The following is a 72,089-nucleotide window of genomic DNA, read 5'->3' on the forward strand; positions in this document are numbered from 1 at the left end:
CAGCTTGGACAGTTGGCTCTCCCCTCCACCTCACCCTCTTGTGTCAATACTTTATTTGTGGTGGGCTGGAGTGCTCCCACTTTACACCGTTGTTTTTTGCACATCCACCTGCCGGAGCCGTCAGTAAACCAAGCTTTTTCCTGCTGTCCAGCATTGAGGATGTTGAACAGTTTGCCCCAGGCCATGGTGCCAAGCTCTTCTCGGGGTCATTCAAGTGGGAGGCTGTCACTTTCGGACAGGACATGATCTGTTCTTGCAAGTGGCTCAGCCCTTCGGGCCCGGCCTCTGTGCGGTCTGCCATGTACCACTTCTTCGGACCGCTGTGAGTGGCATCCGCAGATTTAACCCATCACATGTTGGGGAGGTGTGGCTGGAGTGTGACTGTCTCTGCTGCCATCTGGTTCTCTGTGGTGAGCAGGCAAGCATCTGACACTCAGATGGGGAGTCGCGGGAGGTAGCTTCCAGGAGGGAATTGAACCAGAAGCTGTGTGGGACTCGGCGACCTTGCCTCTTTTGCTTGACGCTCCACTTGGCCATTGTCTTCATTGCAGAGACAAGTCATTCAAAGGGTCTTGCAGTTTTGAGGGGTTGGGGGGTGCTTGTGGTCAGTGGCAGTGGTGTTCAACAGCGTGTTTTACCATTTAAGAAGCCATTTGTTGTTCAGGTCATCAATGAAGCAGAGAGTTTTTTTTTTCTGGGCAACATTGTACAGTAGATGGAGGGACAGGGTGAGATGGGGAATATGTTGGCACCAGGAACCCAAAAGACCCACAAGACTTTGTGCCTCAACTTGTTGGTGGGCACCGCAATGAGGATTTTGCTTTGAGCAACCATTGATATTTCTCTGCTGCCTGGATGCTCAGGAAAAAGACTGTTGGACTAGGACCCTGGACGTTTTCCAGGTGGTGCCTCCCTGGTGCCAGTGTCTGGGGTGTTGCTGCTGGTGTCCAAGACATCCTAAAGTGGGCCAGAGGTTGTGGTACATGGAGATACCAATGACATACGGAGGAAGAGGGAAGAGTTCCTGAAAAGTGGGTCCAGGGCGTTTGGTGAGAGCTGAAAAGAAATAGCATGAGGGGAGTTATGTTGGGATGACTGTCTGGGCCATGCGACAGTGAGAGCAGGAACAGAATGAGGTGGAGGATGAAGGCATGGCCTGAAGGTGCGGGTGAAGAGCTCCATGAGGGCATCCTATTTGCCTTGCTCGGGAGGCTGATGTCAGAAGTCGATGAGCCTTGCTGCCATGTCCTGATGAGCAAGAACATCATGGAGGAGTAATGGATGTCATCAGTGGTGATCTCTTGGAGGTGGAACTGGTCCTTGGCCTGTTTGAACCCCACGTGGGGCTGCGACATCCAGAACATTGACAGCTTCAACCAAACCATCTGAAGAGCCGCCTGGACCGTGATCTTCACGTCCAACTGAAGGGCTGGGTCCTGCTGAGGTCACCACTGTAGCAGACACTTCTGTTGAAGAGAGAAGTGGGAGTGGGTAGGATATTGGGGATGGGGGTGGAGGGTGGTTTCTTTATTCTTTCTTTTATAGATGCCACACATTAGATGAGCATTATTATTAATTGTGTGAATTTGTTGTGGTTTTAAGTTTATAAATATTTTTTTAAAATGATCGGCAGGACCACGAGTGGCAGATAGGATCATGGGGACTCTCTCCCCCCAACCCACCCACCCCAAATATCAATGGGATAAACCGGGTTCATTGTCAACGTCGTCGAGGATCCCTTCCACCTGCCCACAGCATTTGGCAGCTCTTCTCATCAGGAAAGAGGTCGAGGAATATCGGAGCCAGTAGCACCAGGCCCAGAAACAGATTCTTCCTGCGAGCAGGGAGAATGGAGAATGATGGATGACCAGCTCAGACAAAGACTCCATGACTCTGCTATTGATTCAACAGAATTTATTTCTTTTTTGGGAGGGACTGCACGTGTATCATTTGTCTCTCTGTGCGTAGGTCCCGTTGTGTGTTTGGAGAGGTTTCCACCATGAATACAGTTTCCTCGGGTTAAATTTGAACGGGTACAGAGGAGCTTTCCTGGATTGGAGAATGTATCTCATGAAACAAAGGTGACTGAGTTCGGCCTTTTCTCTTTTTCACCCCAAAATTAACTTTATTCTAAAATTATTGACCAAGAGGACAACTGTTCCATGTCTTTTCTCATCCTCGTGTTGCATGCCTATATTCCCTTCACTGCTCATGTTCTCTGTTTACATCATTCCACCACTTTGACACCTTGTGGTTACTCCCTGCACTCTGTGGTTGAAGGGGTTCCCCTTAGTCTCCGCCCCTCAAGACCCGGAGGATTAGAGTCCTTCCCCACAGCGCCCTCGTGTTGGCTGCGCCAAGCCTCAGTGCATCTCTCAGCAACCTGGAATAGACCGGTGGGCAGCGTTCCCTCACCCACATCTCCATGTGCTAAAAGACCAGCAGGTTAACGTCGAACAGTTATGCCCTTCGGACCTCGATGTTGCGCTGACCTATCAATTCCAAGCAAAATAAAAACTAGACTCTTCCTCCTTCATAACCCTCCATTCTTGCAATGGAGGGAGTGCAGAGGCGATTCACCAGGCTGATACCAGGAATGGCAGGAATGACTTATCAGGAAAGATTACACAAATTGGGATTGTACTCGCTGGAGTTTAGAAGATTGAGAGGGGATCTCATAGAGACATATAAAATTCTGGCAGGACTGGACAGAATGGATGCAGATGGGATGTTTCCAAGGTTGGGAAAATCCAGAACCCGGGGCCATGGTTTGAGGATAATAGGCAAACCATTTAGGATGGAGATGAGGAGGAATTTCTTTACCCAGAGAGTGGTGAATCTGTAGAATTCATTGCCACAGAGGGCAGTAGAGGCAGGTTCATTAAATATGTTTAAGAGGGAATTAGATATATTTCTTCAGTATAAGGGTATTAAAGGTTACGGAGAGAAGGCGGGGACAGGGTACTGAACTTTAAGATCAGCCATGATCTCGTTGAATGGCGGAGCAGGCTCAAAGGGTCGAATGACCTACTCCTGCTCCTATCTTCTATGTTTCCTTCATTCATGTGTCCAAGAAGTCCTTAAATGCCGCTAATATTTCAGCCTTCATCACCATTCCTGGCAAGGCATTCCTGGCACCCACAACTCTGTGTAAAACCAAGTACCCCTTATATTGCCCCTAAACCTTCCTCCCTTTGCTTTGGGCTTCTAGTGTTTGCTTCTCTTATCTGGGGTTCAGGCAGACCAAAGGGCATCTTTCACTGAGATTCTGGTCTTCCAGCAGTTCTGGATGTCTGTCTCTGGATGCTCTGCTCAGGGGACCACCCCACAGTATCTCATCAAGTCCTAGTCTCTGTGTCAGCAGGAATTCCATGCTGACCACTGCCTGATGGCCCTGTGGTCAATAGTGTTTGTCAATGCAACAATTCCCATGAAGGTGATGGGGCAAAGTCCTGCTGACTAGGACATTGTGTGGCATCAGGGCCAGACCAATCTTTCGCAACACCTGAGCCAGGTAGAACCTCAGCACATAGCGGCTTTTGGTGCCCTTGCACTTTGTTTCGAAGCACAGCCATACACAATAGCCATGCTGGTTAGGGTTATTCCCACATTGATTGACGATGTACATGGTCCTCCAGACTCTATCCATTTTGGACCCCCACATGAATAGGAAATGTGTTTTGGGAATTGACAGGGTGGAGGTGTGGGGATGGGCCACACCTGCCTCACGTGCAGCAGTACCAAGAGCTCCTTGCACCTGATGACCGGGTTCTACCGGGTTGACAGAGTTGGGCATCTCTATGGTTCTCCCTGTCTCCTGGAACTGGGGGTCTCCTTACAGCTCCCCATCTCCTTGAGTTGGTACTTTGTTCTCTACCATCACCACAAGATAACCAAGACCCCTGGATGGAGGGCAGAGGCGCAGAGAGATCAGTGAGAATACGGGTAGTTTCAACAGGGTGGGGTCCATCCTGATGCCTGATAACAGGAGGAAACCAATGGGGAAGGAGGATGCAGGGCATTCGATAGCAGGTGGGGCAGGGTGTAGACATGGCAGCTGACTGGAATTGTCAGGGGGTTACTGAGACCTGGGAGAGGAGGGGAAGGAAGGTGCAATTGTGTTCTGACGAGAGAGTGCTGAGGGAGAGGCAACATGGGTGGAACCTCAAGGCAAGAGACCCCTGAATTTTTTGCAGGGATGGGCTCTGTTAATAGACTCCCAGATATCCAGCAAAGAGCATCTTTGTTCCCCTGCCATCAGGAAGGAGATATGGAGGAATAAAAGCAGAGAAGCCAGGGAGGGAAATAGCTTCTTCCCACAGGCCGTGAGATTGACAAGGCAACATGAGCTTGATGGGAGCTAAGAATGAAAAGGTGGAGAGGAATATGGACTGATTACAACAGCACAGCCAGCAGGAGAGTGGGGCCGAAGGGCCTGTTTCTGTGTTGTCTATCTGGACCAGCCTTTTGAGTTCAAGCTTTAAAAGACCAAACCATTTTTAAATTTAATATCAACGGTATAGAATGAATCAAGAGACAAGATGTCTGTCCAGCGGCAAGCATCGAAGGCACTTCCTGAAACGCAGGCTCTGAAACTACAGGGAGGTTCTGGCCGGAATGAGGTCCGGCTTCCTCTGGAAGGAGGAGAGGAGGCAGGGATAATGTGGGGGAAGGGGTGCCTTCCTACATTCACCTCCCATTTCCTCTACACCGTACCCCTCTTCATTTCCCTGCCCATTCCCCTCCCTCATCACCTCCCCATTTCCTGTGCCCCGATCGCCACCCACGCTCCCCTCCCCAACCTAACCCTAACCCCTAACAATCCCTAACCTTAACGTTAACACTACCGATACCCTTAAACACTACACCACGTCCCCAACCCTAACTCTTATTTCCACCCTGTCCTCTAACCCTATCCCTACGCTGTCCCCTAAACCCAACCCAAATCTTACCCACCTTCCCCTAACCCCAACTCACACCCCACCTCTACCTCCTACTCCTACCCCCTTCCCCTAAACTTAACACAAGCGCACTTCCCCGAACTCTAAACCTAACCCAAAACCTCGACCTAACCCGAGCCCACATCTCCTAACCCTAAACCTAACTGTACCTCTACCCGTCCCTGACCCTTATCTTAATTCTACCCACCTTCCCCAACCCGAAGCTAAACCCTACCCCTATCCTCTACACCTACCCCCTTCCCCTAACCCTACCCCATACCCACACCCCCTACCACTACCCCATTACCTACCCCTACCCTCTCACTACCCCCCTTTCTCCTACCCCCTTCCCCAATCCCTCCTTCCCCTAAGTTAGGGGTAGGAAGGGTAGAGGAGGGGAAGGGGAGGGGGGAAGGGTAGGAGGCGAAAGGAAGGGCGAAAGGAGAAGGGAAGGGGAGGTGAAGGGAGGAGGGCTAAGTTTAGGGCATAGGTGTGAGGGTAGGTGAAGGGGAAGGTGAGTGGGAGGGGATTGGAATGGAGGAGAGGTAGGGGAGAAATGGGATGGGAAGTGGGTGAAGGGATATGGAAGAGGTGGTGAATGGAGTTGGCAGGGCCAGAGAGAGAAGGGGAGGGGTTCAGGCCATCATGATGTTGTCTGTTCTCTGTTCAGCTGGTATGCAATGTTCTTCTGGACTCGTGTCTTGTCTCTAAGATCGGTCCTTCTCCTGGGAAGAGAAATACGAGTGATAGAGATGCTGTCTCCGAGGCCTGATCATGATGACTTTGGAGGGCCCCAACTCCTCCCCCATCACCCCCCTCCCTACCCCTGCACACTAGGGCCTTTCCCTTCCTCTGCTTTACCTGAGGAAGTGTGTTATGGAGAAAACCACAATCTATATCTGCAGAGCTCAGAGTACCGTGTCTCCATCAGGCAACACCCTGGTTCACCACGACATGGCAGCAAGATGCTGGACAAATCATGGATGGATCAGTCGAGTCCCTTCAGCTGACCCATCTGAACCTACCCCACAACAATATTACTCTTCCCTCCCTCTCACCAGTACCTTCTGTTTTTCTTTTATTCCTGTCCCTATATTAAAATCTTTTTCATGCCTTTTTTGCACCAGCCTCCACTACTACCCCTGGCAATGCATTCCAGTCACCCTCTACATTCTGTGTGAATAAAATATCCCCCTCACATCTTGTCTAAAGTTCCCTCATCTCACCTTATTTAGACGTCCACTGGTATTCTCGCCCCAGGAATGCACACAATATTCCAAGTGTGGTCTGACTAGAATTTTGTACATCTGCAGCGTTACCTCTCAGTTCTTGAACTCAATCCCCTGACTCCTGAAGGCCAGCACACAATACACCATCTTAAACTCCCTCTCAATTTGCACAGCAACCTTGAGCGATTTATGGCGCAGGATCTAAATACATCTCAGTCCTGCACACTATTCATAATCCTGCCATTAACCAAGTGCTCTGCCCTCACGTTCTTGTAATCCGCATTCAATAAAGATATTGGTCTATATGAAGCTAATTTAAATGGGTCTCCAACCCTCTTTGGAATAACTTTTATTCGTGCCCTTGAAAATGACTCTGGAAATAAACGTGGACCAGTTGCTTGTTTAAGTACATCTGTATTTACAGGATTCAACTCCATCTGTCAGTTCTCTGCAAACTGGATGACCTTTGGCAACCTTCTACACTGTCTACAACATCTCTACCTCTGTGTCATCCCCTGACGTACCCACCCTTCCACTCCCATCATCATTCATAAAAATCACAAAGAGCAGAGGTCCCAGAGCAGATCCCTTTGGAGAGCCACTAGTCATTGTTCCATCTACTACTACCCTCTGTTTACTGCAGACAAGCCAATACTGAACCACACAGCCAAGACTCCATGGATCCCATGCCTCACGATGTTCTGAATGAGGCCACCGTGACGACCTTGTCAAGCACCTTACTAAAATCCACGTGCAGCACATACAGACCTTGACCTTCATCTATTTCCTTCGACACCTCCTCGAAATACTCAATTTGACTCGTGAAGCAGGACCTGCTCCTCACAAAACTATCCATGAGTTTCCCCAGCATGTTTGTGCATTGCCCTCGGCCCCAGCATCTGCAGACTTCCTGGCCAGTCCCTCCCTTACCCCTTCCCAGAGCTTCCGCATAAATTACAACGTTAAGCATTGCTGCCCAGTACTGCCCAGTACAGACCTTTGTAAACGTTCTCCACAACCAACTAACCCTTACCCGTACCACACCCATAACTATGGGTGGATTGAATATCCAATTAACTTCTTTCTGAAATAATGCATCATGAATTTGATGTTGATTCCAATTTTGAATAACTTTTCATAATTCTCGTTCAGCTCCTTTAAAGTTAGATCCATTATCAGAACATAATTCTTTTACTTGACCATGTCTAGGAATAAAACGCCAAAGAACATTAATAAAAGAGTCTGTATCAAGCAATGACGCTACTTCAATATGAATTGCTCTCATAGTCAAACAAGTGAAAATAACTCCATATCGTTTTTCAACACTTCGTCCTCACTTTAATTGCAAAGGACCAAAATAATCAACTTCCACGGATGTAAATGGGAATTCATCAGGTGAAACTCTGTCCTGTGGTAAATCTGCCATTTGTTGTTGTCCAGGTTTTCATTCTCTCTGTTGGTCACAAAGAGATGAAACCTCATGATTTCATTATTAATATATTTAAGCACTGATGTTCTATCAGTCCAAAACACAGGATCTGCTAACCCCATCTGTAATTCTCTTCTTAACATAGCGTCCATTTTACTCCCCATAATAGCAGCAGTCAATTCCATTCAAGGTCTGGTGACTGACTTTAATCGAGCCACTCTGGCTTTTCCCATTACAAATCCACCATCTACTCGCACTTGGTTATTTCACAGGACTCAGTAACTGACAGGATCAAAACCACATTCACTTACATCAGAAAAATGGTGTAACTGAGCAAATGTGGCCGCTCCAAAGTCTGTTGACTTCAAAACTACCAAGTATTTGAAGACGCTCAATCTAATTTTTCCAATCTTGTGCAATGGATTCTGGATTAGTTTCATCCCATCCAAATTTTCTTCTGCACAAAACTGGTATTTGGCCGGGCTGATCATTTGGCTGAATTCAGCCAGTCGGGAGAAGAGGGTGTGCAGGTGAGACTTGTGTTGTGCCCAGTCTCTGCTGGTGACAAGAATGTCATCCAGATAAATGAACACAAAATTCAAATCCCTGCGCACTGTATCCATGAGGTGCTGGAAGGTCTGGGCGGTGTTCTTGAGCCTGAAAGGCATGCATAAAAATTTGAACAAACCGAAGGGTGTGATGATGGCCGTTTTGGGGATGTCCTCGGGGTGCAATGGGATTTGATGATACACGCACACCAGATTGACCTTGGAGAATACTCTCATATCATGCAGATTGGCCGTAAAGTCCTGAATGTGAGGGATGGGGTAACGGTCAGATACTGTCATATCATTAAGCCGTCGATAATCTCCGCAGGGGTGCCAGCCATCGGAGGCTTTTGGGACCAGGTGGAGCGGTGAGCCCCAGGGCTGTCAGAGCGACGAATGATCCCCAGTTCTTGCAGATGCGAGAACTCCTCTTTCGTTATCTGGAGCTTATCTGGCGGGTTTAACAGTAATGTACGGTAAATTGTATCAGACACTGTGACCCCAGGTTCACAGTTGGGAGAATATTTAACGGAGATGTACAGTCGACGACCTTGGCAGATACTGAGACACTGTCGATCGTCACCATTGTCGCCGAAGAGAAGGGTCAATGGGAATGGAAATGGGAAGATTGTAAAATATGGAAAGAATGGGAAAAAAGTTGAATTGACGCAAAGTCTTCTCGATATTAAAGATCCGGAACAATCATTGGGACTGGAATCAGTGGGTTGAATGTTTTTGTTTCAGGACTTTGTGAAAGTCTGATGGGGGTGGGTGACACTGAGTCCTTTAGTCACCTGCCACTTGTGGACTTTACCACACCCAGATTTTTAGGGGGCTACGACTTTTGAGTAGCTTGTTTTGGGATTGATGTTTCTCTTTTTTTTGGAATTTTTAAAATAGGTGGGATTTGAATACAGCGAGACTTAGAAGGGGTGCATTATTTTATAGTAGGATTCACATTTGTGAGAACGTTTAACAGTGATATACTATGAATTGTGTCAGATACTTTGACACCAGGTTCACAGAGGGAGAAGGTTTAACAGTGATGTACGGTATGTTGAGGTAGATAATTTGACACCAAGAGTAAAGTGGGGATCAGGTTTAATGGTGATGTACTGTAGACTAAGGCAGATACTGTGACACCAGGTTGACATGAGAATAAGGCTTAATGGTGATGTACGGTATGTTGAGATAGATAAAGTGATACCAGGGGCACAATGGGGATAATGTTTAACAGTGATGTATGGTACACTGAGGCGGATACAGTGAAATACAGTTCACAGTGGGGAGGAGGTTTAATGGTGATATACGGGAGATTGAGGCCCAAATGGGCATCCAACTCTGTCTTCTCAGCTTGACCCAACGTCTCCTCTGTAAACTTAAGCAAACCAAGAAGACTAAAGTTAAAATTTTCACCTTGGCATTTTCAAAAACAAAAATGACTCTGTGACTTGCAGTTTCACATCATAATCCCACTTGCTAAACTTGCAAGCAACTGCACCGCATCCTACAGCTGGAAAATTGCAAGAGAACTGCTTGGTTAAAGCAAAGATTCCACCCAGTCACCCCATTAAAGGCCTCCAAGTTAACAACAGATAGCAACCTGAAAGTTAAATACAAAGATCTGTATCAGGAAGATTAACGGGTTTAAAAAAAAATAATTTCCACTATTGAAAGAAAACTCCTCAGGGAACACCAGGCTCTTGTTGAACAATTCCTGTTGTATTCCTCAAAATGGTTTGAATCTTGATTTCAAGCAGAGTCATTTGGTGAGGTTGTTGGTCTAGCACAAATCCTGCCGACACACTCACTTAAATATCTGCAAAGTCGTGGCTCAGCTCTGCTCCATGCTTAAGCTATCAAGCTTTTCTGAAGAGAAAACGGACTTCAGATGCTGGTATGTTGAGTCATAAAAACACTAATGCTTCCCTGAACAACACACCTCTATCTGAAAACCAACAAGAACCTTCCCGAGTGGTAAATATCAACAAGACATAATATCATGTAACTGTTGTGTTTGTGTCGTTGGAGAATTGCCTTTCCATTCAATCAGAATTCGAGTTTTGGGAGCTGTATTTGAGAAAAGATGTGCTGGTGTTGGAGAAGGTCAGAGATCATTTACTGGAACGATATCAGGAATGAAAGGGTTAGTGTATGAGGAACAATTGTCGACTCTTTGACTGTACTAGTTGGAGTACAGAAGGATAAGGGGGACCTCAGAGGCATTTCAAATGCGAGATGGACTGGGCAGAGTACATATGGCAAAGATGTTTCCGATGGTAGGGGATTCTAGGACAGGAGAGCATAATTTCAGGATAAAAGGGTGTCAATTTAAAACAAATGTGGAACAAATTGATTGTGTCAGTGGGTCGTGAAACCCACGTGACGTCATTGGGTGTATTTAAGGCAGAGATTGACAAGGAATCAAGGGTTATTGGGAGAAAGTTGAGGAGTGGGGGTGAGTGGAAGAATGGTGGAACAGACTCGACGGGCCTACTTCTGCTCCTATATCTTGTGATCTATATCCTGCTGGAGACCTAGTCAACCCTCCTCTTGCATCCCATTCTTAGAAAACATTCTGCATCGTGGTTTTATGTCACGTGAACCCATTTCCGATTGAATCCCATGTTACAAATAACCCAATGGAAATTCTGCATTGAGAGGACTGCAGCTTCCTCATTTTAAAAATTGTTATGGAGCAGCTCAAATGAGATTTCTTGCTTCTTTTTTTGAAAGGGTTAAAATAGAATCAAATAAAATAGGAGAGGGAAAAGCAAAAGAATTTATGTACAAGTGGGAATCAAAATTAATTATTGGTGATAAAGATACACAATTGTTGAAACATTTGATTAATATATGGAATAAAATAAATGATGAAATTGGTGTAAGTGGATGTACATCACCCAGAATGGCTTTGATTCAAAATCCTCGTATCTTTTTTAAAGGATCATCAATTTCTGGATAGCTGGTTTCATAAGGGGATTATAAATGTTGAAGATTGTTATGAATGGGGTCAATTAATGTCATTTGAGCAATTGAGAAATAAATATCGTATAACTCATCACAATCTTTTTGCTATTTCCAACTTAGAGCATATTTGAAGGATAAGTTAGGACCAACTATGTTGTACTGAAATAGAAATTCCTTATAAGAGGAATTGTTAAAAACAATTATTTGATGATGTCCTCTTTATTACAAGTAGGAACTTTAAAATGAGGAGTTCATAAGTTGAGACAAAGGTGGGAAATGGATCTGAATATTGTAATTGATTGGCAAATATGGGAAGATCCATATAAGGATCTCAATGTAATATACAAATTAGTTCAGTATAATTGTTTTGACATCAGTCATGTAGCAGATGTCAGAAAGGATTTTATCTGAAAACTGCCCCTGGAGTCAGGTGACTCAGGCTTTGGATTTGAAAAGCTCTACAGGAAGATGATTTGGCAATAGAGATCACGTGATCCAGGGGAGATGTATTAATTCACTTCAACTCATCAGTCTGGAACTATTGACCAGAGTTCCACACTGCAGCAGTGAGGAAGGAATTCACAACTAGTTTTCCTTCTACAGTTACTTCTTACACCAGTGAAATTGAATAGAATAAAATCAGAATTATCAGATCAATGTTTTAGGTGTGATGAAGATGTTGCAACTTTCTTGCATTCAACTTATCTTTGTCCTAATGCAAGATCTTTTTGGGGAGAATTACAATATTAATGGAACAAGTTATAGGATATGTTTTTCCGCAGAATCTGACCTTAATTTTATTAGGAAATATTGAAGGAACAAGGCCCAAATTAAATCTATTAATATATCAATTGAAATTTGTTAAATTAACGTTAGCGGTGATGAGGACATGTATTGCATTTACATGGAAATCAGATATATACAGATTTTTTTTTTAGGGATGCCAAGATGACATGCAAATATTCAAAGTTGTATTCCTTTGGAAAGAATTATATATAGCTTGAGAAATATATACTCTATGCTTTTGCAAATTTGGCAACTGAATATTCAAATATTAGGCTTCAATTTGTAATAATGCCCTTTCCATCCCTCTAGACATGTGAGATTCTCCACTAAGTTCAAAATCTTTTATTTACCACCGCGAACTCTGTGGAAGTGGAGGACTAGTGCAGGGCACCAGAAAACATGAAGACCACACCCCTCCAACATCTCAGAAGCAGAGGATTCAATCCATGGATCAGTGACCAAGGAAGCAGACCAGTGAGGGGTTCTGCAACTGAAAGACCCACATAGGTGGCAGGCTGTTGGTGACTTGAGGAGAGGAACCCACACAGGCTGCGGGCTTCTGGACAAAGCAGTCAAGGAACTCACACCAGGCTGTGGATGCTAGAGTGGGTCAGAACTGGCTAAAAGTGTGTCAGGTATCAGACCTGGGATATGAGTGAGTGCTAAATAGTTCCTAATTATGTCAGAGGTTCAAAACTGGAGCTCGCATTGCCAATGACTTGGATGGTCTGTGAGCAAGAAAGAGAATCCACAGACCCTCAGTGACTTGGCCCAGGGTTCAGGGTGGCAGGGGATGGTGGGTGCAAGAGGTATTTCAGTCAACTTCTGCCAGAGGTGAGTCTGTTTGTCTTACAGCAGGAAAAAAGCAATTTTGTGTGATATGACACTTTTTAATTACATGACAGTAAATTGTCTCCTGAAATAGAGAGAGAGGTTCAAGTTTCAAACTATTACAAATTCTACTCACCAGATTATACCTCTTCCCACTTTTTATTTTTGCAAGGACACCGTTGATTTTATCACAACTCCTCTGCTGCGTCTGTCCTGTGACAGATTATATATTTTATATTGTATATAGAGATGTTTTTGAAAGAGATGGATTGGAGGAGTCGTTTAGGTCACAAACAAACACATACACTTCACAATACAGCTCTTATTTAAAATGCAAGAGCTTGGCTGAGAGTGAGTCATTCAGGCACCAAGAGCCTTTGCAAAGACAAAACAAGGAGACTGTTTTACTAAAGAATTTCAAAAGCAGGTGTAAATTGATTATTGCTTTTAAAGGAACAGATGAATGGACTCAGAAGTTTGGGTCCGGTGCAGTAATCTGGCTGGTTCCAGTTTGCTGTTCTAAGAAGTTCATGTGATTTTGCAAGCAGAGAGGAGAGACCAAATAGGCTTTTTCTAAAAGAGAGAGAGAGAGAGAGAGAGAGAGAGAGAGAGAGAGAGAGAGTGAGAGAGAGAGTGAGATGGCAAGCTGGCATCTTGTTTTGAAGACGGGGTGTTAGTTCTCAGTTCAGCATGTTGAAAAACTTTGTTGTCCATACAAGAGGAAATAGCTGGATAGAAATGATGTTTCACTTGAAAAAAGGGAAACAAAAGGAACTCTATGGTGACCTGCAGAAGAGGTTATCATTTGGAAAACCCTGATGGGTCAAGTTTCTTTGGCAAGACACCAAAGTGGCTGATCAGAGGGAATTAGTTTATGTGTGTTCAATGAGCAAGCAATCCCTCTCTGAAACCAATAAGAGCCTTCCTGGAGGGTACACATTTACTTTTAAGCACCAGAGCTTGGTGCAAATTCATAAATGTTGAATTCTGTGCACAGTATAAGAATTGATAGACACCGGTGAACTTGGATTTGTGTCAAAGAACTTTGTGCACATTAAATACACCTGCACTTAAAATTAGATGGTGGTAATGGAAGGCTGTTAATAGTGATAAGTTAAAGTTTGATCCTGATTTTTTTTTTGTTTAAAGAAAATTAAAAACGATGTTTGTTTAAGAATCAATGGCGTTATTGTTCAAAATCAGCCTGTAACCGAAAGTATTCTTGGACTGAATAGACATCTGGGCCAAATGACTATTTAAAGACAATCTGTACATGATTGCACATCCTAAGGTACAATATAACCACTTAGACCACAGAACAGGCCAGTTCAGCCCAACTAGTGCCATAACAAATTCCCACCCTACTAGTCCCACTGACCAACACCCAGTCCATACCCCTCCAGTCCTCTCCTCTCCATGTAACTATCCAGTCTATACTTAAATGTAACCAATGATCCCGCCTCAACTACGTCTGCCGGAAGCTCATTCCACATCCCTACCACCCTTTGCGTAAAGAAATTTCCCCTCATGTTCCCTTTACAATTTTACCCCTTCAATCTTAAACCATGCCCTCCAGTTTGAATCTCCCCCACTCTTAATTGAAAAAGCCTATCCACATCTACTCTGTCTGTCCCTTTTAAAATCTTAAAACACCTCTATCAAGTCCCCTCTCAATCTTCTACGCTCCAGAGAAAAAAGCCCCAGTCTGCACAACCTTTCCCTGTAACTCAAACCTTGAAATCCTGTCAACATTCTTGTGAACCTTCTCTGCAATCTCTCTATTTTGTTTATATCTTTCCTATAATTTGGTGACCAAAACTGTACACAGTACTCCAAATTTGGCCTCACCAATGCCTTGTACAATTTCATCATAACCTCCCTGCTCTTGAATTCAATACTCCGATTTATGAAGGCCAACATTCCAAATGCCTTCTTCACCACACAATCTACCTGAGTATCAGCCTTGAGGGAACTATTTACCATCACTCGTAAATCCCTTTGTTGTTCTGCACATCTCAATAGTCTACCATTTAATGCATATGACCTATTTAGATTTTCACTTTTTCTATCCACTAAAAATTGTTGAAGAGCAAGAATAGACAATACAATCACATAAAATTCCCATCCATACAGCACACGAATTAATACACAAAACAATCACATCTCCTTATTAGTCAGGAAGGGCCTACATTTCCCAAGGAGGCTGAGGAGGTCAAGGCCAACGGTTCTCATCCTGAGATTTTACAGGAGCGCAGTTGAGTCTACTGTCTGGCTGTACCATTGGATGGTCTAGTTGCTGTAAAGCATCAGACAGGAATGATGCAGAGTAGTGAGGATCACTGGGGTCTCCCTTTTTCTGTAGATGACATTTACTGGGAGTGTTGTTCAAATCGGGCTCAAGGAATAGTACAAAGACCATTTTGATCTAGTGAACAGCATCTTTCACCACGTCCATCATCAAAATCAGGACTTACAGGCTGGGGAATAGCTTCTTCCCACAGGCTGTGAGATGGATGAAAAGTATCCTCTAAGTGCAATAATCCTCCAAATATTTATATATGTAGCGGCTACTTTGACAGAGCTATTAAAGCAACACACACACACAGACACATACCAGTTTAATCAACACAAGACTGCTTTATTCAGTCTTTACAGGCTTCTTCTATTTACAGCATGTCCTGTGCTCCATGGGTCAAGGTGGGACATCATTATGTGTTTGCTGCAGATCCACGGGCCCTGTGAGTGTCCCGCACCTTCTGGCAGGAGAAATCACAGACCAACGTGCTGTTCCTTGGCACGCAGCACCACGTGCATGTGGTCAATTAAATGAATGAGTTCCCAGCTGTCTGCCTTACGATTTCATGTGCCCGCCAAAGAAACTTGCCCACTCGGCCCGCTATACAGCTGCTACACCCCCCAGAACCGTCGCCAGAAAGTAAAACACCAGCTGCGTGCACCTTAGGTGGACACCCTCATCATCTGGGCTGGGGGCACTGAATGGGTGAAGCGGGATCCACATGGGCAGGCTTGTGTCTGTCCAAACTAAACAGCTGCGAATGTCCCCCAATGTCCAAAGTAAACTCAAACCCATCCTTCTTCACCACGCAGAAAAGGTCCTCATACGGTCGTCGTAACAGCATTCCTGGATCCTGTCTGCGCACAAAAACAACATCAGTGTCCAGGAGTGGTGGGGCACATTCTGTTAAGGGGATCCAAGCCAGTGGGTAGGAAAAGCTTTGCTGATCGTGATACCATGTCGAAGCTGCTGAAGGATGTTCAGATCAGAATTGGTTGTGAAATCAATGTCCCATGAAACTGTAAGGACCAGACCATAAAGCATCTCTGCGGAAAATGCAGACATATCTTACTTTGGAGCTGTGTGCACTCCCAAAAGAATGCATGGCAACTCATCAACCTAACTGGGACCAGTGGGTTGGGCCTTAAAAGTGGACTTCAGTTGCCAGTGGGAATGATGGTGAATTGTGTTCTGCGGACTGAGTTCATGTGGGAAAACCAAATCCAGTTGACGATGAATGCTCTGGCCCTTGTCTCAGTGTCACTGGATGGCAACGGGACGGCCTCTGGCCAGCACGTGAAATGTTCTACAACTGTTATAATGTATCTCATGTTTTGAGATTCTGGCAATGGTCCAAAAAGGTCCACATGCACGTGTTCCAACTGCCTGCATACCGTCGGGAAATGTTGAAGAGCTACCTTAGTGTGGCACTGAATCTTGGCAGTCTGGCAGGAGGTACATATGCAAACCCATTGCTCGACACCTTTTCTCAGTCCATGCTATACATATTTATTTGACACGAGCTTGACAGATGTTCTGATGGACGGATGAGATAAGCTGTATATCTGTTCAATAAGGTGTTTCCTCCAAGATGCAGGAAACATTGGTCAATTGTAGCCCAAAGACATGTCACAAAGTAAGGTTGGCCACCCAGTTGTGCTGCCCTCTGCTGTATGTCCAGGTTAGTAATGGCCGGACTGTATGCCTGAAAATCGGGGTCCATTGCCTGGATACTGGCTAATTCAGAAATATCAATGTCACCCTGAATATGATATATAGTCGGTCTGGACAGCATATTCGTGATGCCATTGTTTTTACCAGATGTTATCCAAGTAGATCTAAGGGAACTCTAAATCTCTGCCCAAAATGTCTATAACCCGCTGGCAGGTTTGAACACCATTCTTCAACTCAAGTGGCATCCTAAGACATTCAAAAAGCCCAGAAGGGGTAATAATCACCGTTTTAGGAATGTCTTCCTTATGGATGGGATCTGATGGTATCTTATGACAAGATCAACCTTGGAGAAAGCCCAGAAATTGTGCAGATGGGAGGCAAAATCTTGCATATGAGGGACGTTAAGACAGTGGGTCTTATCCTGAGATATGGTCTGCTGGCCTTCATAAATCATAGCATAGACTAGAGTATAGCTGGAAAGTGATGCTGCAACTGTTTAAGGCATTGGTGAGGCCAGGTTTAGAGAATTGTTTTCAGTTCCGGTCTCCAAATATAGGAAGGAAATAGATAAGGTGGAGAGGGTGCAGAAAAGATTTACAAAAATGTTACGTGGCTTACAACATCTCGAGTACAGAGAAAGGTTAAGGAGACAGTGACTTTATTCATTGGAACGTAGATGGATGAAGGGGGTTATGATAGAGGTATTCAAAATTATGAAAGGAATAGATAGACTAGACGTGAGTAGACTCTTTCCCCTGAGGGCAGGGGAGGTTGGAACAAGAGGGCATGAGTTCAAGGTAAGGGTGCAAAACTTTAGGAGGAATGTTAGAGGATGTTTCGTCACTCAGAGAGTGGTGGCAGAATGGAATGATCTTCCAGAAGAGATCATTGCGGCAGGGTCCTTTCTGTCATTTAAGAGAAGGTTGGATGTGTCGATGGATATGAGGGGGTTGGAGGGATATGGCCAGAGTGTTGGAGGGGAAAACTAGTGGAGTTGTTCATGTGAACTGGCACAGACTAGAAGGGCCAATATGACCTGTTTCCATGCTGTAAACAGTCATATGGTTATATGCGCTGGGCTCCACAGGACAAGGTGGGACATCATTAAGAGTTTGCTGCCGGCAGGTTTGAATTAAACCCAGTGAGTATCCCAAGCTTTCCGGCAGGAGACACAAAAATTCGAAAAGATGAATTAACTATTTCCATGAACCCTCCACTTTTACGTCTATTTTTCTAAATCTACGCCATAATCTAGAAATCTTTACTTAACCCAACCCACATTTCTTCTCCCATTCAAAGCACTCAGCAATATACCAAGGCAGTAAAATAAAAACTCAATGCTGGAAATACTCAGCGGGTCATCTACAGGAAAAATAATTGGAGTTAAAACCTTCAGGTCGATAGCCTTTCACTGGGATTCAGAAAGAAAATCAAATTAACCTGATTCTCTTTGCTGAGAAAAAAGAAGAGGGGAAATAACAAATTCAATATGTGGGATGAAATGCCCGAGCAGCAGAAATGGCAGTGGTGCTGGATGAGTGGAGTCGACTCGCTGATCAGCACATCTGTCTGGATGGAGGGGTAAAGGATAAACAAGACAAACATGATGCCGTCACTGTGAGGTTCAATACGACAGCTGCAGAGAATCTGAAATGAAGGAATGATGAAAATACTTGTTTTTGGATCAATGTGACAAAATTTGACCTGACAAAAGAAAACAACATTGTTTTGCTCTGCCAGAACTCTCTCGATCAAGGGGCACAATAAAATAGTCCAGAAGTCAACATTATCAAATTGAACAGAGAAGTGATAGAAATTGGCAAGAGATAAAACACAGTTACATAATTCCATGAAAGTGGTGTCACAGGACGACAGGGTTCTAAAGACAGCTTTTGTCATCTTGGTCTTCATTAATTAACATATTGAAAATAGGAGTTGGGAAGTTATGGTGAGGTTGGATAAGATGATGGTGAGGGAAAAATTAGAGTATTGTGTGCAGTTCTGGTCACCTAGCTACAGGATGGGTATTAGTAAGATTGAAAGAGTGCAGAGAAGATTTACTAGGAAGCTGCCAGATCTTCAGGAGTTGAGCTACAGGGAAAGGTTGAACATGTTGGGACTTTATTCCTTGGAGTGTCGAAAAATGAGTAAGAGATTGCTTAAAGTGGAATATGAATGGGAAAAAAGGCTGAGAAAGACTGCCGTTGACCCAATTGTGAAGGAAAAATTTTGCTTGAGAAAAATTGTCATTGGTCCATTTCCTCTAGAGTTATGAAACCACACACAGAATAAGTCAATGACGTACAATTAAAACAGTGGTTTTCAAACTTTTTTCTTTCCAATCACATTCCACCTTAAGTAATTCCTTACTACAGAGCTCTTCTGGCACAAGGATTAAGTGGAATATGATCCAGGGGGTGGGGGTGTGGAGGAGGAGTTTGAAAATCACTGCTCGAGATGAAAATGATTCTCCATCTCCGTTTTAAGCAGACATCCTTTTATTCTGAGGTTGTGCCCACTGGTCCTACACTCTCCCAGTACTGGCAAAATTCTCTCTATCCAGCCCTTTCACTATTCATCAGATTTCAATGAGGTCCTGCCTCATCCTTCTAAACTCGGGCGAGTACAGGCCCAGAACCATCAAATTATTCCTCTCATCCCCAGGGTCATTCTTGTAAACCATCTCTGGACCATCACATCCTCTCTTAGAAATGGGGCCTAAAATTGCTCACAACACTTACGAGATCAGGACAACCAAAAGGTGGTCATGTGAGGGAAAACAGCTGCAGGGCTGCCTAGAGTTCATGGATTGGATGGTGTTCAAGGAGTCAGCTGAGGGGAGGTTGGGAGGGGGGGGTCGTAGAAAGATGGCATCGGAAAATGACGTGAGAAGACACCTCTCCCTGACTGAACTATTCAATACTCGAACTGTAGTGAATTTTTTGACTTTATCAATTTTTTTAACAATAATTTACTACTGTAGGATTCTGGAAATGAAGAAAGGAAAACAGCAGTGTTGGGCACTGACAGTTGCCCTAATAATCAAAAAGACAAAGACTAAGGGGAGCGATAGGCTTTATTACACACAAGACAGCAGGCCCGCGTGCAAGCTAGGTAAGTGAAGGGATGGAAGAGGTGGCTCGACCTTTATGGCCTGGGTGACAGGGGAGGAGTCCAGGGAGGAGTCTCGGAGAGGATGTCATCAGGAGGGTGGGCCAGCCCATGCCGATACTGGTCAGTTAATACAATACCATTTCATTACCAGCAACTTAGAAAAAAACCTAGGTTTTCAACCTGTGAAAAGTGCAGAAGAAGCAAGGCCGACCTTCCAGAAGGAACCTCAGGAGCAGTTAGAGATAGATCCAAATCCTCAATGTGGAACCCAAGAGAAGCTGGAAGAAACGTCTGCATCCTCTGCGCCTCCAGAGACGCAAGATATCGCCAAGATCTTTGGCCAGGGGGTGGGCCAGGAGAGTGAGCGTGGAATCCGACCCAAGCCTGGCTTGACTAAGGAGACCAGGGGGGTGGGTGCCCGAATGTAAGCGCGAGTTCGCGGGAAGGCGAATGACTGTATGCAGCAGCCCATCTGAAGATGCTCCTCTGGTGCTACTGAGCTTCTCAGCATGGATGGATGTTCTCACATGCAGGAAATCCGCAGTAGGGCAGCCAGGTATGAGGTGGAGGAGGACAACTCAGAAATTTGAGAAGAAGAAGAGCAAGAATGACTATTTGCTGCAGTTGGACTTACTGAAGGAAGGCCTTAGGCTTTAAGAACATCTCCATCTCCAATGAAAGCTGTTGTTTAACCACAGACACCTTCCCCAGACTTTAAGGCCCCTGCAACAGGGATGGAAGTCAACTTCATGTCTACAGAACTGATCCAACCAAATGAAAAGATGATGTCTTCTATGACCTAATATTTTGAAACTTTAAATGATCAATTTGCTGGTATAAAGGAAACAATGGCTGGTATGTGTGAATAAATTACATTTATTCTAGTTGATATTAATAAGAGTTTAACAGCAGTGGACACTAGACAAGATCAATTTAAGAAGATCGAAGACATTTTTATTGACTGTAAGGACTGTGGGGACCATTATGCGGAGAGCATAGATCATATTGAGGAGTTGTTTACAGGCTAGGATGTCCAGAAGAGAGATTTGTTAAAAAACATTGATTCGTTAGAAAATCAAAGTTGTCGAATTAATATTAAGATAGTTGGACTGCCGGAAGATATTGATGGTTCAGATCCTGTAAAATTATTTCTGGAAATGTATTCCAGAGATGTTGGGAGTCGAGACTTTTTAGATAGGGCTCATAGGGTGTGAAGGAGAAAACCTTTTCTGGGTCAAATGTCAAGAGCAGTTCTTTTAAGATGTTTGTGATATCAGGATAGAGAAATTATATTGCGGCTTGCAGTTCAGAAAGCTCGCCTTGATCAAAGCCCAATGATGGTTCAAGGCAATAGGGTTTTATTTTATGCTGATATAAGTCAGGAGATTATTAAGTGACAGAAAGAGTTTAATCTGGTCAAAGCAGTGCTGTGGAAGAAAGGGTATAAGTTTACTTTTCGGTGTCCGATGATATTTAAGGTGAATTATGGGCCAGATCAGTCTCAATGTTTTGAGAGTCCTTATGGTGCATTATCTTTTGCAAATTCCTTCCCAGATTTGAAGGAATTGATGGGGAAACTGCCCAAGGTTAAAATTGGGAACGGAACAGGGAAACGAATTGGAATCAGAATTGGTGAGTGATGTTGAAGATGAAGCTCAAGCTCAATGTGGGTGTTATCACTGGGATGACTGATGGGTTTTAATGTTCAGTTGGGGGGTGGTGATTGACTCTGCTACTTCTAAAGTCATCTGTCAAATGTGGTATTAACTGCAGCTGGTCCACAGAGGGGGGTCCAACTTTTGTACTTGTAGATTTTTACATTTTTTACAGGGGTTTCTTATTGTTTGAAAGGGGGGGGGTTAGGTTTTTTAAAATATGTAATTGCTTTGTGAAGTGCCAATCTCAAGAGGAAATTAAGTTATGGCTCATTTAAATTTTGTGACCTTCAATGTTAAAGGACTTAATAATCCAATGAAAAGGAAGGGAATATTGGCATATATAAAGAAAATGAAGGTTGATGTTGCCTTTTTGCAAGAAACTCATTTGTCTGAGAAAGAACATATGAAATTGATGAGAGATTGTGTAGGACATGTTTTTCATCTCCATTTAATTCGAAAGCTCGAGGTGTTGCTACTTTGGTTCATAAGAAGATACCGTTTCAGTTGGAATCATTCTCTGCCACATTGGGTCGAGAGCTGTTGGTGAATTGTAAAATTTTTGCTGAAGCATGGACTTTGATGAATGTTTATCCACCCAATGAAAATGACGAAGATGCTATTTCTGAAACTTTTTTGAATCTGGGTCAAGCTAATGAAAATATTTTGGTTGGTGGGGATTTTAATTGTGTGTTGGATAAATTTCCAAAAACTGTACAAGGAACCAAAATGGCTAAATGGATGTTACACTCAATGAAAGATTTGAATTTGGTGTAAATGTGGAGGAAGTTAATTCTGACAGAAAAAGACTTTTCTTTTTATTCACCCAGACATGATCCTTTTTTGAGAATCGACTTTTGCTTAACATCAGCACAATTACAGGGTAGATTTATACATGCAGAGTATATGAGTAGGATTTTATCAGATCATTCCTCATTGTTAAGTAGAAGTACACAATCCTTTTTCCAGACATCTAAAATCCGGAAAGCTCCAAACATCAGCAAGTGGGAGAGAGATGGCAGCGCGAGTCAGGCAGGTGAGGAGTGGAGCAAAAATATCAGTGTGACTGGAATGGCGTGGGGGTGGATACAGCAGCATAATTTGGGTGGGCTTAAATCTGGCTTTCCAAAATCCAAAAAAAATCTGAAATTCAGAACACAGTGACCCCCCCCACCCCCCAAAGGAATCTGGATAAAGGATTGTACACCTGCACATGTTCTGGTTTGCATAATGTAGACACCCCTTACCGGTGAAGGTTTAATGGGATGTTATTGAAGCAACCAAAGTTTCTAAGTTAAATCAAAGACCATATTCAATCTTATTTGCCAATTAATACATATTCAGTACAAAGTAAATTTGTTCTGTGGGATGCTTCAAAAGCTTATTTAAGAGGTCTGATAATCAATTATTCTGCAAGAATTAAGATGCAGCATTTGGCAGAGAGGCAAAATTTGGAGAAGGAAATAACAATTTGAGAGAAGGAATTCCAACGAAATTCGACTGTGGATAAAAAGACTTTTTTGATTCAGTTGAAACTGTTATAATATAATGCAAACATATAAATATGAAAAATTAATACAATGATCTAAATAGAATTACTATGAGTAAGGAGAAAGAGCGCATAAAGTTTTGCTTGGCAATTAAAGACTGAACAGGCATCAAGGACAATAAATGCAATAAGAAATAATAAGAGTTACTTTTAAACCTCAGGAAATGAATGATGAATTTCACTCATTTTACCAGAATTTATATCCTTTTGATGTAAATCAGGATGAGGAACGTGTTGAGTTTTTTTTAGGTAGTTTGGAGTTATCGGTTTTGGACGATAAAGATAGGACAGAATTGGAAGTTCCTTTCTGTGATTTAGAAATTGAAGAAGCGATATTGAATATCACCTGGAGAAGATGGGTTTACAGGAGGGTTTTATAAAGAATTTTATGAAGTCTTGTCTCCTGTTTTGATGGATGTTCTTAAACAAGTGACAGAAGAGCAAAAGCATTTCCAGAATCCTTTTGTAGAGCTAGACTTAGTTATTGCAAAAAAGGAAGAGCCCCATTGAAAATTGCCTCATATCGACCAATATCGTTATTAAATGTAGTTTATAAGATAGTAGCTAAGGTATTGGCTAATAGACTTGTGAAGTATTTATCATGTTTAATACATGTTGATCAAGCAGGTTTTATTAAGAATAGATTTTCTTCTGAAAATATTGTTAGACTGTTGACGTTGATTCATGTGTCAAGACATTGTTTGAATCAATCAATGATAGTGGCATTAGATCCAGAAAAAGCCTTTGATCGAGTTGAAAGGTACTTTTTATTTAAATACTTGAAAGATTTAAGTTTGGACCTTTTTTGCCTGGTTGGGTTAAAGACTTCTATAAAAATCCCTTGGTGAGGATGTTGACGAATGGACAAATTTCAGATACGTTTAATTTAACACGCTCCACTAGGCAAGGTTGTCCTTTGTCACCATTGGTAATAGAAACGCTAGCCCAAGCTATAAGACAAAATGATAAAATTAGTGGGATTAAAATAAAGGAAGAGAATATAAGGTTCCTTTGTACCAATATATTTAACAAATCCTCAGTAATCGTTATGACATCTGCAAACCTGTTTGGTACAATATGGAGAAATGTCTGGTTATAAGGTTAATCGGGATAAGAGGAAGATATTACCAATTACAGAGGAAGATTATCCTGCTTGTAAACAGATTACACAGCTTAGATGAAAAATGAAACTTAAATATTTAGAGGTAATGGTTCATGTGGATTATCAACATTTGTGTAAGTTGAACTATGTTTCTCTATTGATAAAATTAAAGCTGATTTAATCAAATGGAAAAACCTTCCTTTGACATGAATGGCACATGTGAATTGTATTAAAAATAATAATTTTCCTTATATTCAATACCTTTTTCAATCAATTCCATCTTCGCTTCCAAACATATTTTTTAAAGAGTTATGCAGCAATCAGAATATTTTTATAGAAAGGTACATTGGCTAGAGTATTGATGCAAAACTTAACATGGCAATATGCATTAGGGACGACAATGGCCTCATTTTCAGAATTATTCATTAAATTATTAGTTAATTATCAGTTAAAATTTATTAATAGGATGTTCAATGTTAATCAACCTCCACACTGGGCTAAAATGTTATTATCACAGATTTCACATTTTATTATACATCAGTGTATATTTAGATGGACTCCTCGTCTTTTGCATTATTATAATGTGCCAGTATTATGACATTTATGTGATACTTGGTATAAAAGAAATCTGGCAATAGGAACTGGAGATAAGGTTTCATTCCAAATTCCATCATATCAGGATAAATATATCTCCTTCTCGATGAATAATCTCAGTGTTTAAAGATTTGCCAGATGAAAGGTGTTCAAGTGTTAGCAGATTGTTTTGAAGATGGGATATTTTTTTCCTATGTTAGGTTTCAGGAAAAAATTGAGGTACTGTTAAATTCTTTGCTTGCATATTTTCAAGTACATGCTCCAGTAGTGAAGAGTTTTGGGCGGGAATTGAACATGCCTAAGTTAACTAAATTTAAAAATTTAATTGTAAATAGGGCAGAAAGGGATTTATTTCAGAAATGTATTCTTTGTTGCAAGAAAAAATGGCTAAACTGGATTTAGATAAATCAAAGCCTAAATGGGAGAAAGATTTATCCTTAGAATTATCCCAAGAAGGATGGACTACTCTGTGTGAAGATAGTGTGACTAAATTTGGTGAACTACAATTTTCTACATCAGTTGTATTAAATGCCGGAAAAGTTAAAAAGATATGGATTTAGTCATTCAGATTTATGTTTTAATTGTGGGACTCAAATTGGTACTTTTTTTTTCAATTCTGTCTGGTTGTGTGATAAAATAAGTCTTTTAGGATAAAAATTAAAGAGTTTAAGACGGAATTATTGGAGACTACTTTAATGTTAGATCCACTGCTTTTTTTAAATGGGGTATATTACAACTTTAACAATGGGTTTAAGAATGGATAAATCTCAAATCGAGTTTATTCAGTTAGCATGAGCAGTGGCGAGGGAATGTATTGGGATTACTTGGAAAAATTATGTGGATTTAAATATGAATCGATGGCAAAATGAAAGCTTGTATTTGTTTGGAAAAGATAACAAATTACGTGATTTTTTAAATGTGACATTTTTTAAATGTCCTTCCTGTTGGGGGAAAAAAATCAGACCAACATTTCAGCTGATTCATCCAGGGTCACATCTTGAAGATGGAGACCAGAGTTGATCTGGTTACACCGGATGAAATCGGGATCAGTGCACCGTACATGAGCCATGGCATTGAAATTGATGTCAGTAGTTGTATGTAATGTCGCACCTGGATTGGGCACCAATTCGCTTTCTCTCAGCTGTCACGTGTGTCCGATGAAAATTGAAGGATGAAGTGCAAGTGCTGAATCTCCCTTGGCAAGTAGAGATACAGTATGCATAAGAGGCTGGTGGTCTGTACAAATGGTCAAAGGATGACCTTCCAATAAAAAAGCTGAAATATTGGATTGGAAATTGGGATCCATGAGGGAATTACAAAGAAACATTTCCAAATTGTATCTTCTACTTCAAGAGGAATCTCCAAATCCAGACTTGAATAAATCAAAAGAAAGATGGGAATTGGATTTGGGAACTGAAATTAACCCTTTTTTCTGGTCTGACATTTGTTGGGACAGTAATTCATGTTTTTGATAGATTAGTTAATTATAACTTATTCATCAATTATATTTAATGGCACATCAATTAATTTATTCCTAATTTTTCAAATTCATGTTTTAGATCTGAATCCCATCTTAAAATTGATTGTGGGGAAATGCAAAATTGTATTTCCTTAGCAAAGGTGACTTATAATATTAGAACTGGGTATGATACCTACTTCAAAATATGGAAACCATATTTAGATATGGGTTTGGATATCTAATGTATTCACTTCTCCACCCCACCACCACTTTTCTTTCATCTTAATGGTTGAACCTTATCATGTTGGTTTAATTCTACTATTTTATTAATATCCTGCCTTTCCTTTTGGGAGGGAATAGTTATCACAGGAGCTTTGCACCTAGGTCTGTATTTTTTTCTTTTATACTTTTTTTCTCTTCTCACTTTTATGTACAGTACAACATTTATTTTATTATTCTATTTTGATCATTGAACGCATCATTTGGATACGATTCTATTATTATATTGAACTGTATACAAAACTATAAATATATATTTTTTAAAACAGAAATGTTTCACTGCGAGATAGATAGCTAAGAGTTCTTGCCAAAATGTACTATACTTTGCCTGAACCGGTGACCGCTTGGCTGAAAAAAAACACCAAAGGTTCCAATTGCCCACAGACTAGCTGTTCGAACACTGCTCCCACAGCACTGACAGATGCATCTGTTGTAAGAGAGCAAGGCCTTAGGCATTTGATGTACAAGCTTAGTGACATTTGCAAGAAAAGTGTTCACATCATGGAAAGCATACACAAAGTTAAGGTCTTTTTGAAGCAGACATCAGATCCTTTGAGTCGTTCAGCAAGAGGTAATAGAGATGCTGTGGCATTCACCAGGGAACAGCGATAAAAATTCCTCATACCTAAAAACCATCACAATTGGCCAACCTTAATGGGGGGAGGAAATTCTCAAAATTCACGCACTTCTCATTCATCAGCCAAAATACCATGTTCCATAACTCTACGTCCCAAAAATACAAGAACAGCAGCTCCAGAAACACTTTCCTGGGATTGATCACGATGCCACATTCCTCAAGCCTCGGAAACAATGAGATAAGGTGGCTCTTGTACTCCTCTTCATCCACACTTACAACCAGAATCTCCTCGCTCAACACAAGCACCAAACAAAACTAAGGCCGGTGAGTTCGTGGTCCATGAACCACTGGAATGTCTGAGCTGCATTCCATAGACCGAATGGTATTCTCAGAAATTCAAACATGCCGACGGGACCATCACTGCTGTCTTCGTGACATCCGAAGACTCAAATGGAATCTAATAGTAAGCATGTACGAGATCTATTTTAGCAAATGCATATTTGCCGTGGAGGTTGGCTGAGAAGTCTTGTCAATTTGGAATATTGTATCAGTCAGGCACGGTGGAATTGTTCAGGGGACGATCATCTCTGCAAGGCCGCCAATCCCTAGTATTTTTCAGAACCATATGCAACCGTGAAGCCCAGCAGCTGTCAGATCTGTGGACGACACCCAACTCTTGCCAATCCAATCTTGCGATTTTAAGATAATCTGGGGGCATTACGACCTGTGTCTCAGACCCTGCCTTTATATGGTGGCTTATTGCATGTCTGTACACCCTTACGATGGGGTCACGAGGCGAGGAAAACACTTGCGCAAGGCTTGGAAAGGGCAGGAATCAGGTTGAAGGCTTGTCAGGCAGCAGATGGCATTGGAAGGACAACAAATGCAGCTCAGTTGCATTCAAGAGCTGCAGTCCACACAACAACGTTTTTTCAAATACATAACGGAAAAATGTGACAAGAAATCCACTCCCAAAATGGAATTTTCCACATTTAGAACTGAAAAACCACCCAAAAAGATCGCAAGACAGAAATGAATCACGAGTAACATGTGGCCATGTTTGAAAAAGAGAATCATTTGTAGCTGAAAGAACACATGACATATTAGAAAGACTATGTTCCTCAGGGATTGGAGGGACCAGCACTGATCCAAAGTGACAGATAATTTTGGAGTTTTACATAGAGATGGCAAACAAATAACCTACTCCAACAATTGCCTCGAATTGTTTCCATTTTTCTCAGTTGCCTTCGATAATCTCTCTCAAATGAGAACAAGACCCCAAGACAAAAGAACAGAACCAGGCCACCAGGCCCATCGAATCTGCTCCGTAAATACACACTGAGCTACTCTACACTCCTTCCAATTTCCAGCCTTTTCCGCATATCCCTTCATGCCCTCACTAATGAGAAACATGTCTATTTCTTGTTTAAATACTCCCAGTGATCTGGCATCCACTGCTGTATGAGGCAATAAGTTCCACAGCTCCATGACACTCTGGTGACAGAAGTTCTTCCCAATCTCTGTTTTGGATGGATAACCTCTAATTTTCTTGTCCTCGATTCACCCACCAAGGGAAACATCTTACCCGCATCCACCCTATCTAAACCTTTCAAAATACAAAATGTCTCCATGAGCTTTCTTTTTTAATTTCCGATACCCCAATGAATACAATCCAAGAGCTGTCAAACACTCCTCGTACATTATATTTTGTATTCTGGGAATCATCCTCATCATTCTCCTCTGAACCCTCTCCAACAACATCACATCCTTTCTCAGATAGGGGGCCCAAAACTGCACCCAGTACTCAAAAGGAGGTCTCACCAGTGCCCCATAGAGCCTCATTAACATCTCTTTTCCCTTGTACACTATTCATCTTGAAATGAATGCCAACATAGCATTCGCTTTCTTCATTACCAATTTCACCTGGTCATTAACTTTTAGTTTTCCTTGCACAAGGACACCCAGGTCCCTTTGCACATCCAAGGTCTGAATTTTCATCCCATCCAAATAGTATGCTTCCTGTTTATTTCCACTGCCAAAATGTACAACTGTACATTTCTCGGTGTTAAATCTCATCTGCCATCATTTTGCCCAGTTTCCTAATCTGTCAATATCCTTCTGCAACTTTACGGTTTCTACAATTCCTACTCTGTCCCCTATCTTGATGACCTCCGCAAATTTGGCCACAAAACCATTTAAACCACAATTCAAATCATTAATTTATTTTTCCTTGGAATATATCTATCCTGCATTCCTTTTATTACTGCCACATGCCAATCCAGAATCGATCATGACTGAACCTGAACATGTTTATTGCGATGAACTTCTTCTAATAAAGGTTCTGGGTTTAATTTTTTAAAATCCCGTTGTGGTTCCTCTTCATCAACTCTTTGGAAGCTGAATTCACAAAATTTGCCAAATATTTTTTCAGCAATAATTCTGTGGTACAGAGGATTACTCATCTTTCCTTGAGGTTAAAAGTTGCATTTTGATTTTGTTGTCTCAAGTTGAAGGCTGATTAAAATGGATTCAGTGATGATGGCCTTTAACTTTGCATTATTGCTGTGGCTACACAGCTTGAATGATAAACTGGTGTTTCTACAGGGAATTAACTCATGGAAATGTTCTAAACACATTCATTGGAGATAGACCTTTGTGAAAAGTTTATTGCCCATCGGCAACAATCCTTGAAAAGAAATGAATCATCACCCAACAGAGCATAATCCCATCTGTCAGCACATGGTTCATACACATCACCCATTATTCCCTCTTGTTCATGTGCCCAACCAAATGCCTCTTAAATCGTGGTGATTTCACCACTATCCTGGCAGCGTGGGCCAGACCCCCACCGCACTGTGCAAAAACCTGCCTCACTTCTCTCCTTTTCCCCTCTCAGTTCAATATAGGCATCGTAGTATTTTAACATCTCCCACAGGGGAGGGGGAAGAAGAAATCTATCTTCTCCAGGACTACAATAATTGGATAAATTTCAACCAGGTCATCACTCAGCTTCCAATGTTCCAGAGAAAACTATCCAAATTTGTCCAACCTCTCCCCAGAACCAATGCTCTATCCCAAGCAACCCCCTGATAAACTCTTTTTGTCATGCAGCAACTAGAAATGCAGAAAACACTTGAAATGTGGTCTAACCACGTTTATGCTTCATGCCCTGCTCAATGAAGAATACTTTCTTTAACACCCTACACTTTTGTTGCCACTTTCAAGGAGCTCGCGCTTGCACCCCAAGATCCCTCATTGCAACACTACTACAACTCTTCTCAAAGTGCAAGACACTTGTCCAGATTAAACTCCATCTACCATTTCTCTGCCCACATTTATAAGTCATCTGGTTTGGAAGGGGAAAATATGAGGGGAACTGAGTGGATCAACAGGACAGAGAGAAAACCTGGGGGGGTGTGGGCTGGTTACATGAACTTGGACAATTCCATATTCATACCATCGATTCACAAATTCAATAAGAGATGGTTCCTTTGTATTTGACCTCACCCAGACAATGGAGGAGGCAGAAGTCAAAGGTCAGTGTGGGAATGGAATGGAACTTAAAACACCTTGTGACCATGAGCCAAGATGGCCACTGTGATCCAAGTGGAGGCGCTCAGCCAATCTGTCATTTACTCTGGATTGGGTTTCTTGCCACGGAGGGCACGGACATGGTTGGAGGAGGTGAATTTGAAACTTACCCTTCATGAGAATCCCTGGATGGTGGTAACTGATGTAGATTGCAGGAGAAAATGCCCGAGGACTGGGAGGAATTAGGAGTTGTTATTAGTTGAAAGATCATCACCAACGAGTACGAAAGTAGCTTCAGTCTATTCTCCCTCTCAGAAAGATTTAGTTGATAAACAAAACAATCTTTCAGCACAGTCAGGGGCAAAAGGGCTCTTAATTTAGTCTTACAATCAACAGACTTTGAAGTTACCCACCGTAAATGACTCAAAATTCAATTCTAGATTCACTTCTGGTGGAAGTATAAGAGCCAGTGGCTTGCTAAATCAGATGAGCCTTATTCTGAGTTTCCATTTTGACTTTCACACCATCAAATGCAAGCCCCAGTTTTTTATCCCCAAGTATTTTCTATCCTTACCCACTTTGCAACCACACCTACCTGAAATTGGAACAAACAACAGCTAATTTTAACATGTATAAATCATATACAAAATAATTTACCCACATTTTCACATCACTGTCGCCACCGAGTGATAACCTGTGCCCGTCAGGAAACTGCACCAGCCACGAAAGGGTGCTATTTACCTTGATGTGACTGACTCTTTTCCAGTGTTAATTTTAGACATAATGACACATTCAACATGCACAATATTTCTTTTCTTACTGACGAGAACTAGAAAGCATTGTGTAAAAAAGAGAAAAGCCCGTCAACCAGGAGATACAAACTCCTGACTGCAATGTTGCTGTGCACATTTGCTACATTATTGAAGTCTCACAGTACTTACAACAGATATTCAAAGTCAAGCAATAACAGAAATAACAGAATATTACGGCACGGTACAAGCCCTTTGACCCACGATGTGTTGATCTTGATATTTCTAACAAAAAAATAATACCCTGTAGCGGCTACTGCGGTAGATGCTACTAAATAAAGGCAAACACATACAAAGGTAGTCAACTCAAGACTGGTTTATTGCAGACATACACAGACCTTTTATTCCCTGCCTGTCAATGAGAATATTAGTGAACACCTTCCGGTCCACAGGACCAGCAGGTTAAAGCTACGAGCCATTAGTGCCCCATGGCTTTAGGCAGGGGCTTCATCTGATCCACTCACTGTACTTTGGTACCCAGCACTGTTAGCCCGCGACGTGTCAGGTAAGTCTGTGAACTGATGGTGGTGGTTTGTAATACTGCGCTGTGTATCCGCTACAACCCTGTTTTTCTTTCACCCATATATGACTGTCTAAGAGTCTCTTAAATTCTCCTTACGTGATATTGTAATGGATAAATATATTTGGAGAATTTGGTAATATTTGGTATTTTGGTAAGATTTAGAGTAGGTTACATACATACACACACATACATTTTAAAACATCTTATTTGAAAGACTGAAGAAATATTGAAGATCTCTGGAGAATGTTCTGCACATTCACAAGTAGGTGTTAATCAAATTGATGTCATAAAATGAATGACCATTGTTTGGAAATGGAGCCAGGCTGGCTACAAGTACCTTTCTGCAGGCTGCTTACAGGAAAGTCACTCCTAGGGTTTGTTTATCTAACACTAGGTTAAGCAGAAGAAAGAACTCCTGTTGTTTGGAATAAGAGGAATGGAACTCTGTAGTAGCTTGCAGAAATAAGTTACCATCTGGAAAACCCTAACGGGGCAAAGTTCATCAGTGAGACATTGAGGTGACTAATGGTGGTACCTCAGTTGTGGAAATCCTAGAACAACACATCTCTCTCTAAAAACCCTACAAGAACTATCCTGAGCGGTAAACATTTACCTTTCGAGCACCAAATCCTGTTGAAATTTATACACATTCCATTCTGTGCACAGCGGAATTGCCTGCATCCAGAGAACTTGGAAGAAAGAGAAGTAAGATTGAACTGTGAACCAAATCACTTTTCTTAAATTTAAACACATTACAAATATGTGCACTTAGAATTAAAAAGGGGTTAATTTGGGTTTGTTAAGTATAGAGTTAGGTTAAATTTTAATTCTAATTTAATGATTAAATTTGATTAAAAATAACTTCTGTTTTAAAAACCACTTGTCTTGGTGAATGTCTCTTGCTGCTGGGTTTTGGGATCCTTTGGGCTCTTAACAATATCTGCTTGGATAATGACATTGGGCCTGTTCAAAGTAGGAAATGGCTTCTACCAGCAGGAATTTCTATTTGATAAAAAAATATTGATAGGTGGCTGGCCACATACTTTTCCTAAAAATTAATACCCTCTCCCTCCCTAAACCACATTCAGCCCTGTGACATCTTTCTCCGTTGCATTACTGGGACCACCAAGGACCTGACCCATTTCCCATCTCTCCTTGTAATGCCAATAATGGCAGCTGCCATTAAGAACTGACAAATCACATTTTAATTCAGCAAGCAAGATGAAAATCATCCTGACATACTGCTTAAAAAGAAGGGTCAACAAACCTTCCTAATTTTGTCACTTCAATTTTATTTTGCTTCCCATGGGGCATGAGCAAAAACTGTCCTATCAATTGGCTCACCAAATTATGAGTAAAATCATGATTCCTGTTCATGAAAACCCATAATTTTCAATGTTACACAGATAAACTAGGAAGAATTCTGTAATAAAAGTTAATAAAACATTGAAAGAATTTCTCCCTTATCAACGCTGAGATTGTAGCGCACCAGGCAACTGGGCAAGCAAAAAAGGCCAAATCACTGCAACACTTGGACAGTCCAAGATGAGAAGGAGCCTGGGCCTTGCACCATGTGCGGGCTGAGATGCCCTTCACTTCCGCGTAGCGGCCAGCCAGCTGGAGAGTGATGCTGGAAGTCAGGGGTACGTCACCAGAAGTGGGTGGGCCAGTGAGCACACGTGGGGAATTTAAACCAGTCTTTGTTTTACACTCACCTTGGGTGGATGTCTCTTTATTTGGTCGCACTGCCGCAGCGGATGCTACAAATGGATAACTTCTTACTTGCTGCAACCAAACAGGTCTGCAAGATACACCAACCTAAATAGAAAACAAGACCAGAAATCTCAGAGATCATAAATTCAAAAGGATTGGTGAAATCTTTACTCTGTATTTTTAACACCAAAGTCCCTATATTTTTAAAGGCATTCGATCAAGTAACTGAGAAACATTACATTTTAAACACATGGTACGTCAGGATCAGAAGGATTGGAGCATTATTGTTCAGGTGACACAACTTTAAAAAATAACATCTAGCTTTATGAAGAATGTGATACTACAACAGGAAAAACGGATGGAATCAGACACATTCTATGAGCATTGGGAAGCAAAAAATGGATTGGTTTTCCATCCCTTCCTCAGCGACCCAATGACCCCGACAGGTCCTCCCCGACCTGCGACCATAGTGTAGTCCAAAGGATCAATCAGACCCCACAATGGTCGCAAGTCGGCGTTTTTCCCCCGTGCGAGGAGCCCTAAAGTCTTGTAGGAGTTTATAAACAGTTATTATTTTAATTAAAGGAATTTAGTCCAAAGGTCCCACAATGGTCGCGTCGGGGGGGGAGGGTGGGTCCACGATGGTCGCAAGTCGGGGTTTTGCCCCCGTGCGAGGAGCCCTGAAGTCTTAGAGCCTATTTTTAAAATAAAATGATTTGACAAACGAGAACAGTCACAGGATTGACTTTGTGACTCAGGGTCAATTAGCTGGGGGCAGCCATCTTAATTTCTGTGCGCATGCGCCAGTGGTCAGTTGCCACTAGCGCAAAGGGTTCGCTTCGTCGCCCTCAATCGGCACATGCGTATCTGCAACATATGCGCGAACTCACCACGCATGCGCAAACCAGACCTGCCAATCACCTGCCCCGGCCCCTTCCCGCTGCAAGTAACCCCGAGGCCTCCAGCCTCGCCCTGTCGGCGGCATCAAACCTCGTATCGACGCCTCGGCTCCACCCAAACACCCCGCCGGTACCGGACGCTCCCGGGTGGGGCCCGGTGGGGTGCGGGTCGCCCGCTTTCCCTGGACCGCGCCACTGTGGAAGGTTCCGGCGCCTCCGCCAACTTACTCCCATTCGCGCCCGAGGCGACACGACGGACCCCGAGCAGACGACGCTGCCGCAAATGTCCCGCCTCCTTACAGCAAGAGCCAATCAACCCGCGAACCCGCCCATCAATCCAACCCGACTTCAGCGTCCAATCAAATAGCGGCCTCACCGAATCAACCCATTGCCTCGCGTAACTGAAGCAACCAATCAGCGAGCGAGCGAGCGAATACACAGGTGAACCCAATCAGCATCAGAAGACAAATCAAGCAGTCGAAGGATCAGAAGACCCTTCGGCCCTTCCACTTTTTACTAATCCAACAACAATCAAATCCTTGGGAAACACAGGATCACTTTGTCTTGGCTCCAGGATTCCTCTGATCTCAAGCAATACATTGTACCCCAACTGCAAGGGAGACTATTTATTCTCAATCTTTCCTTCATATTTATTACCGCTTCCAATTTAATGTCTGCTACTTTTTTCAAAGTATCTACATCTAAGTTCAATGCATATGATCCCTCTACGAGTGGGTACGGCAATAAACTCATCACAAGTCCATGGATCCCAATTTCAAATGCACCTTCAAAAGCGGAGAGAATTCCAAGGATATTACATTTTCATTGAAGACATTTCTTAAAGTCTAAGCAGCTGATCGGTTATTGGGAAATTGTGACACTTGGTGTTCGGCTCCTTTGCATTATCCTCTCTCGAACCGTGCTGCTGTGTCCTCTCATAATGTTGTAAGGTCATCTCCCTTTTTACCAACGACCAAGAGATCCACATTCAAACTTTCCTTCTATCACCTGCTTAAAACACCCCAGAAACAAATCTGACGATCTTTGTGCACTTCTCATGCTTCAGGTAAGGAAACTGTACACGTGACTCCCGAGGTAAGATGAGCAAGACCATTCGATGTGAAATTGGAGCGTGCGCGCTACTGTGATGGGTGGAAAGGTGGACACACGCCCAAAAAATCAAAGTCAAAGACTCCTTTATTACACTCGCAGCTCTGCTTCTGTTCTCTCCCTGCTGCTGTCGACTGGAGTGATGTCACATCCATGCCGGCCTCCAATTGTTCGGTGTTCCCTTCTTTGTTGATTCCTGCCGTGTGCGTTGTCCCCTGGTATGAAAGTTGTTGGTCCCCGTGGACTCTGAACAGTTGCCACATTCGTCGGCCATCTTGTGTACAGGGTGGCATCCCAGTTAGCATGATGTCCCACCTCCCTAGAACCAGCGCTGTTCGCTGCTTTCGGTCGCCTATATCTGGGTCGTGGGGGCTGAATTTGCTAATGTCCAGATGTGCTGGTTTGAGGTGGTCAATGGTGAAAGTCTCTTCCTTCGCACCGATATCCAGCACACTCACCATGATGTGTGGAATGAATGATATACACCCGTGAAGTCGAAGTCGAAGACTGGTTCGTTGAACTGGCAGCTCTGCTTATATACTCTCCCGCTACTGATGACAGGTCTTTCGAGACGCCAAAGCCAGCCTCGGATTGGTGGGTGTTCTCGCCATTGCTCATTGCTTCCCACTGTGCGGGATGTCACCTGGGACAAAGATGATTGGTTGCCGCAGGATCTGTGTAGTCACCGTGTTCGCCATCCATCTTGTGTACTGGCTTTTGTCCTGGTGAGCAGGCTGCCTCAACCATATATTGTGGAAGAATATGGACCCCATATTTACAAAGGTGGCTCTAACATTCCCTTTCTCCTTAAGGCCTCAGTTTTTGAAAAGGAACGTTAAAGTAATTGGTTCTCCTGTTGGGGGTCCCTTGTCCTCATTTTTCTTCTTTTTCTTTTAGCAAGGGGATGGAGGGGAGATGGGGTGGTTAAATGGGGGGGGCGGGATTTCTTTATTCTTCCTTTTAACTATGACAAGTGTATTTATATTTTATTTGTGTTATTATTAATTGTGTGAATTCTTTGTGGATTTTATTTATAAATAATATTTTTAAAAAATGATCAGAGGTCAATCCACAGGACGTAAAGTGGGCTAGAGCAACACTGGGGACACCCTCCTGCTCCCCACCACCCCAAATATCAATGTGATCCACTATGATCATTGACAAAATCATCGAGGCCCCCTTCACCCGGCCAACAGCATCATCCAGCTATTCCCGTCGGGAAAGAGATCCAGGAATTTCAGAGCCAGTACCACTAGGCCCAGGAACAGCCTCTTCCTCCAGGCAGGGAGAACGTGGAATGATTGATGAGCTGCTCATACAAATAGTCCTCGACTCTGCTATTTATTCAACAATATCGAGTAATTTTTCTGGACGTGCTGCACATGTATCATTTGTCTGTTGTGTGAGGGCTTGGTTGTGTGTTTGCGTATGTTTATCCCAAGAACTCTGTTTTATCAGGTCGTACTTGTGCTATCCAAGGGTAATAAATTTGATCTTGTACTCTGGAGCGGGTGCAGAATAGATTTTCTGGATCGGAGAATGTATCTCATGAAGCAAAGTTGACTGAGTAGGGCTTTTCTCTTCCCCTCCCCCCAAGCCCGCAAAATTGACTTTATTTACAAATTATTTCCAAAGAGGAAGACCGTTCCAAGTCTTTTCTCCTCCTCCTGTTGTATCCAGATATTCCCTTCACTACACATTGCTGCATACGTCTCTGTTTACCTTCATTGCCACCACTTTGATACTGTGTGGTTACTGCCCCCCTCTGCTGTTGGAGGATTTCCCCTTGGTCTCAGCCTCTCAGTGCACGGTTATGGAAGGATTATGATCCATCCTCATAGAGCCTTCGTGTTGGCTACGCCAAGCCTCCGTGCATCCCTCAGCATGTACCCCTGCAGCCTGGAATGTGCCAGTCGGCAGCGGTCCCTCCCCGACATATCCGCTTGCTGAAAGATTGACAGGACACGTTTAACGTAGAACATGAGAGCACAGTACAAGCACTTCAGCCCGTGATGTTGTGCCGACCGATGTATTCATACCAAAATAAAAATAACTAACCCCTTCCTCCCTCATAACCCTCTATTTTTCTTTCATCCACGTGACTCAGAGCCTCTTAAATGCCCCTAAGGTTTCAGCCTTCACCACCACCCCAGTTCTAGGGCTCGTCCCATGTCCATCACCTGGTACACATACACTGCATTCCCTCCCCTTGTCACCCTCCTGCTCCCGCCACCCCGAGCCAGTAGTGAAGGTGGTTTCTGTCCCAACAGGTGTTGCGGACCTCATCCAGGGAGCAGATCCGGGAGATGAACCCAAACTGCAACGAATTCAGCTTCCCGCAGATCAAAGCACGTCCGTGGGCCAAGGTGAGTGACCCGAGGTGAACCAGAGCTCCAGGGGTGGTTTTGTCCTCTGGGTCCTTCCCTAATACTGTCCCCTGTCAGCCACCTGGCCCTTCCCCAAAGCCCTCATCTCCCACCAGGCCTGTCCCCAAACCCCTCCCCCTGCTGAGATCATCCCCAAAATACAGTCAGGCCTGTCAACAAAGCCCCTATTCCCCACTGGGCCCATCCCCAATGCTCCACCCATTGCTTGGACCGTCTCCAGAGCTCCTGTCTCCCACCAGGGCTTTCAACAAGCCCCTGTCCCACAACATGCCCAGCCAAAAGTCCCTGTCCCTGTCCCCCACGCCAATTCGCCTGTATCCAAAGGCCCAACATCAGGTCTGTCCTCCCACCAGACCAGTTCCCTCACTGGGACCCTCTCCAATCGATTACCCATAAAAACTACCCCACCAAAGTTCTTTAACCTTCCCCTTCCCCCACCCACAGGCCTTGGTATCTGAGCTGCTCCTAGGACCCCTAGACAGTGGAGATGTGGGGAGGGCAGTGGTCCATCTCCTTCCCGTTGACAGTGTCCCATACCTTCACAAAGCTGGGGAATTCCCTGACCCTTGGCACACAGATATCTATCCCATCTGAGCCAGTCCTCTCTCTCTCTCTCTCTTTCCCCCCACCATCCTGGAGAATGTGGCCCAGTTCAGCTAGCTGCTACAGTACACACTGCCCTTCACCTGTTCCCCAGGACTCCTGCTCCCACTTGTCCTTCAACGAGCTGTGTGCCCACAGCCAGGAGCTTCCCCCTCCTAGTTACCCTTGGCCCTGTGGGTGAGTGGGTGGGACATGACAAGGGTTTGTAGGTGGTGGAATTGGGGTAAGAAAGTTTGGGTGAGACCTGGGAAAGAGAACGGTGATCATCCAGCCGGTGTGAGGCATTGAAGATGGAGTCAATGGGCAGTCCCCTGCCGGGTCCATTCCCCAGCATGTCTATCTCCAAAACGGACCCCGCCAGGTCCATCCTCAATATCATCCCCTGCCGGGTCCATCCACAATCCCGTCCCCTGCTGGGTCCAACCCCAAAACCGTCCCCCGCTGAATCTGTCCCCAATACCGTCCCCCGCCGGGTCCATCCCCAATTCTGTGCATGCCGGGTCCATCCAAAATCCCGTCTCCCTCCGAGTCCATCCCCAATCCCACCCCCCGCTGGGTCCATCCCCAATCTTGTCCCCCACTGGGTCCAAACCCAATACCGTCCCCCACCTGATCCATCCCAATACCATCCCCCACCGGATCCATTCCCAAACGCATCCCCGCCGGGTCCATCAACATCCCATCTCCTGCTGAGTCCATCCCCAATGCCATTCCCAACTTGGTCTGTCACTAATTCTTTTGCCTGACAGGTCCTCCCACAAACCCACTGGTCTCTCCCCAAAGCCCCTGACCCCCACCAGGTCCATTTCCAAAGCCATTGTCCCCCACCGGCTGGTCCCCAAAGCTCCTGACTCCCCACGGGATCTGTCCTGAAGCCCCAGCCCTCATGTCTGTCATGTCTGTCCTCCCACTGGACCGATCCTCTCGATCACCATTCAGAACTACCACTCCCCAATTTCCAAACCTCCCCCTTCCCCCACTGACAGGCCTTGGAACCTGAGCTGCTCCTGGGACATCCAGATGGTGGAGATGTGGGGAGGGCAGTGGTCCAGTCTCCTTGCCGGTGGCAGTGTCCCAGACCTTCACCGAGCTGGGGAATTCCCTGACCCTTGGCACCGGGACATCTGTCCCATCTGAGCCAGTTCTCTCTCTCCCCCCACCCTGGAGGCTGTGATCCTGTGTCACTGGCTGCTACAGTACACACTGCCCTTCACCTCTTGCCCCAGGACTCCTGCTCTCACTTGTCCTTCGACAAGCTTTGTGACTACAGGCTGGACCTTCCCCCACCTTGCTACCCTTGGCCCTGTGGGCGAGTGGGTGGGCCATGACGAGGGGGTTGTAGGTGGTGGAATTGGGTAAGAAAATTTGGGTGAGAGCCAGGAGAGACTGGTGATCATCTGGCCAGTGAGAGGCATTAGGGACAGAGTCATTGGGCAGGGGTCAGAGTCTCAGGGAAACAAGGGCACTGGAATTGGAAGCAATCACAGCTCATGGAAAGTAGGAGGAAGAACCCTGGGAATTATTGAGAGTGGCGAGGTTAGTGCCGCGGTTAGAAAAACGCTGAAAAGGGGCCAGCGAGCCGGGTTCAAATTTGACACTGTCTCTGGGGAGTTGTACATTCTTCCTGTGTCTGCGTGCATTTCCACCAGTTGCTCCTGGTCCCTCCACCATTTAAAACGTACCGGGGTTTGTAGGTCATTGGTGTAATTGAGTGGTTGTGGCTCAGAGGCTGAAAGGGCCTGTTCCCGGGCTGCGTGTGTCAATCTAAAATCTCCATCTAAAATGATAGTCCAGCCTGTCATGAATTATTTAAGGATTCAACTCAAAAGTGTGGACAAGATAGACAACTCCGAAACCATCCTTTTGGCCCTTCTTTTCTGATGGCCAAGCTGCTTGCAAACAGTCCATATCCCTCTCATCCTTTTCATTCCACGGACCCATTCAACTCGCATTGCATTGTCAATCTCACGGCCTGTTGGAAGAAGTTATTTCCCTGTCTGGCAGCCTGATTTTGTTCCTCCATATCTCCTTCCTGATGGTAGTGGGTCAAAGATGCTGTGTGCTGGATGTCTGCGGGTCTATTTACAGGCCCCATCCCTGGACAATCAGAGGCCCCTTGTCTCGAAGTCCCATCCATGTGGCCCCTCACTCATCATTCCCTCGTCGGAACACAACTTCCCCCTCCTTACCTACCTCTACCAGCCCTTAGTATCCTCATGACAGTTCCAGGCACCTGTTATGTCGACCCTTGATGACCTGCGCCAGCTCTAATTTGGACCCTGGCCTCACCTAAACCATTGGAATAACCTGCGCCTTCTACCCTCGAGAGCCCGAGGGAATCTGCACCCTCAGCAATGTCCTGCTGGTGCACCATCGAATGCCCTCCATCCCCTTCCACGGGTTCCCTGCTGTTATCAGGCTCCTGGATGGACCCCACCCTGGCAAAACTACCCATATTTTCACTGAATCCTCTGTACCTCTACATTCTGTCCAGGGGTCAGGGTTGTGTTGTGGGACTGGTGGAGAACAAAACAACAATATCAGGAGACAGGGAGCAGTGTAGAGACCCCCAGATCTGTGAGATGGGGACAGTGCAGAGACCCCCAGCTCCAGGAGACAGGGAGCAGCACAGAGACCCCCCCCCCCCCAGTTCTGGGAGAATGGCTGAGTTGTACACGTCTGCAAGTGGCTGGGCCCAGAAGTATACAATGCTATGTTCCAGGGTAAACTGAAACAAACACGAGGCAATGCACTTTGGTAAATTAGTCCGCTGTCCTCTTCACAGTCAGATATGACTACCTGAAGGTGTCGTGGATCTGGCTTGGAGAGGCCAAGGCATGCAACAAGAATTGGTCAGAGCCGATTGTACAGGTCCATCAGAAATTGGGTCTGTGGGAATGACATTCCCTCTCAGTAATGGGGAAGAACCTGGTCATCAGGTGCAAGGTGCTCTCGGTACTGCTGCGTGTGATGCAGGCGTGGCCCATCCCACACACCTCTGCCCTGGCTATTACCAGAGCAGTTTCCCTCTTCATGTGGGGATCCAAAATGGATGGAGTGGGAGGGAGGTCCATGTACGTCACCAGACTATGGTGTTATGAGCCCAAAGGACCCCAAAACCCAACAGCAATAGACATTCACCAGGACAAGTCGTTATTTAAAGATAAGTTGTTTTTAATTATCTTTAAACATGAAAACAGAATCAAACTTTAACTTATCTCTATTAACTTAACTAACCTTAATACCCTTCTAAGTCTAAGTGCACGTGTATGATGTGTGTGTAAATTTAAGAAAAGTTATTTGGTTCACAGTTCAATCTCACTTCTCATTCTTCCAAGTTCATTGGTTGTAGGCAATTCTGATACTGTGCACAGAATTGAACATGTATAAAGTTCACCAGGCTTTGCCACCCAGGAAAGTTCTGTAGGGTTTGCAGAGAGAGATTTGTTGTTCCAGGATTTTCACAACTGAGCTACCACCATTAGTCAGCTCAATGTGTCGCTGATAAAACTTGGCCCATCAGGGTTCTCCAGATGATAACTTCTTTCTTTCAGGCTAGCACTGTGTTCCTTCCTGTTTCATTTATTCCGAGAGTAACATCAGGCAGCCAGCACTTCCAGCGAGCACCTAGGATTAGGTGGAGGTTAAACATGTGGCTTAAGGGGTGGAGTCAGAGACTGGGTTTCAATTCTTGGACAACTGGGACATTTTTTGGGGAAGCTGAGACCTATACCATAATGATGGGTGACATCTTAATCCCAGAGGGACCAGTCTCCTGGCGGGGGCATTTGCTAGGGCTGTCACGAGGTGTTTAAACTAGTATGGTTAGGGACAGGGTTTCAGGTTAGCCAGGACAGTAGGGTGAGGGTTAGTAGGATAAGGAAAGAGACAAGTTTAAATAATTTGAGGGAGGAAAAGCAGGAAGTAGTAAACAGATACTGCAGTGAAAATTGTGAGAATGGTAGATAGGAGGATATGCAGAAGGTAGGATGTTGGAGATCCCTGAGTTGTATTTATTTTAATGCGAGAATTAATGTGGATTGACATGTGGCATTATGATGTGTGGCCATTAGCGAGACATGGTTGAAAGAAGGTTGTGACTGGCAGTTGAATGTTCCATGATTTTGCTGCTTCAGATGTGACAGAGTTGGTGGATTAAGAGGGGGAGGTGTGGCATTACATGTCAGGGAGGATATTACAGCAGTGCTGAGGCAAGATAGACTGGAGGGCTTGTCAAGAGAGGCAGTGTGGCTAGAGCTGAAAAATAAGGTGAGGTTATTATTATGGGGATTATTAAAGGCCTCCAAATGGGGAAAGGGAACGAGGAGAGCAAATGTGCAAATAGGTGAGATATGCAGGTAAAATAGGGTGGTGTTGGTTGGGGATTTCAATTTTCCAAATATTGATTGGGAAATGCAGTCAGTAAAAGGGCAGGATGGCTTAGTATTTATGCATTGTGTTCAGGATTGCTTTTTGCAGCAATAGGTTGAGACGCCAACTAGAGTGGGAGCAGTGTTTGATCTGTTGTTTGGGAATGCAATGGGGCAGTTGACAGAGGTGAACGTTAGGGAGAACTTCGGATCCAGTGATCATTTTGACATACTCTTAAGAACTTGAAGAGGGAAATTAGAAAGGCAAAAAGAAGGTATGAGGTGTCCATCGCTAATAAGGAGAAGGTGAATCCTGAGGGTTTTTTCAGATACGTGAACAGTAAAAGGAGGGTTAAACATAGAATTGGTCGACTGGATGATGGGACCAGTGAACTATTTCAGGAACCGTATGAGATGGAGAAATATTGAACAAATTTTTCTCGTCTGTATTCACGAGGGAAACAGACATTGGGCTATACAAGATAAGAGAGGCAAAGGGGTTAGTTATGGAAAGGATAAGGATTAGTAAAGTGAGAGGTTTGGAGCTTCTTGGGTCAATTCAAGTGGATAAGTCTCCTGGTCCTGATGGGATTTTTCCCAGGACTTTAAGGGAGGTCAGGGAACAAATAGCGGGGGCACTGACAGCGATTTTTCAAAGATCACTGGAGGAGGCTGTGGTGCTGTGGGATTGGAGGGTTGCAAATATAGTTCTGTTGTTCAAAAAAGGCAATAGGTGGAGGCCAAGTAATTATCGGCCAGTAAGTTTGACTTCCAAGTGGGGAAGATTATGGATGGTATACTTCGAGATAGTATGTACAAATATCTGGATAGGCAGGGGTAGATCAGGGGCACCCAGCATGGGTTTGTGAAAGGAAAGTCATGTTTGATGAATCTTGTTGATTTTTTTTGAAGAGTTGACAAGAAAAGTGGATGAAGGTCGGGTGGTTGATGAGATCTATTTGAATTTTAGTAAGGCTTTTGATAAGGTTCTGCATGTAAGGTTATTTAGGAAGGTTCAGTCATTAGCGATTAATAGATAGTGGGATGGGTTCAGAAGTGGCTGGGAGATAGACAGCAGAGAGTCATGGTGGACAACTATATGTCATGTTGGAAGCCTGTGACAAGTGGAGTGCCTCAAGGATCAATGCTGGGTCCCTTGTTGTTTATCATTAATATTAATGATTTAGAGGAGGGTGTGGTTAACTGGGTAAGCAAATATGCAGACGATACGAAAATAGGGGGAGTGGTGGACAGTGAGGTAGATTTTCTTGGAATAAAGGATTTGGTTTGTTTGGAAAAGATGGCAGATGGAATTTAATGTTGACAAGTGTGAGGTGCTGCATTCCGGAAAAAAAAATACAAATAGAACATATGCAGTTAAGGGGAGGGGGTAGAGGAATGAAGAGGAACAGAGGGATCTTGGAGTTATGGTACAGAGTTCACTGAAGGTGGGTTCCCAGGTAGACAGGGTGGTTAAGAAGGCATATGACATGCTGGCCTTCATAAATCATAGCATGTGCTAGAGTGCAGCTGTTTAAGGCATTGGTGAGGCCATGTTTGGAGAATTGTGTTCCGTTCTGGTCTCCAAATTATAGGAAGAATATAGATAAGGTGGAGAAGGTGCAGAGATTTATAAGAATGTTGCCTGGCTTACAGCATCTGGATTACAGGGAGAGATTAAGGAGACTGGGACTTTATTCATTGGGACGTAGACGAATGAGAGGGGACAATATAGCTATTTAAAATTATGAAAGGAATAGATAGACGAGACATAGACAGACACTTTCCCGTGAGGGAAGGGAAGGTTGGAACAAGAGGCCATGAGTTAATGGTAAGGAGGCAAAACTTCTGGAGAAATTTTAGAGGATGCTTCTTCACTCAGAGAGTGGAGGCAGAATGGAATGATCTTCCGAATGAGATAGTTGCGGCAGGGTCCCTTCTGTCATTTAAGAGAAGGTTGGATGTGTAAATGGAGGTGAGGGCGTTGGAGGGATATTGGCGGAAATCAGGAGGATTGAGCTAGTGGAGTTGTTCTAGTGAACCGGTGCGGTCTCAAAAGGCCGACATGGCCTGTTTCTGCTCTGTAAATGGTTATATGGTTACATGGTGACACAGTTTTCATTTCAATGTCCCATCTCTCGTTACACAACTCTCTGCTCTCCACGTTCATGCTGCACATTTCTTCACTGCTGTTATGGCTGGACTCAGAAAATGTTTTTGATATTTATTCAGCTTCAGTTTTGTATCTGCTTCATATCTCTGACCAAGCACAAATATTCTCACATCCTTTTGTATTTTAATCTTCATAATTTGTCCTAATAATAGACTGAAATCCTTCCACTTTTACACAGGTCCAAACTGAATGGAAAGAAAAGTCTCAATCACCTGATTACATTGAAAACATTTCTCGGAATAATTGGAGATAAGTCCATTTAATTTATATGTAGTATAGCAGAATTGATGTGGAGATTTTTATTTTTATATCTGGCATTAATCATATTTGTAACACTCTTGACACAATCCTGACCCTATTTCTTCTTGAATTTGTATATTTCAATCTTCACACCACTCTGAACAGCTTCTTTCTGAAATCGTCACATCCAAGCCCGACTCCCATCTTTCTCCTGACCTCTGCTATCCTGGTTTTGGATTTACTCTCTGGAGAGCATCGTACATTTCATTGATAACTTTGGGTGTATTTCCCATCCAACTCTTTGTTCCATTTCACTAATTTTAGGTGGAGTCAATGTTGGTCCCTATCTTTCTCTTAAGAACGATCTAAGCGGGAGGAAACAGAAGAAGGTCCCACTTGCCTCTCCGTATTTGTGTTTAATTGTTTGAAGAATTTCTTCCATGTAGCGTCTTCAAAGTATCTTATACTCTGTCATAACATAAATTTAATATTCTATTGCCTCTGTTCATAGGCAATAACACATTTTGACATACTTTGCTTCCCCTCCTCCATTGTTGTCACATTCGTGTGGGGCCCACAGATTAAGAACCAGACCAAAGCGGAGGTACAAAGCACACATTTATTTCGGGGATGGAAACAGGACAACAGGGTTGATATGTTAGGCAAGCCTCTACACTTCTAATTAGGAGGGAGAAACCGACAGAGACGGGGAAATTACATGAACATACACATTCAACATTCAGGATCAAGGTGATAAAAGGTGAGGAGGAATGCAGTGGTCATTGGGGACTCCATTGTCAGAGGTACAGACAAGAGATTCTGTGAGCCAGATAGGTATACCCGCATGGCATGCTGCCTCCCTGGTGCAAGGGTACGGGAATATCTCAAATCGGGTCCAGAGTATTCTGAAAGGAGACTGTGAGCAGCCTGATGTCTTGGTATATGCCTCATTGGGTACCAATGACATAGATAAAAAGAGGGAGGAGGTACTAAAAAAGGATTACAGCGAGCTGGGACAGAAGCTAAGAAAAAGGACCGCCAGGGTGGTGATCTCTGGATTGCTACCTGTGCCAAGTGCAACTGAGGACAAAAATGGAAGGTTAAGACAAATGAATGTGTGGCTGAGGGGCTGGTGTAAAAGACAGGGTTTTGGCTTCTTGGATCATTGGGATCTCTTTTGGGGAAGTCATGACCTTTACAAGAAGGATGGGTTACACCTTGACCCAAAAGGGGTCAATATATTGGCAGCTAGGTTTGGTACAGCCGTCGGATGCGGTTTAAACTAATTTGATAGTGCAAAGGACAGGAAAGATAAAATAGGAAAAGTTAGGTTGGGCAGCGAAAGTAAAAAAATCAGATAGAGCAGGGAAGGTAAAAAAAGCACATTTGAAGGCTTTATATCTTAATGCAAGAAGCATTCGGAACAAGGTAGATAAATTGGCTGTGGAAATTGAGACAAACAAATATGATTTGATTGGGATTACAGAAACATGGCTGCAAGGTGGGCAAGCCTGGAAACTCAACATCCCAGGGTATACGATATTTAGGAGGGATCGGCAAGAAAGAAAAGGGGGTGGGGTAGCATTGATGGTGAGAGAAGGGACCGACACGATTGACAGAAAGGATATTAACTCGGAAGATACTGAATCTATATGGGTAGAACTGAGGAATAGCAAGGGGCGGAAAACGTTAGTGGGGGTGGTATATAGGCCTCCAAATAGTAATGTAGAGGTGAGGGAAGGCATAAAAAGAGAAATTAGATAAGGGAACAGCTGTCGGAGACTTTAATTTACATATTGATTGGACTAGCCAAATCTGTAAAAATACTGAGGAGGAGGAGTTCCTTGAATGTTTACGGGACAGTTATCTAGACCAATATGTCGAGGAACCAGCTTGGGAGCAGGCCATTTTAGACTGGGTAGTATGCAATGAATAGGGGCTAATCAGCAATCTTGTTGTACGAGGTCCTTTGGGTAGGAGCGATCACAATATGATCGAATTCTCACTCGACATGGAGAGTGAAGAAATTAAAACCGAGACTAAGGTCCTGAATTTAAATAAAGGGGATTATGATGGTATGTGATGGGAGTTGAGTAAGATTGATTGGGTGGTGTTTATGGGGGGGGGTTGACGGTGGATAGACAATGGAAAGCATTCACAGATCTAATGGAAGAATTGCAGAAATCGTTTATACCAGTTTGGCATAAAAATATACCAAAAAAGTGACTCAACCGTGTATAACAAGAGAAATTAGAGACAGCATTATGTCCAAAGAGAGAGCATATCAATTGGCCAAAAAAGTACCAAATCCGAAGACTGGGAACAGTTCAAGATGCAGCAAAGGGGGACAAAGGGATTAATCAAGAGGGCAAAAATAAATTACGAGAGTAAGCTTGCGGCAAACATAAAAACCAACTGCAAAAGCTTTTATAGATATGTCAAGAGGAAAAGATTGGTGAAATCCAGAGTAGGTCCTGTTAGAAATAGAAGTACCTTTAAAGAAATTGCTCGAGACAAATATTGAGAACAAAGAACATTTATTCCAACAACAATGCAAAGTTGGGTGCTTCCCCTTACCCTGGGAATACACACATACACTGGGGCTCACCCAACTTTTATACAGTAAATTTCAGTATCAGAATACCCTCCCCCTTACATTCTTCTGCCCCCTGGATGGGTTTGGCAGAGGCAATCCTTCCTGCCTACGTGCAGTTTCAGTAGACTTGGAGGACCGGGGGTATCCTGTCGGTGTCTTCTTATGCCATTATTCCCATTGTCCTTATTCACATCCTAGCCCTTGTCCCCATTCACACCTTCCCGACTCTCAGGGCTACAGTCCCTTCATCTGCAGGGTTCGTTAATCTTGTCTAGGGTTTACTAGTTAAATATGCATACTTGAAAAATCTGTTGTATGGCTTACTAATTATATATGTATAACTTGCTAATACTGTCTAAGGTCTTCTAATTATTTATGCAAGCCTTGCTAATTCTATCTGGGGCTTGGTGACCCTTATCGCGTTCAGACTAACTCTACTTCTATTCTCAATTGTCTGTCCTCCTCTCCTTCATTCAGTGAACTTGCTGGTGTAGGAGATTCTTACCTTACTCAGACAGTGTCAGCTTCCTGCCTTCTAATATCCATGTCTCATGTTGTTTGCACTGGCTTCATTCATTTACTTATGTATCAATTTTATTTTCTTCATTTCTTCATGTTCATATTACAATGTCAGTTTTTCTCATCTCTCACAATCCTCACTTTTCTTTTAGATCAGTAATAGTGATCTCACACAATGATCAGTGTTACTGATCTCAGTGTTACTGGACTCTCACAATCCTCCGTTTTCTTTTAGATCTGTATTACTGATGCGGTAAAGTGGAACTTGTTGGTTTTCCCAGCTGGTCAATAAACGGATAGCAGTTTCCATGTCCTCAGAAAGATGTTGAGAATCGTACATCCTTTGGGTGTAAGTGTTCTGACGAAAGGGTTGATGAGTTAAACGATGTGTACAAGTCCGTATTTCAGCATGATGCTGAACCAAGCCATGAAAGACCCCAACAATGAAGACTCTGTTTACATCCGGTACCGCACGGATGGCAGTCTCTTCAATCTGAGGCGCCTGCAAGCTCACACCAAGACACAAGAGAAACTTGTCTGTGAACTACTCTTTGCAGACAATGCCGCTTTAGTTGCCCATTCAGAGCCAGCTCTTCAGCGCTTGACGTCCTGCTTTGCGGAAACTGCCAAAATGTTTGGCCTGGAAGTCAGCCTGAAGAAAACTGAGGTCCTCCATCAGCCAGCTCCCCACCATGACTACCAGCCCCCCCACATCTCCATCGGGCACACAAAACTCAAAACGGTCAACCAGTTTACCTATCTCGGCTGCACCATTTCATCAGATGCAAGGATCGACAATGAGATAGACAACAGACTCGCCAAGGCAAATAGCGCCTTTGGAAGACTACACAAAAGAGTCTGGAAAAACAACCAACTGAAAAACCTCACAAAGATAAGCGTATACAGAGCCGTTGTCATACCCACACTCCTGTTCGGCTCCGAATCATGGGTCCTCTACCGGCACCACCTACGGCTCCTAGAACGCTTCCACCAGCGTTGTCTCCGCTCCATCCTCAACATCCATTGGAGCGCTTACACCCCTAACGTCGAAGTACTCGAGATGGCAGAGGTCGACAGCATTGAGTCCACGCTGCTGAAGATCCAGCTGCGCTGGATGGGTCACGTCTCCAGAATGGAGGACCATCGCCTTCCCAAGATCATGTTATATGGCGAGCTCTCCACTGGCCACCGTGACAGAGGTGCACCAAAGAAAAGGTACAAGGACTGCCTAAAGAAATCTCTTCGTGCCTGCCACATTGACCACCGCCAGTGGGCTGATAACGCCTCAAACCGTGCATCTTGGTGCCTCACAGTTTGGCGGGCAGCAACCTCCTTTGAAGAAGACCGCAGAGCCCACCTCACTGACAAAAGGCAAAGGAGGAAAAACCCAACACCCAACCCCAACCAACCAATTTTCCCCTGCAACCGCTGCATTCGTGTCTGCCTGTCCCGCATCGGACTTGTCAGCCACAAACGAGCCTGCAGCTGACGTGGACTTTTTTACCCCCTCCATAAATCTTCGTCCGCGAAGCCAAGCCAAAGAAAGAACAAGTCCGTATGTAGGGAAGCAGTAAGATGGTGAGAGTAATGAGTCCAGCTGTTAAAAGGGTTGCGAGTATCAGATTCCAGTAACCGGTGAAAAGTCCAGTCCATCCCGCAGAGGACCGAGGTTGCAAAGTCTGTCCCTGGGCATGGAAAGTTTTTTGATGTCCTGAAGAAGTGTTCTTAACCGCCTTCCCATTGTGAGTAGTGTCTTTAAGGAGTCTTTCACAAGTGCTGCGTTCAGCAGCGAAGCTGTAATCGAGAGGCAGGCGGTGTTGTTGAAGTGTGTCTGGTCAACGTTGTTTATCTTCAGCCCGTAACCTCAGGGCCATTGTGTTGTGTTGGATGATAATGCCCAAGGCTGCATGGAGTCTGATTAGATGTTTCAGATGGCAAGGAGCGATAGCGATCTGTAGCCGCTGTTGCAGTTTATAACTGGAACTTCCCTTAACGATGCAGTAGTAAGGATTGTAAATGCCGGCGGAACCCAAAGGATGTTTGAGAAAAGACCAGTCTGGGGAGAATTGTGCATTACGATTAGAGATGTGTGTAACAGTCTGAGTAGAATTGAAGTTGTGAGTCGAAGCCTGTCTGTGTACATTAGCAAACGTCTTCTCTCTCTCTCTCTGACAGGTGCATTGGTTACTAACATTCAGTGTGTTTGTGTCATATCGCTCTCTTTGTGCTACAGGTTTAGAACTCATACCTTTAATATCTATGTGGCAAGTTAAATGATGGTCTCTACAGCTGTTCTGGTCCCCTGGTCCGTATTGGAATCCCTTATTAAAACATATCTTACTATGGCTAAAAACTAAATCTACACCTTGTCTAAACTCTAAAGGAAAAAAATTGTGACCTCTGCTGCCCCTATTCCAGGAGGACTTAATACATTGCGAGTAATTAAGTGATGTCCCAGAAATGGAGAAGCAACAATTAAACAATACAATAAAGAATAAAAACAACATTACGGCACTTTTTCACAGCGTAGTGTAAGTTTCAGGTCAGAAGGATGAGGCACTGCACGCCAGGTGGAGGGTTGAGTTTGACTGTCTTGATCCTGTGGTTCGGTAGCTGGTTTAATCCGTTGGATGTGGGTCCAGCCTTTTTCTCCTGTTCGCACGGCAGCGTCTGAAATCAAAAGGACACAGTAGGGACCATCCCAGGCAGGTTTCAGTTGGTTATCTTGCCATGCTTTGACATAAACCCAATGACCAGGTTTAATAGAATGGATAGGAAATTCCAGGGGTGGAGTTTGGGCTAATAATCCCTTCTGTTTCAGGTCGTGTATAGAAGTAGAAAGACCCTGTAGAAATTTTGAAATGTATTGATCATTAGCCTCAGGGATAGGGGTATCAGTGTGGAATCCCATAAATGGAAGTCCAAACATCATTTCGTATGGTGAGACTGCAAGGTCTTTACGAGGGGCTGTGCGAATTCTAAGCAGGGCTAATGGTAAAGATTTAATCCAGGAGAGGCCAGTCTCTTCATGAAGTCGAGTGAGTTGATTTTTCAAAGTTTGATTCATTCTTTCAACTCGACCTGAACTTTGGGGGTGCCATGGGGTATGTAGTTGCCAGTCTATTCCCAGTTTCTTGCAGACACCCTGGAGAACCTGAGAGGTAAAATGTGTTCCTCGGTCTGAATCAATGGTTTGAATCAGACCATATCTTGGAATCACAGATTCAATAAGTATTCCGATTACAGTGATAGCTCGATCATTCGGGGTGGGGAAAGCTTCAACCCATCGTGTAAAATGATCTACCATGACTAGAAGGTATTTGTAAATACCACTTTTAGGAAGTTCTGTAAAATCAACTTGTATGCGTTGAAACGGGCTAACTGCGATGTCGCGACCGCCAGGCAGTACAGGGCACATAGATTTCTTTTTGATTCTCTGACAGATCGGACAACCGCGAGTAGTGAGTTTAGCAATTGTATATATGCCGGAGCAGTGTAAGGATCGTTGAAAGGCATCAACAAGCGCCTGAGTTCCCCAATGTGTCTGTTGGTGTAGCTGATCTACCACTTGGCGGGCTAATGCTTTGTTAAGGACTTGACGTCCGTCTGCTGTCCACCACAACCCGTCGGCAGTTTGGCGAAATCCCTGATCTTTCATTGAGACCTCCTCTTCCCGTAAAAAGATGGGGCTTTTTTTAATCTCTAGTGGTTTGGGCAGTAATAGGTGGATGTGAATCTTTTCCTCAAGTGCAGCCTGTCTGTTGCCGTGAGCTTCAGGACTGTCACCACTTTGATGTCCTCGGACATGTACTACGGCTATTTCAGTCGGGAGCGTCAGAGCATCTAGGGATTGGACAATTAAGTGTTCATGGGCTAACTTCTGTCCTTTACCAGTTATCATTCCCCGTTCTTTCCAGATCTTCCCAAAGGTGTGGACTACACCAAAAGCGTACTTAGAGTCAGTGTAGATAGTGTCTATTTTGTTCTCTAAACCGTGGAGTGCTCTACATAGGGCGTATAATTCACAGGATTGCGCTGACCAATGACCAGGGAGGCGACCGGCTTCAATCACTAGTCCTTGCTTCCCATCCACTACACTATACCCACTTTCGTGAGTTCCTGCAATGCATCGTGAAGAGCCGTCAATAAACCACCTTTCACCTTCTTTTAAAGGGACATCAGTTAGATCTTCCCTAATTTTGGTTTGTAGATCTATGACTTCTAAGCACTCATGTTCTAATTCATTTGTGGAATTGTCCAAATTTGGAGCAATGAGGAAGGCTGCTGGGTTAAGGGTTTTAGTCATGAGCAAGGTCAAATCATCCTTATCCATTAGGATCGTTTCATATTTTAAAATTCTAGGGTCCGTGAGCCATCTCCCAGCACGTTGTAAGAGAATATTGCGGACTGTGTGAGGGGTGTGAACTATCATAAGGGCGCCGAAAGTAATTTTCCATCCTTCCTCAACTAAAACAGCAGTGGCTGCGATGGCTTGTACACATTCTGGCCAGCCACGACAAAAGGGGTCTAAAATCTTTGATAGAAAAGCCACTGGTTGTCTATAGCCTGCCCTGTCCTGGGTTAGTACTCCGGTGGCTACACCTCCTTTGGCATTAGTATATAAATCAAAAGGCTTATTTAAGTCGTGTAGTGCCAAGACTGGGGCACGCGTAAGGCTATGTTTAACGAAGTCAAAATCTTTAATCTCATCGTCTGTCCAGACTAGAGCTTCGGTTTCTATAATCGTGAGTTTATCGTAAAGAAATTTGACAAGGCTAGAATAATTTTCCATCCAGATTCTACAGAATCCCACTAAGCCAAGGAATTTCCTAAATTCCTTGGCATTTTTGGGAGGGGGAATCTGCAGAATACCACGTATCCTCTCTGGACTTATTTTCCTAGTTCCCTGACTTACCAGATGACCTAAGTATTTAACTTCTGATTGAACAAATTGTAATTTGGATTCGCTCACTCTAAGACCTTTTTTTTCTAAAAAATTTAAAAGTGCAACAGTAAATTCTTTAGCCAATTCGTATGTTCTTCCAATAATTAACAAGTCGTCTACGTATTGTATTAGCTGACAATTGTCTCTCCGAGGAGCCTCATCTAGTATCTGTTCCAGGACCTGACCGAATAAATTTGGAGATTCTGTAAAGCCCTGAGGAAGGACAGTCCACTGGTATTGATTTTTACGTCCAGTAAAAGGGTTTTCCCATTCAAAGGCAAACATGTCTCTGCTTTCTGTTGCTAACGGACAGGTCCAGAAAGCAACTTTGAGGTCAATCACACTAAACCATTTACTATGGGGATCGATTTTACTCATGATCGTATAGGGATTAGGTACAACAGGGTGACGGGTAAGAATGATTTTGTTCAACTCCCTTAAGTCCTGTACTAATCGATAGGTACCGTCTGGTTTCTGGACAGGTAAAATCGGGGTATTAAAGGGTGACATACAAGGGTCGAGTATACCATCCTTAAGCACCTGGTCAATTACGGGCTGCAGACCTTTGCGGCCAGCCATAGGAATTGGGTACTGTTTTCTTCTAATTGTTTGTTGCGAGTCTTTTAAAGTAACTTGGAGGGGAGGAATGTCTAAAACTCCTCTATTGCCTTTTTCTGCCCATACTCTTGGATTGATAAGTTCTCGATCTTCCTCGCTTAAAATATAAAATTGAATCCCGATGCCTGATTCTAATGGTCTGGTACCGATAGCCAATTGGTCCTGTAAGTCTCGTCCTAATAAGCATACTCCAGCCTGGGGAAGTAGTAGAAGATCCTCTACTATTACCTTATTTCCCATTTGGATTCTGACCTCTCTTAATACAGGGACTGTGAAGTCTCTTCCTCCCACCCCCGAAACTATCATTGTCCCTTCTATTTTAACCCCCTTTGGTTGGTGTAAAATACTAGATCGGGCTGCTCCAGAATCAACTAAAAATATCATGTTGTCACTGTGGGGTCCTATGCATAAATTAACTAATGGTTCTCCGTGCAGCCCCACAGTGTGTATTGACTGAGAACCGTGACCCCCCCTATTCATAATCTGCTTCCATCAGGGCATAGGATCGTGTGTCCCTGGCTCGCAGTGGGCAATCCTTCTTAAAGTGTCCTTCCTTTTTACAATGGAAACAGACAAATGTTCCCGTTTCCCAATCTCTACCTGGGTTTCTAAGGTGCCCCGGGAAGGGTCTTCGTCCCCGGAATCCTCCTCTACTCCTCCATCCACTGGGGTCCGCACTTCCCCACCCGTGGCTTCCCTCACCGCATACAGGAGCTGGCACACAGTCCCTATCCTTTTTATGTCGCTCATCTACTACCTCTCTGACTGCTTGGATTAATGTTTTTGCCTTCCCTATTTGCTTATCTTCAGACCTCTGGACAAATGCTTTCTGTGCAATCTGTAGTAGCTGGGTAATTCCTTGCTCATGCCAATTTTCTGTTTTTTGTAATTTTCTTCTAATGTCGGGGGCTGAGTTGGTAACAAAACCAGTTAGTACCAATTGTTGCCCTGCTGGGGATACTATGTCGAGACTCCCATATTGCTGTATTGCCGTGCGCAATCTATTCAGAAATGCGGAGGGTGTCTCGTCGGGACCTTGGGAAACTCAAAGGCTTTCTTGAAATTTTGTCCCTTTGGGACAGATTCCTTGATTCCTCTTATCAAATTAACCCTGTACTCTTCCATCAATACCCGACTGTCATTGGTATTTTTATCCCAATTAGGTCTTGCCAAGGGGAATTTAGTTTCTCCTGGTACCACATCTAGTCCCCCTTGGTGATCCCTATCCCAGACTTTAATCCCTGCCTGGCGGATCATTCCACGCTCATCCAAAGTAAACAGGGTCCTAAAGATAGATGTTAATTCCTCCCAAGTATATAGATTTGGTCCCAAAAATTGGTCTAACTGTTCGGCACATCCCTGGGGATCTTCTATCAGGGAGGAGAGTTCTTTCTTAAAGTTACGCACTTCAGTACTGGTCAGGGGCACATTTATGAAACCGAGACCCTCTCCTACGGGAACTTCCCGCAGGGGTCGCATCCAGTTGGTTTCTGGCTTATTAGGTCTGGGTTCCTGCCCCCTGGGAGATGGATTGGGGGGCTCTGCCCTTTCTTCCTGAAGAGTCTCACACTGTTCTGAATTAAAGTTTCCTCTCTCTCCTGTCAACGGGGGTGGTAATCGAGTGCTTTGTGAGCGAGTCATCATACCACTCCTGCTCTCTTCTCTAGTGGTGGGGGAGGTGGGGAAGGTGCAGAAGGGTAGGTTATAGGAGGGGGAGGAAAGATAGGAGCCGGCATAGGAGGAACATAAGGTGGAGGGAGGGAATGTAGCACATCCCACCCTTGTGGTTCAGGGACAAAAGGTTCCTCATCTCTCTTGTCCCTGTACTCTTTTTCTTTCAAAACCAATTGATCACATGATCCCCTAAGCCAGCAGGCTGCATATTCCTTGCTCTCTAGGTTCTCTCTCTGGTTTTGATAGAGCCAGATGTTCAAAGCATGACACATCCAGACATCCTCGGATCCAAGTTTTGGCCAGTACACGGAGCTCCCTTTTATCGGGTATTTAACCCAGTCCCTACAACAATACCTGACCATGGTCAGTTTGTCCTTTCCACGGGTCCTTCCCGTGCCCCAGTCAGATAACATCAACCCAAGCGGGCTGTGTGTAGTTATCTGATCCTCACATCCTTTACCAGAACTCTCTTCCTTGCTACCCATATTTCCCATACTGATAGGCAAGTAAAATTCCTCTTTCCGGGTTCCAGTAGCAAGGCTCTAGCACGCTTCCTTAACGTTCTTCCGTTGTTTGTTCTCAATGCCTCTTCTCGGATATTACTCGCTTCTTCCACTGACCAGCCACCCGTCGTCCATGAGTCCAGCTGAATCAGCTGGGATGCACCTACTCTCGTCGTCGGGCACTCTGTCAGTGGAGGGAGTGTGATCCCGGACGAGCCCCCATTTGTTAGAAATAGAAGTACCTTTAAAGAAATTGCTTGAGACAAAAATTGAGAACAAAGAACATTTATTACAACAACAATGCAAAGTTGGGTGCTTCCCCTTACCCTGGAAATACACACATACACTGGGGCTCACCCAAATTTTATACAGTAAATTTCAGTATCAGAATACCCTCCCCCTTTCATTCTTCTGCCCCCTGGATGGGTTTGGCAGAGGCAATCCTTCCTGCCTAAGTGCAGTTTCAGTATACTTGGAGGACCAGGGGGTATCCTGTCGGTGTCTTCTTATGCCATTATTCCCATTGTCCTTATTCACATCCTAGCCCTTGTCCCCATTCACACCTTCCCGACTCTCAGGGCTACAGTCCCTTCATCTGCAGGGTTCATTAATCTTGTCTAGGGTTTACTAGTTAAATATGCATACTTGAAAAATCTGTTGTATGGCTTACTAATTATATATGTATAACTTGCTAATACTGTCTAAGGTCTTCTAATTATTTATGCAAGCCTTGCTAATTCTATCCGGGGCTTGGCGACCCTTATCTCGTTCAGACTAACTCTACTTCTATTCTCAATTGTCTGTCCTTCTCTCCTTCATTCAGTGAACTTGCTGGTGTAGGAGATTCTTATCTTACTGAGACAGTGTCAGCTTCCTGCCTTCTAATATCCATGTCTCATGTTGTTTGCACTGGCTTCATTCATTTACATATCTATCAATTTTATTTTCTTCATTTCTTCATGTTCATATTGCAATGTCAGCTTTTCTCATCTCTCACAGTCCCTTGCAGTCAGAATCAGGGGAATATATAATGGGGAATAAGGAAATGGCAGACCAATTAAATTCTTACTTTAGTTCTGTTTTCACAAGAGAGGATACAAATAACCTCCCAAGGATGTTGGGAAACATAGAGACTAATGTAAGGGAGGAGGTGAAAAAAATCAGTATCTCTAAGGACATGGTCTTGGGGAAATTGAAGGGATTGAAGGCCGATAAATCCCAAGGGCCTGATAATCTACATCCTAGTGTACTTAAGGAAGTGGACATTCTGAATTATTTTCCAGAACTCAATAGACTCAGGATCAGTGCCCATGGATTGGAGGGTAGCTAATGTTACCCCACTATTTAAAAAGGGGGGTAGAGAAAAAGCAGGGAATTATAGGCCGGTGAGGCTTATATCAGTAGTGGGCAAAATGATGGAATCCATTATTAAGGATGTAATAGCGGAGCCTATGACTAGCAGAGAAGGGATCGGACAGAGTCAACATGGATTTACAAAAGGAAAATCGTGCTTGACAAATCTATTGGAATTCTTTGAGATGGTGACAGGTAATATAGATGGGGGAGAGCCAGTCGATGTGGTGTACCTGGACTTCCAAAAGGCCTTCGATAAGGTCCCACATAAATGTCTGGCATGCAAAATCAAGGCTCATGGGATTAGGGGCAAGGTATTGATGTGGATTGAGAACTGGCTGGCAGATAGAAGACAAAGAGTTGGGATAAATGGCTCATTTTCTGAGTGGCAGGTGGTGACCAGTGGGGTGCCACAGGGATCTGTATTGGGACCAACTGTTTACAATTTACTTTAATGATCTAGATGAGGGGATTGGATGTAATATCTCCAAATTTGCAGACGACTCTAAGCTAGTGTGCACTGAAGAGGGGGTCAGGAAGCTCCAGTGTGATTTGGATAAATTGGGGGACTGGGCAGATACATGGCAAATGCACTACAATGTGGATAAATGTCAGGTTATCCACTTTGGTAATACAAACCGGAGGGCAGATTACTATTTGAATGGCAATAGATTGGGAGATGGGGAAGTGCAGAGAGACCTAGGGGGTTCTTGAGCACCAGTCACTGAAGGTGAGCATGCAGGTACAGCAGGCGGTTAAAAAGGCAAATGGTATGTTGGCCTTCATATCAAGAGGGTTTGAGTATAGGAATAAGGATACCTTACTGCAGCTGTACAGAGCCTTGGTGAGACCCCACCTGAAATATTGTGTGCAGTTTTGGTCACCTTATCTGAGGAAGAATGTTCTTGCAATGGAGGGAGTGCAAAAGTGATTCACGAGGCTGATACCTGGAATGGCAGGAATAACTTATGAGGAAAGATTGCGCAATTTGGGATTGTACTCGCTGGAGTTTAGAAGATTGAGAGGGGATCTCATAGAGACATATAAAATTCTGGCAGGACTGGACAGAATGGATGCGGAAGGGATGTTTCAAATGGTGGGGGAGTCCAGAACCCAGGGCCATGGTTCGAGGATAATAGGCAAACCATTTATGACTGAGATGAGGAGGAATTTATTTACCAAGAGGGTGGTGAATCTGTGGAATTCATTGCCACAGAGGGCAGTAGAGGCAGGTTCATTGAATATATTTAAGAGGGATTTAGATATATTTCTTCAGTATAAGGGAATTAGGGGTTACGGAGAGAAGGCGGGGACGGGGTACTGCACTTTAAGATCAGCCATGATCTCATTGAATGGCGGAGCATGCTCGAAGCGCCAAATGACCTCCTCCTTCTCCTATCTTCTATGTATCTATGTAAGCTATATGGGGAAAACACCACTGTCAAGTCTTCTGCCTTAAAGGAGTAATTATATTCAAATGGGCAGTAGATCAAGAGATGGAAACAGTGAAATCAGTCAGAGGTGAGTGGCTGCTTAAATTAGAAACATTCGTGTTCATGCTATAGAGTTTAAGGCTGCCCAGGAGGAATATAATGTGTTTTCTTTAAGATTGTTTGCCCTCACCCTGGCGAAGGATGGGGCCAACAGACATGTTGCTGGAAGGGTTCGAGAATTGATATGGTAGGTCACAGGAAGCTCAAGTTTAGATCCACAGAGTGCATGTGTTTAGCAAAATGGCCACCCAGTCTGTATTTGGTCTTGCTGATATCGAGGTCAACTGAGTCGACCAAATGTATTAGATTAGGTTGGATGGGGTGCATGTGAAACTCTGCCTCACCTGGAAGGCCTGATTGTGGCCTTGGATGGAGGTGAGAGGAGATGTAGGGACAAGTTTGGCAATTTCTGCAGTTCCAATGGGGAGTGCGTCAGGTGGAGGTGGGTGGAGAGGGAAGTGCCGTCGAGGGAGTCACAGAAAGACGTGCACCTATGAAAAAAGGATATGAGTGGAGCGGTTTAGATGTAGCTGGTTAGAGGATGGTGCTGAAGTTGGAAGTGTCCAAGGATAACGTGTCAGATGTGGCAGCTGATGGGTGGTAAGTGAGAAATCTGCGGGATTCTGTTCGTATTCTGCCGGAAAAGAGGTGGGGTAAAGGCAAAAAGATAATTGGAGATATGTGTGCAGGGTTTATCAATGGGGGTCGGAAATTATTGAAGAAATAAGACATTTTGGGTACCCTGGTATGAGGAACTAAACTTGGGATTGTTACAGGTCCAGAGGACCCCAAAACCTAGCAGCAATAGAAAATCACCAAGACAAACAGATACTTCAACAAATGTCTTTTTAATTTCCTTGAAACAAAAAAACAGGATCAAACTTTAAACTATCACTATTAATGTAACTGCCTAACATTAACCCTTTCTAATTCTAAGCACAGGTGTATTTAATGTGTATAAAGTTCTTTGACACTCCTACAAGTTCACCGGTATCTATCAATTCTTATACTGTGCACAGCATTCAACATTTATGACTTTTCACCAAGCTCTGGTGCTTAAAAGTAAATGTTTACCCTCCAGGAAGGCTCTTGTTGGTTTCAGAGAGGGATTTCTTGCTCATTGGACACACAAAAACTGATTCCCTCTGATCAGCCACTTTGGTGTCTTGCCAAAGAAACTTTCACCATCAGAGTTTTCCAAATGATAACCTCTTCTGCAGGTCACCATTGAGTTCCTTTTGTTTCCCTTATTTCAGGTGAAACACCATTTCTAGCCAGCCATTTCCTCTTGTATGTAGAACAAGGTTTTTCAACAGGCTGAACTGAGAACTCACAACCCGTCTTCAAAATGGGGTTTCAACAAGATGCCAGCTTGCCATCTCTCTCTCTTTTAGCAAAAAGCCTATTTGGTGTCTCCTCTCTGCTTGCAAAAGCACATGACCTTCTTAGAACAGTTAACTTCTGAGTCCAATAATATGTTGTTTTAAAAACAATATTCCTTTTTGCACCTGCTTTTGAAATTATTTAGCTAAACAGTCTTTGCAAAGGCTCTCGGCGGCTCTCAGCGCCTGCATGACTCTCTCTCGGCAAAGCTCTTGCATTTTACGTAAGAGCTGTTTTGCAAAGTGTTTGTATTTGTTTGTGACCTACACGACTCCTACAATCTATCCTTCAAAAACATATATACATACAATATAAAATATAGATAATCTGTCACAGGACAGATGCAGCAGAGGAGTTGTGATAAAATAAATGGTGTCCTTGCAAAAAAATAAGTGGGAAGAGGTATAATCCAGGTAGCTCTGGTGAGTGGAGTTTATAATAGTTTGAAACTTGAACCTCTCTCTCTATTTCAGGAGACAATTTACTCTCATGTATTTAAAATGTGTCATAACACACAAAATTGTTTTTTTCTTGCTGAAAGACAGACAGATTCGCCATTGGCAGAAATTGCCTGAAATGCCTCTTGCAGCCAGAGAAGGAAGGAAATGAGAGTCACTCTCCCCCACCCCCACCATCCCGAATCCTGGGCCAAGTCACTGAGGGTCTGTGGATTCTCTTTCAGTGCTCACAGATCAATCCAAGCCATTGGTAATGCGAGCGGCAGTTTTGAACCTCTGACACGATTAGGAATCCTTCAGCACCCACTCATATCCCAGGTCTGACACCCTTTTAGCCAGTCTTCAACCAGTCTCTAGGAATCCATGACCTGGTGTGAGTTCCTTGACTGCTTCTTTACACAGCCTGCGTGGGTTCCTCTCCTCAAGTCACCAACAGCCTGTCACCTGTGTGGGTCCTTCAGCTGCAGAACCCCTCACTGGTCTGCTTCCATTGTCACTGACCTGTGGATTGAATCCTCTGCTTCTAGATGTTGATGGGGTTTGGTCTTCTTGTTTTCTGGTGCCCTGCGCTAGTCCTGCGCTTCCCTAGAGTTCGCGGTGCCGAGGAAATTTAACACATCTAAATTAAAATTTTACAACTTAGAGGAGAATCTCCCATGTCTAGAGGGATGGAAAGGGCATTATTACAAATTGAAGCCTAATATTGGAATTTTCATGTGCCAAATTTGGAAAAGCATAGAGTATATATTTCTCAAGCTATATGTAATTTTTTCCAAAAGAATACAACTTTGAATGTTTGCATGTCATCTTCGCATCCCTAAAAATATATCTGATTTCCAACTAATGAAATACATTTCCTCATCACCACTAAGGCTAATTTAACAAATTTCAATTGATATATTAATAGTTTTCATTTGGGCCTTGTTCATTCAATATTTCCTAATAAAAATAAAGTTTGATTTTGCGGAAAAACATCTCCTGTAGCTTGTTCCAAAAAATTTATAATTCTCCCTAAAAAGATCTTACTTTAGGACAAAGATAAGTTGAATGCAAGAAAGTTGCTACATCTTCACCACACTTAAAACATTGATCTGATAATTCTGATTTTATTCTAATCAATTTCTCTAGTGTAAGAAGTAACTGTAGAAGAAAAACTAGTTGTGAATTCCTTCCTCACTGCTGTAGTGTGGAACTCTGGTCAATAGTTCCAGACTGCTGAGTTGAAGTGAATTAATACATCTCCCCTGGATCACGTGATCCCTATTGCCAAATCAGCTTCCTGCAGTGCTTTTCATATCCAACTGCGTGACTCACCTGATTCTAGGTGTAGCTTTCAGATAAAATCCTTGCTGACATCTGGTACATGACTAATGTAAAAACAATTATACTGAACTAATTTATATCATACATTACTACAACATTCAAATCCATTTCCCACATTTGTCTAGACTTATGAACTCCTCATTTAAAAATTCCTACTAGTAATAAAGAATACATTATCGAAGTAAACATTTTAACAATACCTCTTTATAAGGAATTTCTATTTCAGTACAACATGGTTGGTCCGAACATATCCTTCAAATATGTCCTTAGTTGGAAAGAGCAAAAAAGATTGCGATGAGTTATACAATATTTATTTCTCAGTTGCTCAAATGACATTATTTTACCCCTTTCATCACAATCTTCAAAATTTATAATCCCCTTACGAAACCAGCTATTCAGAAATTGATGATCCTTCGAAAAAGAGACGAGGATTTGTATATCCACTTACACCAATTTCATAATTTATTTTATTCCATATATTAATCAAATGTTTCAACAGTGGTTTATCTTTATCACCAACCATTAATTTCAATTCACACTTGGATATAAATTCTTCTGCTTTTCCTCTCTCCTATTTTATTTGATTCAAATTTAACCCATGGCAATTTTTTCCCTTTCAAAAATAGAAGCAAGAAATCTCATTTGAGCTGCTCGATACTAATTTTCAAAATGAGGAAGCTGTAGTCCTGTCAATGTAGAATTTGCATTGAGAGAAACGCAGCTGTCTTTAGCTATCTTATTGAATTGGCTAAAATGGCATAACATGAGAGCAAATATCCTGGAGGAGTGTGGGTCACTTGTAGCATGCGATTCAATCGGAAATGTGTTCACATGACATAAACTCATGATGCAGACTGTTTTCTAAGAATGAAAAACAAGAGGAAGGTTGTCTAGGTCTCCAGCAGGATATAGATCACAAGATAAAGGAGTAGAAGTACGCCCTTTGAGTCTATTCCACTATTCTTGCACTCAGCCCCACTGCCCAGCTCTCTCCCCATTACCCTTGATTCCTTGACTAATCAAATACCTTCAATCTCTGCCTGAAATACGCCCAATCACCTCAATTCCACAGATTCACGATCCACTGACAAAATAATTTGTTCCACATTTGTTTTAAATTGACACCCTTTTATCCTGAAATTATGCTCTCCTGTCCTAGAATCCCCTACCATGGGAAACATCATTGCCATATGTACTCTGCCTAGGGCATCCAGCATTTGAAATCCTTCTGAGGTCCCCCGTATCCTTCTGTACTCCAACTAGTACAGTCAAAGAGTCGACAATTGTTCCTCAAACACTAACCCTTTCATTCCTGATATCATTCCAGTAAATCATCTCTGACCTTCTCCAACACCAGCACATCTTTTCTCAAATACGGCACCCAAAACTCTAAACCTGATTGAATGGAAAGGGAATTCTCCAACAACACAGACACAACAGTTACATGATATTATGTCTTGTTGATATTTACAATAATTATTGAAAAGTCAATTAATAATTTGCAAAAGATGCCGGGTCTCTTTTTTGGACTATTATCATAACCGGAAGCTTGTTGCTGAGTTACGAGACCAGAGGATCCCAAAACACAGCAGCAATAGATATTCACCAAGACAAATGGTTGCTTAAATAAAAGTTGATTTTAATTATCTTTAAACATGAAAACAGAATTACTCTTTAACTTATCACCATTTTACTAACTTACTTTACCTAACTTACCCCCCTTCTAATTCTAAGTGCACGTGTGTGTAATGTGTGTGTAAGTTCAGAAAAGTTCCTTGATTCACAGTCCAATCTCACTTCTCATTCCTCCAAGTCCACTGTATGCAGGCCATTCTTATACTGTGCACAGAATTGAACATATCAAAAGTTCACCAGACTTTGGTGCTCAAAAGGTGAATGATTACCACTCGGGAAGGTTCTTGTTGGTTTTCAGAGAGAGGTGCGTTGTTCAGGGAAGCATTAGTGTTTATTTGTGCTCAACGAATCAGCATCTGAAAACCGTTATATCATCAGAAAAGCTCTCATAGCTTTAGCATGGAGCAGAGCTGATCCAGGACTTTGCAGGTATTTAAGGGAGTGTGTGGGCAGGGTTTGTTCTGGACCAACAATCTCACAAAATTACTCTGCTTGAAATCAAGATTCAAACCATTTTGAGGAATACAACAGGAATTGTTCAACAAGAGGCTGGTGTTCCCTGAGGAGTTTTCTTTCAATAGTGGAAATGATTTTTTTTTAAAAAAGCCCATTAATCTTCCTGATGCAAATCTTTGTATTTAACTTTCAGGTTGCTCTCTGTTGTTAACTTGGAGGCCTTTAATGTGGTGACAGGGTGGAATCTTTGCTTTAACCAAGCAGTTTTCTTGCAATTTTCCAGCTGTAGGATGCGGTGCAGTTGCTTGCAAGTTTAGCAAGTGGGATTATGATGTGAAACTGCAAGTCACAGCGTGATTTTTGTTTTTGAAAATGCAGATGTGAAAATGTTAACTTTGGTCTCCTTGGTTTGATTAAGTTTACAGAGGAGACGTTGGGTCAAGCTGAGAAGACAGAGTTGGATGCCCATTAGGCGAATCTGCTGGGCAAAGCAGAAAGCACAAAACAAGGGACTGAAAAAATAATGAAGCAGACTGAAGTGACGTTGAACCAAACCCAGGTAAAGAATTTAATTTTGTGCAGTGTACTTAAGAGACCAAACAATTTGGGCTTTTAGTGGTGACCTATTTAAATGAACAAAATCTGATTAGAATAGAAGTTTATGGAATGTTTAGAAGTTGCCACAAAAAAATGGAGCATATAAATTAGATGTTGTAATTAAGATAAATGAACAATACAATGAGCCTGATGTCACAGCATCTGCCTCACTACCATACATCACCATTAAACCTTCTCCCCAATATGAACTTGATGACTGTAGAGCTTATTGAAAGAATCAAAGACTTGTTGATCCAAACCAAGGCTTTTATTAGCAAAAGACAGGAGCTCTTCACAGGTGGCCGACCGGTCCGGAATGATCTGACCTGGCTAGGGACACAACCGTTTAAGGCCCAGAGAGTAGGCGTGGCTAAGCTCTCAGCCAATCGCTGTAAGTGCAGTCTAGATACTGTAACTATATACACTATGTATATTGGTGATAGATCTGTAGCATCACAATGTCAAAGTATATGCCAGAATTTATTGTACATCACTGTTAAACCTTCTCACTCCAGTGAATCTGGTGTCAGCATTATCTGTCTAAGCCTAAGTTAACCGTTCAACATTCTTCCCACTCTGAACCTGGGGTTACAGTATCTAACAGAGTTTATCGTGCAACACTGATAAACCTTATTAACCCTGTGAACCTGGGGTCACAGTATATTCCACAATTTATCGTACATCACCGCTAAACCTGCTCCCCACTGTGAACCTGGGGTTACAGTATCTTTTACAGTTTAGCGTACATCACTGATAAACTTTCTCCCAATTGTGAATTCGGTGTCACAGTATCTGCCTCAGTTTTCCGTACATCACCATTAAACCTCTCCCCAATGTGAACCTGGTGTCACTTTATCTGCCACATTTTATTTTACATCACCGTTAAACCTTTTTCTTACTGTGAAACTTTCGTCACTTTATCTGCCACAGTTTATTTTTTTTTTATCACCGTTAAACCTTATTCCCGTAGTAAACCTGCTTTCACAGTATCTGCCACAGTTTATTTTTTTTTATCACCGTTAAACCTTATTCCCATAGTAAACCTGCTTTCACAGTATCTGCCACAGTTTATTGTACATAAATTTTAAACCTTCTCACTACTGAAAACACGGAGTAACAGTATCTGACTCAGTTTACCGTACATCATCGTTAAACCTTATATCCACTGTGCACCTGGTGTCACAGTATCTGACACAGTTTATAGTACATCACTGTTAAACTTCTCACAAATGTGAATCCTGTCTCACAGTTTCTGCCTCAGTCTACTGTACATCACCATAAAACATTATCCCCACTGTGAACCTGGTGACACAGAATCTTCCACGGTTTATCGTACATGAGTGATCAACCTCTCCCCATTGTGTCAAAGTATCTGCCACAGCCTTCCATACATCACTATTAAACCTGATACCCACTGTGAATCTGGTGTCTCGTTAACTGACACAGTTTATTGTACATCACAGTTAAACCTTCTTACTTCTGTAAACTCAGTGTCACAGTATCTGCCAAAGTCTACCTTACATCACCATAAAACCTCCTCCCCGCTGTGAACCTGCTGTCACTGTATCTGCCTCAGTCTACAGTACATCACCATTAAACCTTATCCCCACTGTGCACCTGGTGTCACATTATCTATCTCAACATACCATACATCACCGTTAAACCTTATTCCCATGTGAACCTGGTGTCACAATATCTACCTCAGTCTACCGTACATGACCGTTAAACTTTCTCCCCACTGTGAACCTAGTGTCACAGTATCTGACACAGTTTATCGGACATTACTATTCAACATTCTCACTGCTGTGAACCCAGTGTCACAGTATCTGTCTCAGTCTACTGTCTTTTCTTTGGCTTGGCTTCGCGGACGAAGATTTATGGAGGGGGTAAAAAGTCCACGTCAGCTGCAGGCTCGTTTGTGGCTGACCAGTGCGATGCGGGACAGGCAGACACGATTGCAGCGGTTGCAAGGGAAAATTGGTTGATTGGGGTTGGGTGTTGGGTTTTTCCTCCTTTGCCTTTTGTCAGTGAGGTGGGCTCTGCGGTCTTCTTCAAAGGAGGCTGCTGCCCGCCAAACTGTGAGGCGCCAAGATGCACGGTTTGAGGCGTTATCAGCCCACTGGCGGTGGTCAATGTGGCAGGCACCAAGAGATTTCTTTAGGCAGTCCTTGTACCTTTTCTTTGGTGCACCTCTGTCACGGTGGCCAGTGGAGAGCTCGCCATATAATACGATCTTGGGAAGGCGATGGTCCTCCATTCTGGAGACGTGACCCATCCAGCGCAGCTGGATCTTCAGCAGCGTGGACTCGATGCTGTCGACCTCTGCCATCTCGAGTACCTCGACGTTAGGGGTGTGAGCGCTCCAATGGATGTTGAGGATGGAGCGGAGACAACGCTGGTGGAAGCGTTCTAGGAGCCGTAGGTGGTGCTGGTAGAGGACCCATGATTCGGAGCCGAACAGGAGTGTGGGTATGACAACGGCTCTGTATACGCTTATCTTTGTGAGGTTTTTCAGTTGGTTGTTTTTCCAGACTCTTTTGTGTAGTCTTCCAAAGGCGCTATTTGCCTTGGCGAGTCTGTTGTCTATCTCATTGTCGATCCTTGCATCTGATGAAATGGTGCAGCCGAGATAGGTAAACTGGTTGACCGTTTTGAGTTTTGTGTGCCCGATGGAGATGTGGGGGGGCTGGTAGTCATGGTGGGGAGCTGGCTGATGGAGGACCTCAGTTTTCTTCAGGCTGACTTCCAGGCCAAACATTTTGGCAGTTTCCGCAAAGCAGGACGTCAAGCGCTGAAGAGCTGGCTCTGAATGGGCAACTAAAGCGGCATCATCTGCAAAGAGTAGTTCACGGACAAGTTTCTCTTGTGTCTTGGTGTGAGCTTGCAGGCGCCTCAGATTGAAGAGACTGCCATCCGTGCGGTACCGGATGTAAACAGCGTCTTCATTGTTGGGGTCTTTCATGGCTTGGTTCAGCATCATGCTGAAGAAGATTGAAAAGAGGGTTGGTGCGAGAACACAGCCTTGCTTCACGCCATTGTTAATGGAGAAGGGTTCAGAGAGCTCATTGCTGTATCTGACCCGACCTTGTTGGTTTTCGTGCAGTTGGATAATCATGTTGAGGAACTTTGGGGGACATCCGATGCGCTCTAGTGTTTGCCAAAGCCCTTTCCTGCTCACGGTGTCGAAGGCTTTGGTGAGGTCAACAAAGGTGATGTAGAGTCCTTTGTTTTGTTCTCTACACTTTTCTTGGAGCTGTCTGAGGGCAAAGACCATGTCAGTGGTTCCTCTGTTTGCGCGAAAGCCGCACTGTGATTCTGGGAGAATATTCTCAGCGACACTAGGTATTATTCTATTTAGTAGAATCCTAGCGAAGATTTTGCCTGCAATGGAGAGCAACGTGATTCCCCTGTAGTTTGAGCAGTCTGATTTCTCGCCTTTGTTTTTGTACAGGGTGATGATGGTGGCATCACGAAGATCCTGAGGCAGTTTACCTTGGTCCCAACAAAGCTTGAAAAACTCATGCAGTTTGGCATGCAGAGTTTTGCCGCCAGCCTTCCAGACTTCTGGGGGGATTCCATCCATACCTGCTGCTTTGCCACTTTTCAGTTGTTCGATTGCCTTATATGTCTCATCCAGGGTGGGAACCTCATCCAGCTCTAGCCTTAGGGGCTGTTGAGGGAGCTGGAGCAGGGCGGAATCTTGGACTGAGCGGTTGGTACTGAAAAGAGATTGGAAGTGTTCTGACCATCGGTTGAGGATGGAGATCTTGTCGCTGAGGAGGACTTTGCCGTCTGAGCTGCGCTGCGGGCTTTGGACTTGGGGTGAGGGGCCGTACACAGCCTTTAGAGCCTCGTAGAAACCCCTGAAGTCGCCAATGTCCGCGCTGAGCTGTGTTCGTTTGGCGAGGCTAGTCCACCACTCATTTTGGATCTCCCGGAGTTTGCGCTGAAGATGGCTGCATGCGCGACGGAAGGCTTGTTTCTTCTCTGGACAGGACGGCTTTGTAAGGTGAGCCTGGTGGGCAGCTCGCTTCTTTGCCAGCAGCTCCTGGATTTCCTGGCTGTTTTCGTCAAACCAGTCCTTGTTTTTCCTGGAGGAGAAGCCCAGTACCTCTTCAGTGGATTGCAGTATGGTAGTCTTCAACTGATCCCAGAGGGTTTCAGGGGACGGGTCCGTGAGGCGGGTTGCAACGTCGAGCTTTGCTTTGAGGTTTGCCTGGAAGTTTCCTCTCGCTTCGTCTGACTGCAGTTTTCCAACATTGAACCTCTTCCTGGGGGCTTTATTGTTCCTGGGCTTTGGCTTGAAGTGAAGGTTGAGCTTGCAGCGAACCAGCCGGTGGTCAGTGTGGCATTCCGCGCTAGGCCTGACCCTGGTGTGGAGCACATCTTGTTTGTCACTTTCTCGCACCAGGATGTAGTCCAGGAGGTGCCAGTGTTTGGATCGGGGATGCATCCAGGTAGTCTTAAGGCTGTCCCTCTGCTGAAAAAGGGTGTTTGTAATGACAAGCCGCTGTTCTGCGCAGAGCTCCAACAGGAGGCGCCCATTGTCGTTGCACTTGCCGACGCCATGCTTGCCCAGGATTCCTGGCCAGGTTTCTGAGTCTTTGCCGACACGAGCGTTGAAGTCGCCCAGGATGACAACCTTGTCGGCTGTAGGGGTACGTTGGATGAGGTTGCGCAGGTCGGTGTAGAACTTGTTCTTTTCTGCTGGTTCCGCCTGGAGGGTTGGAGCATAGACACTGATGAGGGTGATGTGACGCTTGTTTTGAAGTGGGAGTCGCATGGACATGATTCGGTCCGAGAGGCCTGTCGGAAGGTTTTCGAGTTTGGAGGCAATGAAGCTCTTGACCATGAAGCCTACACCAGATAGGCGTCGTTCATCCGAAGGCTTGCCAGACCAGTAGAGTGTGTAGCCCGCGCCGCGTTCTTGGAGGCTGCCTATATCTGCCAGGCGGACTTCACTGAGAGCGGCTATGTCGATGTCAAGTCTGAGGAGTTCATGTGCAATGAGGGCAGACCGACGTTCAGGTCGATGGCTGTCAGTCTTATCTAGCATGGTTCTGATGTTCCAGCATGCTAGCTTGAGTTTGTGAGCATCTTTTGAGGGGGAGGACGTGGAGGGGGAGGACGTGGAGGGGGAGGACGTGGAGGGGGAGGACGTGGAGGGGGAGGACGTGGAGGGGGAGGACGTTGAGGGGGAGGACGTGGACCTGTCCTCGGGCCTGCGCAAAGGAGCTTTTAGGTGGAGTGCAGTGCGCGCAGTACTGGCCCCACCCTTTACACCCAGCAGCGGCCCCGGCCCCGGTCCGGGCGAAGGGTAGACGGCGGCGGCCCTGATACGGGCAGGAGCAAGGGGGAGACGGCGGCCACAGTCCGGGCACAGGGAGAGCAGCAGCGGCCCCGGCCCCGGTCCGGGCGAAGGGTAGACGGCGGCGGCCCCGATCCGGGCAGGAGCAAGGGGGAGACGGCGGCCCCAGTCCGGGCACAGGGAGAGCAGCAGCGGCCCCGGCCCCGGTCCGGGCGAAGGGTAGACGGCGGCGGCCACGATACGGGCAGGAGCAAGGGGGAGACGGCGGCCCCGGCCTCGGTCGAGTGAGGCAGGCGGAGGCCCCGGTCCGGACAGGGAGTGGGAGGCGGCGGCCCCAGTCCAGGCACAGGGAGAGCAGCAGCGGCCCCGGCCCCGGTCCGGGCGAAGGGTAGACGGCGGCGGCCCCGATCCGGGCAGGAGCAAGGGGGAGACGGCGGCCCCAGTCCGGGCACAGGGAGAGCAGCAGCGGCCCCGGCCCCGGTCCGGGCGAAGGGTAGACGGCGGCGGCCCCGATCCGGGCAGGAGCAAGGGGGAGACGGCGGCCCCAGTCCGGGCACAGGGAGAGCAGCAGCGGCCCCGGCCCCGGTCCGGGCGAAGGGTAGACGGCGGCGGCCCCGATACGGGCAGGAGCAAGGGGGAGACGGCGGCCCCAGTCCGGGCACAGGGAGAGCAGCAGCGGCCCCGGCCCCGGTCCGGGCGAAGGGTAGACGGCGGCGGCCACGATACGGGCAGGAGCAAGGGGGAGACGGCGGCCCCGGCCTCGGTCGAGTGAGGCAGGCGGAGGCCCCGGTCCGGACAGGGAGTGGGAGGCGGCGGCCCCAGTCCAGGCACAGGGAGAGCAGCAGCGGCCCCGGCCCCGGTCCGGGCGAAGGGTAGACGGCGGCGGCCCCGATCCGGGCAGGAGCAAGGGGGAGACGGCAGCCCCAGTCCGGGCACAGGGAGAGCAGCAGCGGCCCCGGCCCCGGTCCGGGCGAAGGGTAGACGGCGGCGGCCCCGATACGGGCAGTAGCAAGGGGGAGGCGGCGGCCCCAGTCCGGGCACAGGGAGAGCAGCGGCGGCCCCGGCCCCGGTCCGGGCGAAGGGTAGACGGCGGCGGCCCCGATACGGGCAGGAGCAAGGGGGAGACGGCGGCCCCGGCCTCGGTCGAGTGAGGCAGACGGAGGCCCCGGTCCGGGCAGGGAGTGGGAGGCGGTGGCCCCAGTCCAGGCACAGGGTGAACTGCGGCGGCCTCGGCCCCGGTCCGGGCAGTATGGACCGACCTAGGAGGGGAGGCAGGCGCCTCCAGCCCGGGTAATAAACCTGCATAGGAGAAGGCCACTCCGATATAAAACCTACGACCCAAGGACCTCGCTGCCACGTCCCAGCTTGCTTGGCCACGGCACACAGTCTACTGTACATCATCGTTAAACCCTCTACAACTCTGAACCTGGTGTCACTGTATCTGCATCAGTCTACAGTACATCACCATTAAACCTTATCCTCACTGTGCATCTGGTGTCACATTATCTCCCTCAACATACTGTACATCACTGTTAAATCTGATCCCCCTGTGAACCTGGTGTCACAGTATCTGACACAGTTCATAGTATATCACTGTTAAACCTTCTCACAAATGTGAATCCTACTATAAAATAATACTCCCCTTCTAAGTCTCGCTGTATTCGAATCCCCACCTATTTTAAAAATTCCAAAAAAAAGAGAAAAATCAATCCCAAAACAAACTAATCAAAAGTAGTAGCCCCCTAAAAATCTGGCTGTGGTAAAGTCCATAAGTGGGAGGTGACTAAAGGACTCAGTGTCACCCACCCCCAGTCAGACTTTCACAAAGTCCTGAAACA

General features: G+C 44.5%; 1 protein-coding gene across 1 annotated transcript; it reads right to left on the reverse strand.

The window, feature by feature from the left end:
* Positions 1-23,756: 23,756 nt before the first annotated feature.
* On the reverse strand, positions 23,757-37,554 carry LOC138745202 (uncharacterized). Its single transcript, XM_069902261.1, has 6 exons — positions 37,477-37,554; positions 34,599-34,802; positions 33,611-33,713; positions 32,509-32,584; positions 26,779-26,882; positions 23,757-23,971 (listed from the first exon to the last, which is right to left on the reverse strand). Exons 1-6 carry the CDS (start codon positions 37,552-37,554, stop codon positions 23,850-23,852), a joined length of 687 nt encoding a protein of 228 aa, XP_069758362.1. The 3' UTR covers positions 23,757-23,849.
* Between the last annotated feature and the right edge of the window lie 34,535 nt (positions 37,555-72,089).

Source organism: Narcine bancroftii, chromosome 11 (genome assembly GCF_036971445.1).
Source record: "Narcine bancroftii isolate sNarBan1 chromosome 11, sNarBan1.hap1, whole genome shotgun sequence".
NCBI classification, from domain to species: domain Eukaryota; kingdom Metazoa; phylum Chordata; class Chondrichthyes; order Torpediniformes; family Narcinidae; genus Narcine; species Narcine bancroftii.

What these genes read in the sequence shown, in the direction of transcription:
- LOC138745202 (XM_069902261.1), bottom strand. Translation starts at nt 37,554, where the DNA reads ATGTCGGGGAGGGACCGCTGCCGACTGGCACATTCCAGGCTGCAGGGG. An exon ending in TAAAGAGACATCCACCCAAG is followed by an intron (nt 32,585 to 33,610) that starts GTGAGTGTAAAA and finishes CTTTCTTCCAAG; the next exon opens with TTCTCTGGATGCAGGCAATT. An exon ending in CAGGATTTGGTGCTCGAAAG is followed by an intron (nt 26,883 to 32,508) that starts GTAAATGTTTAC and finishes CTCTTACAACAG; the next exon opens with ATGCATCTGTCAGTGCTGTG.